Source organism: Girardinichthys multiradiatus, chromosome 23 (assembly GCF_021462225.1).
Source record: "Girardinichthys multiradiatus isolate DD_20200921_A chromosome 23, DD_fGirMul_XY1, whole genome shotgun sequence".
In the NCBI taxonomy this organism is placed as follows: domain Eukaryota; kingdom Metazoa; phylum Chordata; class Actinopteri; order Cyprinodontiformes; family Goodeidae; genus Girardinichthys; species Girardinichthys multiradiatus.
In genome coordinates, this window is record NC_061815.1 from 1,521,575 (window position 1) to 1,593,663 (window position 72,089).

Sequence of the window (72,089 nt, forward strand, 5' to 3'; positions counted from 1 at the left end):
TTATTATTATTATTGTGTGGATACTGAAGAGTGAATAATTTTAAATGGCAATTTCATAGACTTTTGAATATAGGCTGTAGTAAAGATTAGCAATTTAGCACATTTTAGCTTATACATTGCTTTTTGCATAGTAGATGGGGTAAATTAATATTTGCCTTCATGCTAGTGATAGCCAATATGCTAATGTTAGCATTTTAGCTTCTCTTTCTCCTCTATTCTCACTTAGCTGAAGAACACATTTTCCTTTTTTAGGCGGCTACTTGTTTGTTTATGTGTTTCTTCAGCGTATTTGTTGTTAGTTCATTCTTTTTCTAAATTTTCTGCCATTTTTTATATATTTTACCACTGACTTCAACTTAGGCTATATTTTTGCTTCAGTCTATTCTTTTTCAGCTCATCTATGGGCAGCTCTTTCCTGCTTTTTTAATGTTTTTGTCAGTTTTTGCTTTTCAACGACTACTTCAACAAGTAGTTTTGAGGTAACGTCACCTTGTTACGCTGTTTGATAGCTAAAAGTCTTCCTGCTTAAACAGATCAGATAACAGTTTTTCTTTGCTGTTTCAGCCATTTCTACTCATTTATCAGATTTAAGCTGATATTCTGCTGTCAACCTTAGCCACTTTCTGCCAGCTTTCAACAGTTTAGCATTTCAGTTTTCTTCTAATTTATTAAATTTGTGCTGACTATCTGTAATTAATTTCAGCTTGTTTCTACCAGCTTTCAGCTACAAAATTCAGCTTACAGCATTCACACTGCATTTTTGCAGGAAATACAAATTTTTCTAGTTAGTGGGAATGCCTACAGCATTCACACTAATTGTGTTTGTTCCTCTTTATTGGGGCCTGCCATAGCAATGCATAGCAAGGCACTGAATGCACTGCGAAGCCAGACAACAGTGATTAATCCTAAAGGGCAATTTCTTTCATCAACCTTCCATGGTTACTAATGATAATAGCACAGAAAATGATTTTAAAATAACAAGCAGGTTCTGTATAACTAATGGAACTAACCCAGACCTGAAAGGACAACCATGCTGGACTTTCAAAAGAAGACAAAACTTGCTCTACATATAAAAGCATTTACATTTTAAACTATAGATCATTGCAGGACTGGTCTTCAAACTATTGTTGGAGCCCATTAAGTGTTGGAAAAGGGACTATGTTGGCCCTTTTAAATTAAGGCTTACTGAAATTTTCAAAATAAAAGCATCAGCATTCCAGATTTACTAGTAATTATTTAAGCTGATAATAGCATACATAATGAATTTAGAATTGCATCCAGGTTCTATATAACTAGTGGAACTACGCCAGACCTGAAAGGACAACTAGACTGGACTTTAAAAATAACGCCTACACATACCCTACAAAATAAACATCTTCATATTTCACACAGAGATAATTGTAGCATTGGTCTCAACACTACTGCTGGGACTCAGTGATGGAAATTGGTCTTCTTTAACCTTTCAAAATAAAGTGTACTGATCTTTACAAAATAAAAGTCTCAACATTCCTTAGTTGGGGCTTGCGCCTCCATATTAAAAGCCCAGGCCAGGGGGAGACGATAGTGAGGTGCTGCATTAGAAATGCTGCAGGTGTCAAGTTACACTGACACTCTTTGCTGATTGGCTGATTCACTCCTCACTGTTCTATTTATAGCTCTGTGTATCTTGCACTGTATATGTCTGTATGTGATTCTGTCTTTGTTTCTGCATCTATTCTCTCTGTGTCTCACACTCGGACACACACAAGAGCCCTGACACACACACACACACACATCCCTGTTTTACTGTCTTTGTGAGGACTTTGCATTGACTTCCATTCATTTTCATTCATTTCTATGGCCTAAACCTGACCCGACCCCTAACCCTTTGACCATCTTCATAGGAAGCAACTACATGGCGGCCATTTTGTGTCGAGTACTTAAAAAGCATGTATTGCTGTTCTAACAGCTAGACAACAGTGATTAAATTTAAAAGGCAATTTCTTAGAGTTTTGCATATAGGCTGTTAGCACATCAGAACCTGGAACAAGTCTCTATCAGAAACATACACAAACTCCATCAGAACCAAGATGGATATCTCCATCAGAAACGCTCACACATTCATACACCGATACGCAGATCGGTGGGCAACTTGAGGTTAAGTGCCTTGCCCAGGGGCACATCGACATACAGCAGGAGGAAGCTGGAATCGAACCCACAACTTTCCAATTGCAAGACAACTACTCTTCCTACTGAGCCACAGTCACCTCAGAACCTGGAACAAATCTCCACCAGAACTGGACCCAAACTCCATCAGAACCAGTTAGGGACCCTCCACCAGAACCAGGTCCAAATCACCTTCAGAACCAGGAGGAACATTCTATCAGAACCAGGTCCAAACTCCTTCAGAACCTGGCAAAAAGCTCCATCAGTACCAGGAAAAAACCTCCATCAGAACCAGGTACAAACTCTATCAGAGCCAAGGAGAAACATCCGTCAGAACCAGATACAGACTTCCACCAAAACCAGATACATATTTCCATCAGAACCAGATCCAAACTCCATCAGAACCAGAAAGAAACCTCTTTAAGAACCAGGTTCAAACTCCATCAGAACCTTGCAAAAAGCTCCATCAGAACCACAAAAAAAATCTGTTTAAGAACCTTCTAAATATTTTCATCAGAATCAGGTATAAACCTCTATCAGATCTAGGTCCAAACTCTATCAAAACCAGGAAGAAACTTTAATCAAAACCAGGTACCAACTCCACTAGAACCCTGGCAAAAATCTCCATAAGAACCTTGAACAAATCTAAACCAGAACCATGTACTAGCATCCATTAGAAACAGATCATAACTCTATCAGAACCAGGTACAAATCTTCATCAGATCTAGGAAGAACCCTCTATCATAATCAGGAACAAAACCCCAATCAGAAACTCTGTGAGAACCAGAATGAAACCACTACTCTGTGACTTATGATGATAAGACCATCTTCATAGGTCCCAGCGGAGCATAAAAACTGTGATCATTTGATGTCAGCAACTTAAACAGCTTCTACTGCTGTTCCAACACCTGAACAAGAGTGAATAATTTTAAAGGGCAATTTCATAGACTTTTGAATATAGGCTGTAGTAAGCATTAGCATTTTAGCACATTTTAGCTTATACATTGCTTTTTGCATAGTAGATGGGGTAAATTAATATCAGCCTTCATGCTAGTGATAGCCTATTTGCTAATGTTAGCATTTTAGCTTCTCTTTATCCTCTCTTCTCTCTTAGCTGATAAACACATTGCCTTTTTTAGGACATTACCTGTTTGTTTTTGTGTTTCTTCAGGTATTTGTTGTTAGTTCAGTCTTTTGAGAATTTTCTGCCACTTTTTTATATATTTTAACACTGAATTCAACTTCTTAGTCTATATTTTTGCTTCAGTCTATGCCTTTTCAGCTCATCTATAGGCAGCTCTTTCCTGCTTTATTAAAGTTTTTGTCAGTTTTTGCAGTTTTTGCATTTCAACAACTATTTCAACAAGTAGTTTTGAGGTAACATCACCTTGTTACGCTGTTTTTCAGGTAATAGTCTTCCTGCTTAAACAGATCAGATGACAGTTTTTCCTAACTGTTTCTTTGCTTTGAAGGTTTTTCAGCTGATATTCTGCTGTCAACCTTAGCCACTTTCTGCCAGCTTTCAACAAGAGTTTAGCATTTCTGTTTTCTTCTAATTCATAAAATTTCAGCAGATAATCTTTAGTCAATTTCAGTTTGTTTCTGCCAGCTTTCAGCTAAAAAATTCCGCTTTCAGCATTCACACTGCATTTTCGTAGGAAATGCAAATTTTTCTAGTTATTATTAGTGTGAATGCAGTAGGCATCACACCACAGTTGCCATGAAGGAGGACCTTTCAGTTCCCGACAATCCTATGGGGTCATATGCTGACATCATCAAAGCCACGCCCCCTCAAAACAGGAAGTCACTTTTTTTACTTGGAAAGGTGCCTCTCTGACCCTCTTGACCCAATGAACTTGAAAGTGTGTCAGAAGACAGATAACTAGTGGGTCTAACTTCGTTTGAAGCACACTGACTTTTCATAAAATGGCGTGGCCGTGGCGGCGCGGCGAAGTCAGACGTCACGCCATGGCCATACGTTTGGCTCTAAATTCCACAGACATCATCTGACCTGCACCAAATTCAATGTCATTCAACCTACTCCAGTCCCCAACAGAAATCTGATGACATATTCGGTGGGCGTGGCCTATTTTGTCCACAGCGCCCCCTAGAACATTTTAAAAAATCAGCCCCAAGCCATGCTTTGACCGAGGAATCTGAAATTCAGTACACATATGTCTCTTCTCAGGACCTACAAGTAAGTCTCTTGGAGCATTGGTCCTAACCCCACAGGAAGTCGGCCATTTTGGATTTAAGTTGCCATTTTAACCCTGTTTTCGCCATTTCTAGCCCGCATATCTGAGCAAACTCCTCCTACAGCTTTTGACTTAGAGACTGCAAAATCACTCAGTATACTCTTAAGGCATTGGGGATTAAAAATTATCAAAAGCCTTTTGATACATGAAAGCGTGTGGGCGTGGCCACGCCTCAAAATATGACTTCTCGCCATAAAAGACTAAATTGACATAGCTCCTACAAGGAAAGTCACAGACACATGAAACCTTCTGGGATTGATCTGCTTCTAGGCCTGAACAATATTCACTTGTGAGATGCTGACATCATCGAAGCCTCACCCCCTGAGAACAGAAGGTGTCCGGTTTTAGAGAACCAGTGTTTGATGTTCTTCACCTAATCAATGTGAAACTGTCCCAAGTAACAGATAACATGATGGTCTTAGACAGTCGCCAGTACTGACTGCTTTAGCTGGAGAGTGTGGCCATGAGGGAGTGGCAAATTCTGATGTCATGCCATACCTTTGGCTCTAAATTACACATGAATGATCTGATTCACTCCAAAATAAATATGCTTGATCTTTCTCAGTCCCCAAAGACCTCTATTGGATTACATTGGAATTTGGATCAACAGCGCCCCGTAGGACACTTCAAGGGCTATATCTCCCTCATACATCATCGGATCCACTTGAAATGTAGTATACATGATCAAGAGTTAATGATGGACATGTTGACACAGTCAACTAATGGCATCATTATAGCTCCACCCACAAACAAAAAAGTGAGTGCAGCTTCCATTTGGAAGGTCTGATTTACTCCAAATTTTAAATGCTTTTTGCCAGATGACAACTCTGCATGTCCGAAGATAATATGACATGTCGCTCACAGTCCCTCCTACTGGCGATGTGTGGAACTGAATGGCAGCCTCCTTGCTCATGCATAGGCAGCGATGCCAGGCTCCTGCGGTCGCTTCACAGGCCGAGTTGCGCTGAGGTGCGAGGGCCTTCAAGGCTGCTTGCAGCTTTAATTATTATTATTATTGTGTGAATGCTGAAGATTGAATAATTTTAAACAGCAATTTCATAGACTTTTGAATATACGCTGTAGTAAGCAATAGCATTTTAGCTAATTTTAGCTCATACATTGCTTTTTGCATGGTAGTTGGGTTAAATTAATATCAGCCTTCATGCTAGTGATAGCCAATATGCTAATGTTAGCATTTTAGCTTCTCTTTCTCCTCTATTCTCTCTTAGCTGAAGAACACTTGTTTGTTTTTTTGTTTCTTCAGGGTATTTGTTGTTAGTTCATTTTTTCTGACATTTCTGCTATTTTTTATATATTTTAGCACTGACTCCAAATTCTTAGGCTATATTTTTGCTTCAGTCTATGCTTTTTCAGCTCATCTATGGGCAGCCTTTTCCTGCTTTTTTAAAGTTTTTGTCAGTTCTTGCATATCAACAACTCTTTCAACAAGTAGTTTTGAGGTAACTTTACATTGTTAAGCTGTTTTATAGCTAATAGTCTTCCTGCTCAAACAGATCAGAAGACAGTTTTTCTTTGCTGTTTCTGCTATTTCTAATTTATCAGATTTCAGGAGATTTCCTGCAGTCAATTTCAGCTTGTTTCTGCCAGCTTTCAGCTAAAAAAATTCAGCTTACAGCATTCACACTGCATTTTCGCAGGAAATGCAAATTTTTCTTGTTATTATTATTATTCTTCTAGTTGCTCTCTGCTTTTTTGATAGCTAACTCCTCCTCCATTTTTTGTTTTATTTTTACCAATCAAGTTTTAAAATATCACATGCGTATGGCTAAGCAAACCAAACCTCTCACCAGGCCAAAAGTCAGCAGAAAAAAATACTATGACCAAAAGGCAAAGAGTCAGGTTTTCAACCCAGGGGACAGAGTCTTGGTCAAAGTCTGTCATGTGGAGGGACGGCAAAAACTAGGCGACAAGTGGGAGCCTCAGCCTTACATTGTGGTGAAAAAGCAATCAAACATACCTGTGTATGTGGTGTGGCCAGAAAACAGTGGTACTGAGAGGGTGGTCCACCAGAACCTTCTGACCCAATGTATGTTTCTCCCAGTAGCGCAGGCAGAGGAGGCGATAGCAGGGGAGATCGAAGCCGACACAGCAGAAGAGGAGATCAAGGAGGACACAGAGGATATGACGAGACAAGCCTGTGGGGTGACCATGCAGGGAATGGAGGACTTGGAACCCGATGAGTTGGAGGAAAATGTGGAGGAAATTGCAGGTGAGACAACAAATGAGCAGGTTGAATGGCCTGGAATGGAGGGAGTGCATATGCCACACAGAAAATCTGAAGGAAGGACGGAACATGTAACGGATGGGGGTATCACTTCGGCCCCTGGACCCAGTGCTCTGAGAAGGAACTTGCCAAGGAATTGGCATCCCCCAAGGAGATTTTCCTGTGAATCACAAATAGTGGAAACTGAGGACATTCGACAAAAGATCAAAAGAGCATGGAAGCTGTGGGAGAAAGCGAAAGCCAGAAGAGCACTAAAACATAGCATGTCACAATTAGAGAACTCACCTTAACGGAGCACATGCTAGCCATTACACACACCCCATAGTAGTTTGTTCTTTTGTTTCTATGTTTATTGTTGCAATGTATTTAGTCTGATGACTGGGGCACCATTAGTTAAACAAGGGGTGAATGTAGGGCAGTGGCTTAAATATGTCATCAGAGGTCGCCATGTCGTTATATTGTTCTTTGGGTTCTGGCAGTTGGTGTAGTTTGTCCTTTAATGGATGCCGCACTTTGGCTTCTGCTAAGGTGAGCTGGCTAGATTTCGATCAGTGTTTGTTTATGCCTCGGACGGTAAGCTTCGCTGATTGCTTGCTCCTCACTATAGCCACATGTTTTCTTTTTTGTAAAACCCTGTCAGTATAACATTTATTTTATTATTATTTATGCAGTTAGTGAGATGTTTGTGAATGCCTGACAGTTTTGGGTGTTTAAGACTGTTTTATACAAGCTGTAAGCTTGCTAGTCATTCGTTCCATTGAATGCACTTACCAAGTTATGCGCGTGACTTAATTACCTCGGTAATCTCTTTTTAGGTTTAATTACTATTTGATCCTGTATAGTTAAAAAAAATATATATATATATATATATACTGTATTTGGGAAACTGCTTTAATGTGAGTTATGTTAACATGGAGTGTTTGTTTATGCTTCGGAAGGTTTGGAAGTGTGCCGAATAAACTTAACGGTCTCAACCACGAATTTGACCACCAGTGCCTGATTCTCACCTCCACCCACACTCCGACAGCAACCCTTAGAACACAACGTAGAGTCTTCGGAAGTATCGAGGTGCCATCTAACACGGACAGGGTTACATACACTTAAGATGCATATTTAACACAAATAAGCCGAGGGTAAATTCAGTCCTCCTCTGACCTTTAATAGTCTCAATTTCATTCATTGTTAAAGGTGATTTAAATGCCATAATGTCAGGATCTACCAGTTTTGGCTTTTTTTTGGTTTTTGTTGTGAAGTATTTTTTCCTTATGTTGTGATTCTTAGTTTGGTTATAGTTTCTGTCATTTATTCTTTCTGCCTTCTTATTCTTATTCTTTAGGTCCACCCACTCACTGTTTCTTGATGTCCTTTTGTTATCCGTGTTCTAACTTTCCTTCACTCGTGGCCCTTAGTAGTTCCTCCCCTTGTCCTTAGATCCCCTTCAGTTATTATTTACTCTGAGGTTTGTTTCCCTTTAAATTAGTTTTTCTCCCCAGCGTTGCTTGTAGTAGAGTTCCCTCCCTTGTTAGTTCTTTATATTTATTTTGTCGTCCTTGGTTTATTTATTCTAGTATAGTTCTCTTGTGTTAGTCCCTTATGTTTCAGTTCCTTTCTGACAGTTAGTTGTATTTGATCATTTGTTCTGGCTAGGTTTAGTTTCCACTTATTGTTTTTTGTTTAGGTTATCTATTATCTTAGGTCTTCGTATTCTATGCTCCCCCCTGCTAGTTCTTATTTATTGTCTCTTTTTACCCAGTCTCCCACTTCCTGGTTTCTAGTTTCTTTATATTTTCAATCTAGTTTAGTTCCTCGTGTCCCTGCATTCCCTCTGCTCTGTTGTCATAGTAACCACTCATTCCCTCAGTCTCTACAGCCGGTTCTCGCACCATTTTCCATTATTCCTCTGATCACCTTAGCCATCCTTTCATTGGTCCATACTCCTCCTCTCTCTGCTTATATACCTGGTTGTGCTCATTGTGTAATGTCCTGTCTCTCCTCGAGCTCCTCGTGTTTTCCTGCAGTTGTGCTAATGGAGTATTTCTCCACAACGAACCTGTAAGTGCTGACTACAAGCCTTATTAAAGCTTATCTACTTTGCAACATGCCAAGCCCTAGTCCCTGTTTGCATTTTTGTCCAAAACCACTTCAGACCGTGACAGAAGGAACTGGCCAAACTCAGGACCAAGCAGACAGGGCGGCCAACCTACTTGGGTGGATCTAGCAGCAGAAGGAGGATGTCAGAGCTCTATATGGGGAGGACATAGAGACAATGCCTTCTCCCCTACTGTTGGAGGAAATGGAGGAGGTTTTTGGAGGATCCCGGCTGGTGCGGGCGCCACCAGGCTACAAACCGGGCCGGAACTGCTCCACTCACCCTATGTAGTCTCCAGTTGGTTCCTTCTTGCACCGTAGGCACCGTAGTCACCTGCCATTCACGTCTGCAGCAGCGCCCGCTGCTCAGCTCTCTTCATCCACAGCGTTCACTGCTCAGGTCTCTTCGTCCGCAGCGTTCGCTGCTCAGCTCTCTATGTCGGCAGTGTCCTCAGCCGAGCCATCCACGTCGGCAGCGTCCTCACCCGAGCCATCCACGTCGGCAGCGTCCTCAGCCGAGCCATCCACGTCGGCAGCGTCCTCAGCCGAGCCATCCACGTCGGCAGAGGCCTCAGCCACCGCCGCGTATCCTGGTGGCTTTTCTTCACGGCCAGGACGCCGTTGTGTAGGAGCTCCACCGCTCTTCGGGACCCGACCTTGCCTTCCAGTGACTCCAGGCGAAAGAGGGTGGCGTGGTGCAGGCCTCCAAAGCAGCCAGAGGCCAATGCACCTGCTATCCATACTCCAGGCAAGCCCTCTACTCCTGCAAGGGTGCTGTCTGGGCTGGCTGCAGCACAAGCTGCCTTCTTTAACTCCTGCTGCCGGGATGCAGCCTTACATCTGGCCAAAAACCCCCAGGACAGTGCGTCTGTGCTTCAGGCGCTCCAAGAAGAGTTTCCTGGTGTGGGTATTTTGACGCCCCAGCTTCTGTCTCCGCTGGGGTTCAGCTAGACGCTCCAGCATTAGTCTCCGCTGGAGGTCAGCCGGAAGCCCCAGCACCTGTCTCCACTGGAGGTCAACCAGACACCTCAGTGCCCGCTTCAGTGCCAGCTCTGTCCCCATCTTCACCTCCTACTTCAGCCGTCTCCGAGGGTTCTGCAGACACTCCAGCGTCAGTCTCTGTTGGAGGTCCACCAAACCCATCTTAGCATGCTCCAGTGGAAATTCAAGGCTCCACGGCAGATCTTCATGGTAACCCCAGGGATCTACAGGGCTCTGCTGCAGCTTCTCGGGGCGTCCCGGCAGCTCATTAGGATTTACAAGCTGCATCTCAGGTCTCTCCTGCAGCATCTCCAGAGCCATCCAACGCTTCCCAGGACTCTAGCGGTTTCCGCACTGGTTCCCAGGACTCCAGTGGTTTCTGCACCACTTCCCAGGACTCCAGCGGTTCCCGCACCACTTCCCAGGACTTCATTGGTTCCCGCACCGCTCCCCTGAGTGTCAGCGGTTCCCGCACCGCTTCCCTGAGTGTCAGCGCGTCCCGCACCGCTTCCCTGAGTGTCAGCGGTTCCCGCACTGCTTCCCTGAGGTTCCCGCAACGCTTCCCTGAGTGTCAGCGGTTCCCGCACCGCTTCCCTGAGGTTCCCGCAACGCTTTGCTGAGTGTCAACGGTCCTGCACCGCTTCCCGGCATGCTGCCAAGCCTCAAGAGTCTCAGCCTGACTCTGAGACTTTTGAATTTGACCCAGACAATGACCCAGATGTTGAACCTGACTCCAAGGCATCAGACTCTCTGTCTGACTTCAAGCCATCAGACTCCAAGTTTCGCTAGATGACGACTGACTTACTGACTGACTCCAAGTCTCCAGACTCTCAGCCTCCAGACTCTTAGCCCAACTTCAAGTCTCCAGACTTTCAGCCCGACTTCAAGTCTCCAGACTCTCAGCCTCCAGACTCTTAGCCCAACTTCAAGTCTCCAGACTCTCAGCCCGACTTCAAGTCTCCAGACTCTCAGCCTGACTCAGAGACTTTGACCCAGACATTGACCCAAACTCCAAGCCAGACTCCAAGCCAGCTCCCAGGCCTCCTGAGTTCCTGCTTGGTCTCAAGGTTATTAGACCGCCCCGAGGGTTCCCTACTCGGCTCGGCCAATCTCCCAGAAGCCGGCCTCCCGATAAGCATCTTCGTGGGTCCTCCTGGTCTAGGCGCCGGCCTCCCAGACTTCTGCTTCAAGGATCCTCCACTCTGCTCGGCCGACCTCCCAGACGCCGGCCTCCCATAAAGTTAGTTGTTCGAGACATAGATCTCTACTAAAGACGTGCTTTAATTCAGTCGTAAAACTGTTGTACTTCTACATCAGGTTCACTAGAGGGAGCTGGTGCATCCTCACTGCATGTTATTTGGACAAATCAGTGAAGCAAAGTAGGGGGATGAACCTCTGTGGAGAGGGTAGCAATGCATCATGTAGTTCTGTATTTGTTCACTAGGAGGATCTCTTCAGCTGTTCTGCAGGAGATCAGCTCCCTAACACAGGCCTAGGGCAGAGGCCAAGTTAAGGGCTAGAGAGGAACATACAGTAAATATAAAATTGATCAAATATGAGTGATAACCTGTTTTGCAAAAAGCTGCAACATCATATATGGCTTTCTCCTCCAGCCTTCAAGAAAAAAATCAACCAACAGTTAAATAGAATACCAAATCATTCAAAACTAACTCGATAAAGATCAAATGATAAAAACATTCAAGAACAGGATAAGGAAAATATAAAGGATTTATATTAGTACTGAAATCAAGCCAGATGTAATCACAATTCTGAAATAAGGAAATGTAATCAATAAAAATATGTCACCAGGTCTGCAGTTACACAATACCTGCAGAGTTCAATGAGCAGCTACAGCTGGCTGACTTATGGTGCGTTCACACCAAACGCGATTTCTGCGAAAGGAGCAGCCAATTTACATGTTATCCCTATGTAGAGGCGCGTTCAGGAGCGGAACGGCGCGGCGCTGTGCGAAGGACGCGGCGCGGAAGGCGCGGCAAGCGAAGCGGGAGCGGAGCGGCGCGATGGACGAGTTGAAAAATCTAAACTTTTTCCTAAATTCGCGTTGCGTCAACCAATCAGGGACTGGATGTGGCTGACGTAGGGTGAAAGACCGCAGCAGAGAAGAAGCGGTTGTCCGTGAAAGATGGAGGACAAAATTATAGTGGCCGTGTGCGGCAAGCCTGAGTTGTATGACTCAACTAATTACTACTACAGAGACAAGTACAGGAGAACAGTCAGTGAGGAGACTGGAGTAGCAGGTAAAACTTTAAAATAGCGCCATTGTACTACTGTCTTTTGGCTAATTTATATCGGCATGTCACTTGCTAACATGAAGCTGTACCCTGTCTGTAGCTGGGCTAATTTTTAAAAGGGGGAAATATTCTCTCTAACTTTTAAAAGTAAAACTCATAAAAGCATAAGATTTGTTTGGATGTATTCTTAAGACAATATCACGATTCATCCGTGAAATGGCAACCGCAGACAGGCTACAACTGCACTTCACCCTCCCCAAAAAATAGAGGGAAAACCTGCTTCTCGCCGATTGCGTCTTTCTGGAATACACAAATATTCATGTGACTTCATCTCACAAAAAATCCCTATATTTTCAGAGGACGTGTGCCGAAAAAAGTGGAAGGGTTTGCAGGACACGTACCTGAAGAAGAGAAGGAAGGAGCTGGAGAACAGGAGGAGTGGAGCAGCAGCAGGTGCGGGAAAAAAGTGGAGGTTCTCTGCCGTCCTCTCATTCCTCGACCCCTTTGTGGCTCCACGGCCCACCACCAGCAACATGGGCCAGGTCGAAGTGATGGCAGAGGACCAACCTGCTCCACCCCCAGAAGAGGAGACGTCGGAGAAAGAAGGTACGTTGCCAAAAAACTTTTAATAATGAGAAGGAAAACATTAACTTTGACTAATGTTAATATTGCACTATCTTGCCATGTCTTTTTTGACAGACACAAATGGTGATGACACAGAGGAGAGGTCCACTCCATCCGAAGCACCTACTCCCTCATCTGTCTCCGACTCTGCTCCTTCATCCTCTGCTGGTGCCCAACCTCCCGTAGGTGTGTACATGTCAAAGTATACAGGAGTAGACCTGCACATCAACACAATAGCTCAGTGTGGTATCTAATTTAAGAACTGTGTAATCTTGCAGGAAGGAGGAGGAGGAGGACAGTGCGACCCCGGGAGGAGCCATCTGAGGTGGAACGGGAGCTTCTGGAAGCTCTCCGGAACCGGCCACCACCTCCACCCCTGCGGGTCTACTCCTCCATGGAACACTTCCTCCTGGGTTTAGCTCCATCCCTGGAAAGACTGCCACTAGATAAACAGGAATTAATAAAGCTGAAATTAATGCAAATGATTTTTGAACATAGTACAGTTGTGCTAAATTTGGACCATGTGGACCCTGAATAATGTGTCATTTTTATGCATGTGGCAGTTTCTCCAGGGATGAACCAAAACTTCCTCTCGTTCCTTCTCTCCATGGCACTCCATCCCTCTTCTCAGTACAAGGTCCTTCTGTACTTGTCTCCCTCAGTGTTGAGTCATACAACTCAGGCACTTATGTAAATAGTTTTTTTTAATTGCAATAAATTTGTTTTCTTGCAAATATTGTAGCTCCTGTTGTGGAATTTTCTTATCAAAGTGGGTAGAAGTTGACTCATAACAAGAGAAATCCGGACTTTGTCTTTATAAGTTTTATTCAAAGGCATTCAGCATTTGAAGACCCTGACACTGAGGTTAGTCAGTGAAACAGAGCCCCGATCAACATTTACACACAGTATTTATACCAGAACATGACAGTGTTATCTCAACTTCAAAGAGTCTGTGTTTTACGACAAAGTTATCTGGGAACCCATCTGTCCTTCCCAACACATCATCCTAACTGTGGGTTTTAACCATTAAACTTCTGATAATGGCTTTTACAGCTTACTCCCTAACACAGATGTTCACATAAGTGAGGTAACCCAAAGGTCACACACTTTGGAACACTTAATAAAATAATTTCCATTACACTCTGTTGTAAATATGAATCTGAGAATATTATTTTATATTTAATATTAATATTTTTATATTTTGTCAAATAATATTCCGGTCTGTTAAGGATTGTCCTGTGAATACCAGCCCCATTAAGGCGATGGTATTAGGACAGAATAGAAAAGTGTGAGACGAGCTCTGGCATTATTGAACAGCATAAACTCTGCACACATATGGAGTTAATTCACACAATTTCTTAAAATACAAGAATTTTTTAACAAACATAAGTCAACTCAAAGTCAAACATATTTCAATCAACAAACTCTTTACTATGCTAAAACAATCCAACTAAACTACCAAGCAGAATTAAAGAATAATGAAGACTAATGGACTATGTACAATATAAACAAGTTGATTAAAGATGATTAGAAAACATGACCAAAAAGAGTGATGCAACATTACCATGCAATGTTTATGTTTGAGAACCAAGGATTATCTTGAAGAATCTGGAAGTGAAGTTAAGTTAGTTTTGGAACTAATTTAGAAAATAATCAGCAACATTTAGACAACCATTCATAATGCAAGATCAGATTAAATATTATTTTAATCAAATAATGTTTTAAATAATGATCTGCTGAATAAAACCAACCTCCTGGATGACTAATTCTCAACGGTGTCTAATTATCTGCCTTTATTTATTAAAATAATATTTGGAGAAATATTATTGGGTATTTTGGAAAAGAGCCAAATCTTTCTGGAGAAATGGAGCTTAATGGTGTTTACTTAGTTATCAACTCTAGCAAATGATGTTCAGGGACTATTATTCACTAGCTTGAAAACTAACAACCTTTCTGTTGACTAGCCTTAATGCTAGCACACGTGTTCTTACCGGCTGGCCGTTGGGCTGACAAAGAAGCTAGCTAAAGTGCTAAGCTAGAGATAGCTTAGCGCCAGAATCAACACATACCTTTAAAATACCAGGGTTAAAATGCATAAACGCTGACGGCGCGTTATGAGCAATGTTCTGGTTAAAACCACCCTTTAAATAAAGTTTATCTTAGCTTCAAAACATACAAAGAACACGAACCGGCCTGTGTGCTACAGGTAGCATGCTAGCACCAAGATAGCCGAGTTCCACAAAACAAACTTCATAACATGAAAACGTTTAGATCATTTCATCCAATACCAATCTGTTAATCTGCCCAAAACCCAACCTCTGAACCTGTTGAGGGAATGTTGTCCAAGGGCGAAGTTTGAAGAAGATATCCATCGTGAACAAAGAGTTAGCTTCCCGCTAACTTCTTCAGTTTCTTCCGATCAGAAGGTGCGTTCGTTCTGTGAACAAAGGTTAGCTTCCCGCTAACTTCTTCAATTTCTCCCGATCAGAAGGTGACCAGCTGTTACCGTAACCGTAAACACGGTTGCGGCCGTAGTCTTTCTTCCAGACTCGGCTTATCGAAACAGCTTCTCCACCAGGATCTCTCCTCGATAGAGTTTTGCTTCTGTGGGGCCTCGAAGAGAAAATGTAAGCAACTCTTATATATGTATGTATGTATATATAATGTATATATATATATATATGTATATATATATATATATATACATTATATATATTATATATATATGTATATATATATATATATATATATATATATATATTATATATATATATATATATATATATATACATTATATATTATATATATATATATATATACACTGCTGAAAAACATAAAAGGGAACACTTAAACAACACAATATAAATCCAAGTAAATCAAACTTCAGGGGGAAATCTTTGGCGATTAGCAAGAAACACTCAATAAAGGAGTGGTTCTGCAGGTGGGGACCACAGACCACTTCTCAGTACCTATGCTTTCTGGCTGATGTTTTGGTCACTTTTGAATGTTGGTGGTACTTTCACACTCGTTGTAGCATGAGCCTGGAAGGGATACCAGGAGACAGGCCAGTACACCAGGTAAATGTTATGATAATTTATTATAAATGTTATAATAAACAGTAGCCAAAGGGAGACACAATAGAGGACCTTTAATTGTCAGGATGTGCATTGAGTTCCGGAGCATTCCCTGCAGAGAAAGAAGGAAAAAAAATCTGCAAACATCACATATACAGAAGCATTCATGTACACATAGGATGAAGGAAGGTTTGCTTAAGGTTTGTGGGTGGCTTTGAAAAAAGCCGTTTTAATTTAGTCCTGAAAAGGACTGTTCAATCATGCTGTGGGTTGCCATGGTACTGCTACCTCCACCATGAAGTATTCTTTGAGGGTATCCCTGACACGCCTTGCCTCTGTTGAGGAGTTGTTGGCAGCTACCCGACCCAAGTCATGCAGTGGCAGCTCTGCAGCTGCTGGACCCCTCACAGCAGGTGGTTCTTCACCCGCTGAAGCAAGCATGAAGTTGTGAAGCACACATGTTACTTGTTGCATGTTTAAGAAAAGTAAAAAGTTAATGGCAGAAGTAGTTCCTTCAGTTGTGTCATCTGGTTGAGAAACACAGCTAAGCAGATAAGCTCTAAGCCAATTTTGAAGTTTATAGGATGAAAGAGACCACATACAGTTAGTTGCAGCCAAAGCTCAGCCAATAGCTATATCTAGAAGAGAGACAGGGTTAAACAATGAAAAACAGGGTCAAGTGGATCATCTTGTAAAAGGACATGATGTTGTTGGCAGCAGCAACTCAGCAAACGCCCCCCTCCAGGATGGTGTCACAGTTAAACAAAACCAGAGGTAGCTTCTATGAAAAGAAAAAAAAACTGTGAGAGAACATAAAAGCCAGTTTGTTCATGTAAATGATAAATCATCTTTAAACTCCAGGGTTAATTGTGGAGTACCACAGGGTTCAGTACTTGGGCCAATTCTCTTTACTATATATATGCTTCCAATAGGTCAAATTATCAGGCAGCATGGGATACATTTTCACTGTTACGCTGATGATACTCAGCTTTACTTATCCATAAATCCTGATGAGCCCAACCAGTTAGATAGACTACAAGCATGTCTTGAAGATACAAAAACTTGGATGACGTTAAATTTTTTGCTTCTAAATTCAGACAAGACAGACGTTGTCGTCTTTGGACCGAAGTCTTTAAAAAAGAAACTGCTTAGTCAATCACTTAACCTGGATGGCATCAAATTGACCTCTGATAATAAAGTAAAAAAAAACCTTGGTGTTATTTTTGACCAGGACATGTCATTTAAATCCCATATTAAACAGGTTTCTAGGATTTCCTTCTTTCATCTCCGGAACATTGCCAAAATTAGAAATATTCTATCCAGGAGTGACGCTGAAAAACTAGTCCATGCATTTGTTACTTCAAGGCTGGACTATTGTAATCCGTTACTATCAGGATGTCCACAAAATGCAGTTAAAAGCCTTCAGCTGATTCAAAATGCTGCAGCAAGAGTTCTGATGACAATTAAAAAGAGAGATCATATTTCTCCTATTTTAGCTTCCCTTCATTGGCTCCCTGTTAAATCCAGAATAGAATTTAAAATTCTCCTCCTCACATATAAAGCCCTTAATGATCTAGCTCCATCATACATCAGAGATCTGATTGTTCCATATGTTCCTAACAGAGCACTTCGTTCTCAGACTGCAGGTTTACTGGTGGTTCCTAGAGTCTCTAGAAGTAGAATGGGAGGCAGATCCTTTAGTTATCAGGCTCCTCTCCTGTGGAACCAGCTCCCAGCTTTAGTCCGTGAGGCAGAAACCCTTTCTACTTTTAAGGCTAGGCTTAAAACTTTCCTTTTTGATAAAGCTTATAGTTAGAGTGGCTTAGGTTATCATGGTGGGAGCCTTCCTCCCTCCCTGTTGGTTGGAGTAAGGGGGAGTCAGGTTTAGCCTAAACCGGCTCAGTTATGGTTGAGGTGCAAACACACCCTCCATTTCTGCTACCTGTATGACCCCTTCTCTTTTCCAATGGTTATAATTAGTCTGACAGAGGGAAGTATCCCAATCCTTGTGGTTTTTAGTATAACAATGACCATCAGTGGGACCCTTTGTGGGATGCCTTGAGATGACATTGTTGTAAATAAGCGCAGTTTAACTAAATAATCTGAACTGAAACTATCTGTGTAGTTATGCTGCTATAGGCTTAGGCTGCTGGAGGACTTAACGACCACTTTCACCCTCTTCACTACATTCTCACACTACTCTCCAATTGTGCATTATTTGTTGTTATTTCAGCTTTTAACCTTGTTCTCTCTTTTCTCTTCCTAGAAGCTACACCTGGACTGGCTCTGTGTCTGCCTGTGACACCTTTCTGGAGAGGGGAATTTTCCGAGCTTCTTCTGGCAACAACTCAATGCTCACCCTCTACCGATGATCCACATAGCCCTGTCTTTTAGTGTTTAACCGTTTCTCTCTCCTAGACATGGAAATTGACTGAGCTTTTACTGTAACTAATTATATGTGCTCTCTTTCAGACTCTAACCTTGAAAACTGGCTCAGAGTTTATCTGTTCTTTCTTTCTAGGTGAAACGACTAAAGGAGCTACATCCATTAACATTTACTTTTCCTTCCCATAGAAAGTACTTCTGGATCAGTGCTTCTGTGTTATTTTTGTGTCTCTGCTCTGTTCTCTCAAACCCCCAGTCCGTTGTGTCAGATGGCCGCTCATACTGAGCCTGGTTCTGCTGGAGGTTTCTTCCGGTTAAAAGGGAGTTTTTCCTCTCCGCTGTCGCTACATGCATGCTCAGTATGAGGGATTGCTGCAAAGTCAACGCCAGTGACTGTCCACTGTCTCTACATGCTCATCTGGGAGGAGTGAATGCTGCAAGTCACTGACTGGATGCAATCTGCTGGGTTTCCTTAGATAGAAAAACCTTTTATCCAATTTGAATAAAAAGCTAACTCCAACTGCACTGTTCAATTGTTAGGATTAATAGGAATGTACCTGACTGTTGTGAAGTGCCTTGAGACAACATGTGTTGTGAATTGGCGCTATATAAATAAAACTGAATTTAATTTAATTTAATTTACAGCAGGAGAATGAAGGAGAGTAGGGAAAAGTCATGATTATGTCTTTCAGCCTAAGCCTATAGCAGCATAATTACAAAGATAGCTCAGGATAACTCAAGTCCCCCTTAAAAGGGTATAAAAAATGTATGTATACATGGATGGATTGTATGTGGTCATCAATATCTACAGTAAACTTTGAGGTGGATATTTCCACAGTCTTTAATAAACACCAGAGATGACGGTTCGTGTTTGAGACTCCGATTTGAAAGTTGCCAAAGTAAAAGACTTCAGACTCGAGTTTGTCTTGCCTTTGACTCCTGGTCTGAGACTAAAGTCTTAGTAAATGTTTTAATCTCATGTAATGAAAAGTGAAAGGACGCTGGTATGTGAGCTACAGACTGCAGCTGCTGCGCATATTTTACTGTGAAAGGATGAGCTGGTTTATTAGTAACGTTGGTGGATTATGGAATGTTAATGGCTGATAACGTGTTCATGTTAGCTGTAGCTTCATAATAATTGCTGAATGTCTTTCCAGCTGAACACTAAATTAAATGACTTTGGATCATTTCAGAACAAAATAAAAGTAACTTACCAACACATTCCCTCACTGTGAAGCTAGCTACAACATTACAGGGACACTTCCAACAAAAAATATCAAAATAAAATCACTTCCTGTTCCATTCATTCAGAAGTTTAACACTCTTTGTTTACTTCCTACACTGTCTCGTTCGTTATGCTGTAATTTAAACCTCAAATTTGATCAAGTTTTTCGTTTTAAGATCGAGACCAAATGTTTTAAATGTGGATTTAAAAAATGGTTTCCCAATATTATTAAACATTCCCCAGCTCAGAGTGAGGAGAAGAAAAGCCTCCAAATCATATTTAATACAATAAATAATGAATGAGTGGACAATGTGAAGATAGGGACAAACAGGTGTTAACTTAGGCATTACAAAGACAAACAAACAATTTGATTTATTCAGAAATTCAACAATAACAGGTTTTAATCTCATTCTAATATTTTTCTGAAAGCAGAAATGCATATTTACATCACCAATAGGGTAAATATTACATTTCATAATTTTCCAAAATAATATAAGTCAGCCTTTAGCAGATTTTTGGATGGTAAATAAATGTAAAAGAATTCAAAGAGACCGCTAAATAAATACCAAAGTCTGAAAGATAATTATCAAACGTTCATGTAATAATTTGTAGAAGTTATCATGTATCATGCCTAAGGACAAACAGTACATGTTTGGTGTCCTAACCTACAGCATTGCAGAATAGAGGTGACCTAAATGTGAAGGATTTGATGAGAAAATGTTTTTCAGTCCTTGCTTGAGACTTGTCTCTGATTTAGGGTGAAAAAAGTTCACTTTATAAAAAACGACTTGTGAACATCTCTGGTAAACACATTCAGTGACAAGAAGAGCAAACCGTTTGTATATCGCATATTAATTGTTGCATTTCACTGGATATTTTCACTACTTAAAATCTTTTAGGAACTGACTTAATCTGCATGTTTTTTATTGATTTAATTCCACCATGAATTTTTCTTCAGATTGAGAGCCAGACAGTTTACTGAAAGATGACAGTGCTGTTGCTTTTTTTTATTTCACTCTAAAATACCCCCCACCCCCCAAAAGCCCACCCACAATTGTTTTCATCGCGTATTGATTTGTTTTTTACCTTCTTTTTCAGGGTGGTAGATCAGTTAGTAATTCCATAGATTTCTGTTCTCTGAAACTCTATAATTGGCACTCTCACATTCTTCAGTCTCCATTCATTAGTGCACACATAAAACATCAAGACATGTGTGAAAATAACCACAAATAAACAAAATTTGGCTGGCAACTTTTCAATATAAATCACTGCCTGGTTAAGACATCCGCCGCTAGGGGTCGGATGTGGTCCGTGGATTAGTCTCTGCCTGTATCACTGCGATGCTCCTGTGTGGCTGGCTGAGAAATAATAACGTTAAGACTGCTGGGTGTAATTATGGAGCACAGCCTTGAGAGCGAATGATTCACTGCATGCATATCACAAAATTTGCATGCATTAACCCGCGTCGCCTTTGTGATTCTTGGGCTCACAAAGGCCCTGTCGCCGTGTAAACAAGTACTGCCCTCACTCTGATCACTCACTGACCCATTAGTCATTATAGGAGGAGGTCCACAATTTGTCAGCTGATCACCTAATTATTGTACATGTTAACTTAAGCTTCTCTCTCTACTTTTGATGCGTCTGAAGGGAAGCATTCCGAGCTGATAAAGAGGTAGAGAGAGACAGAAAAGCAGTAAGTGACAGGCAAGCCCAGAAACCAATCAGGAGAGAGCTCTTAGTGTAAATTCTAGCCGCGGGGAGGCGGGGGGAGGCGCGATGCGGAGGAAAAAGCAAATAGTTGAGTGAACACCATCAGTACAGAGTAACGAAGACTGCAGAGAGGCAGCAAGGCTTTAGCAACATAGACTGAGAAAATGTAGCGGGACTATTTTTTCTGACTGGACTATTGATGGAAAAAGAGCGCACTCCGTGGATTACAGGCTGAGGATCCACTCCGCTTCACTAGAGCGTCAGGACGTATATGACAAGCAGACAATGGAGCTCCGAAATAACTGAGCTTTTAACTAACCTCAAAACGTCTGCAAAAGCCAAAATGTCTATTTTTTAAAAGGGACTGGATTATTCGGACGCCTTCCATATTTTTGGACTTTTACGCACTGAGGGTTTCACCACCCTGCTGAAATGGCCGGAGAATGTTGAGATTGTATCAATCATTAGAGGACAGTGAGATTAATGCTTTTTACACATGTATTTATTTCTTTTTTACCCAAGTGCACTTGTTTTCCCCGCCATGATTGTGCTTTTGGTCGCTTTGTGTTTTACGGATGGAGCGCTCTCTCAGATCCGCTATTCTGTCCCGGAGGAGGCAGAGCATGGCACGCTGGTGGGGAACATCGCCGAAGACCTGGGGCTGGACCTTACCAAATTGGCCTCCCGGCGCTTCCAGCTAGTGCCTAGCTCGCGAACGCCATACCTGGAAGTGAACCTTGAAAACGGCGTCCTGTTCGTTAACGAGAAAATCGATCGGGAGCAAATCTGCAAACAGAGTGCCAGCTGCCAGCTCAACATGGAGGTGTTCTTGGAGAACCCACTGGAGCTGTTCAGGGTCGAGATCGAAGTGGTGGACATTAACGACAATCCACCAAGCTTCCCGGAGACAGATCTTACGGTGGAGATCTCAGAGAGCGCAACTCCAGGCACCCGATTTCCTTTGGAGAGTGCATTCGACCCGGACGTGGGCTCTAACGCGTTGCGCACATATGATATCACAACCAACAACTACTTTTACCTGGATGTGCAGACTCAAACGGATGGAAATAAGTTTGCAGAACTTGTTCTGGAGAAGCCACTGGACAGGGAGCAGCAGGCAGAGCACAGGTACGTTCTCACTGCGGTAGACGGCGGCCAGCCTCCTCGGACTGGCACCGCGCTGCTGGTGGTCAAAGTGTTGGACTCTAACGATAACGTGCCCGTGTTCGAGCAGCCCGTCTACACGGTTAGTCTCTCAGAGAACGCACCGGTGGGTACTCTGATCATCCAGCTGAACGCCACCGACCTAGATGAGGGACTGAACGGGGAAATAGTTTACTCCTTCAGCAACCACATTTCCAGCCATGTAAAGGAGCTGTTCAGCATAGATCCACGCACCGGGCGCATCGAAGTCCGCGGGGAGGTGGATTTCGAGGAGAGCAGTCTCTATCAGATCTTTATCCAAGCCAAGGATCTGGGGCCAAACGCCGTGCCTGCGCACTGCAAAGTGCTGGTCAAAGTGGCCGACATGAACGACAACGCACCGGAAATTACCTTCAGCACCGTCACGGAGTCGGTGAGCGAAAAAGCCACTCCCGGTACAGTCATAGCCTTGTTAAGTTTGACGGACCGGGACGCAGAGGAGAACGGACAGATCCATGTGGAAATCCTCGGTGATGTGCCGTTTAAATTAAAGTCCTCTTTCAGGAATTACTTCACCATAGTGACCGACGGGTTCCTAAACCGGGAGCTGGCGGACTCCTACTCCGTGACTGTGGTGGCGAGGGATAAGGGAACCCCTTCTCTCGCCTCCAGTAAGTCCATCCGCGTCCAGGTATCAGATGAGAACGACAATGTGCCCACTTTCACGCAATCCGTTTATGATGTATATGTGACAGAAAATAATGTGCCAGGATCGTACATCCACGCTGTGATGGCCCTGGACCCTGACATAGGGCAGAACGCTCTAATCAGTTACTCCATATTAGAGTGTGACATTCAGGACATGTCAGTTAAAACCTATGTGTCTATCAACGAGGAGACAGGATATCTTTATGCACTCAGGTCTTTTGATTATGAGCAGCTGAAAGATTTCACCTTTCTGGTCAGGGCCAAGGACTCAGGTGCCCCTGAGCTTTCCTCTAATGCAACTGTTAAAGTCATTATTGTTGATCAGAACGACAATGCACCCTTAGTGCTGGCTCCTCTTGGAAAAAATGGATCTGCCAGGGAGCCCCTTCCCCGCTCGGCTGAGCCAGGCTATCTGGTGACCCGTGTTGTAGCCATGGATGCGGATGATGGTGAGAATGCCCGCTTGTCGTACAGCATTCAAAGAGGAAACGAAAACGGGATGTTTAGACTGGACTGGAGGACTGGTGAGCTCAGGACAGCAAGGCGGATGTCAGCTAAGCGAGACCCCCACCAGCAGTATGACCTGGTGATTGAGGTGAGAGACCATGGCCAGCCTCCATTGTCCTCCAGTGCCAGCGTACTGGTGATGGTGGTAGACAGCATGGCTGAAGGGCGGGGTGTGGGAGACAAAGTGGGTACCAGCAAGACCAAAGATGGTGCCTTGGACCTCACCCTCATCCTCATCATTGCTCTTGGTTCTGTCTCCTTCATCTTCCTCCTTGTCATGATTGTGCTGGCTGTGCGCTGCCAGAAGGACAAAAAGCTCAACATTTATACCTGCCTAACTAGTGACTGCTGTCTGGGATGCAGCTCCTGCTGCTCACGGCAGGGCCGATCTCGCAAGAAAAAGCTCAGCAAGGCGGATATTATGCTAGTGCAAAGCAATATTAATGTCAGCGGGTCCGGAACGGCTCAAGTCCCTGTGGAGGAGTCTGGGAGCTTCGGCTCTCACCACCAAAACCAGAACTATTGCTACCAGGTATGTCTGACTCCAGAGTCTGCCAAAACTGACCTCATGTTCCTAAAGCCGTGTAGTCCATCTAGGAGCACAGACACCGATCACAACCCGTGTGGTGCCATAGTGTCAGGGTACACAGACCAGCAGCCTGACATCATATCAAATGGCAGCATTTTATCAAATGAGGTAAGAGTCCCTCTCATACCTATAGATGAATATCCCCTTCCATTAAGAGAGCATCAGCATGAAAACCTGTTTCAGAAACAGGAAATTTTCTGATGTGATCCTTTATGCTAAATATAAATCATTTCTTATACTGAAACCATTTCCATAAATTCAGCGGCTCACTAGATTTACAGATTGTTAATAATGAGCTGTATACATTCTAGGATTTTGACAGATTTCAGAAAGTTATTAGGGCAAGAAAAAAAAAGACTGTTTGGTGACATGTTGTCTGTTGCAGGAAAGGTCTGCCCTGAACAAGCAATGAATGCATGTCTGTGTTTTACTCCACATCTTTAAAACGATGGTGTCAGTGCATGAGGGCATAATACATAAATACAGCTCTGCAAAAAAACTAAGAGACCCCTGTAAACTGCCCCTGTAATCAGCATCTCTGCATGTCTGAACCCAATAACGTGAAAGACTGGTGGAGAGCTTTAAAGCTGTGCCTGAAAATCAGGCTTTTTCCACCAAACAGTGTTATATGACCCCTTCCCAAGTTAAAACATCAGTGTTGAATGACATAAAAAGGAATTTAAATGTGTTTTATTTGTCTTATTTGAGGTCTAAAAATGTTATTATAACTTTATCCTTTGTGCAAAAAATGCTTTAAATGTTTATTTGTAGTCTGGGAGAAATGTTTTAAGTGGTTTACAGAATAAACAATGTGAACACTGACCTATACAAAATAAAATCAGGACAACTAAATAATTTTGCTCCGAGGTATATTGGCTCAGAGGCTGCTGGTAAGTGTGGGACAGCAGTGCTAGTGTGTGTGTGTGTGTGTGTGACCTCCTCCTGATGCAGTGTAGCATTTGCATTATGCTTATAGGTCAGAATGTTGTTGAGTGGCAGCAGAGGCCGTGGGAGACAAAAGTCTGAAGTCCACACTGGACGCACACGCCACATCACATGTGACTGAGATTTGTAAGAAAGAATTGCTAGTTTTACTGCCCTTATCAACGTAACACAGTGTGTGTTGTATTGTTTCTGACCCTATGATGGCTGCAATTTTCTTTAACCACATGTAATGTGGAGCTACATGTAATGTTGGAGCAACAGACTGAATGCCCCACCTCCTTCTTGTTTCAGACCAAACACCAGCGAACTGAACTCAGCTACCTGGTGGAGAGGCCGAGGCGTGTCAACAGGTAAATACAGAAGGGCTTCATGCTGCAGCCTGGTGCTGCTCAGGCGTTTTTCCACATACATTTCATCCACTAAATACCTTATTATTGTTTATATAAGACCTTACCAAAAAGGTCAGTTTGTGGGCTTTGATTTGATGTCCTCTGTTTTAGTTCAGCCTTCCAGGAAGCAGATCTAGTCAGCTCTAAAGACAGTGGCCACGGAGACAGTGAGCAGGGAGACAGTGACCATGATGCCACAAATCGAGGCCATTCCTCTGGTAAGTTTGGTGTGTCTTACTTCTTTTTCCTCAGTGAGGTTATTTAAATGTTTTTGTACTGGAAGTAAAAGAGCAAATGAGTAGCTCTCAGGTTTGAGTAAGATTGGAATAAGGTTTGCTGATTTGCATGTGGTTGTTGTGCAGTGTGGCTCCAGAAGCAGATTGCTGCCTGCCCCTCCAGTCCTGATACAAGGTGGAGTGAGGCTGGTCAAATTAAAGATTTATTCTATTTACAGCTGCACTTATGTAAGAGTAAATAGCATCTGATGTGTTTCACTGTATCTGCCAGTCAATGTTTAGGAATCTAGTTAGGCCCATTTTTTCCTTAAGTCTTTTAAAAAGGTTACCGAGAAGAGATTGTCTTTGTAAATAATACATGGTTTTTGTCACATAAGGATTTAATGTGAGTGGGCACAAGGCAGCCTGATGCTGCTGTTTGTAAATATATGGTAGTGTTAATGAGGATCTTACTCCCAGTAAGCGCGCTGAGTTAGTCTTGCGACCACTTGACAAGATGTGAAGGGCTTTTTAATGAGGCTGCACTTAACACCAAAGAACTGGGAAGCGCACCAAGTAGGTTGTGCTTGTGGTGAACAAAACAGGCAATTCAGTTGTTCATTAGATGAATCGATGAATTCCTTCTTGCTGTTACTGTCCGTCAATACTCCTTTGCTACACTCTTCCTTGACTGTCCATGCCTGTCTGTTTGGTTTTTTAAAATCTTCTTTTCTAAAGGAACCTATCAGAGCTCATATATTAAGGGCCCACTGAGTTACATTTGTCAGTGTTAAGTGTTCATTGAGGTTGGAGCCTCTGTGGCAGGAATGCCAGCATTAGGCCTCAGCAAATAGAGGTATACCGAGCTGGGCTATTTCCTCAAATAAGATCTGACTTCATTTGGGTGTGGTCAACAAAGAAACATAGGGAACACGCAGGAAGTCAGCAGAAAGGAAAGAATTAGTACAGTCAGACAGAAAATTAGCTAATTGGTTTAATGTTAGGCCATTTTTAGGCACTTGTTGCTTTTCACTGTCACCTCAAGAAAAAATATTTCTGCAAAATAAATTATTGAATGCAATCTGTTGGGCTCCCTTTGATAGTTTTTTAGCGATGGTCATAATAAAGTGAATTTGACTGCATTGTATTGTAACTAGAATTAAATTGGAATATATACACAACTGAAAAAAACATGTAATTATAAGATTGGATTAATTAAATACTTCTGGATTTGAATGGATGCGTTTGTCTTGTAAACTGATTTGAAAGTCACAGTATTTGCAAATTGATTCTATAAAATTAAACTGAACTGAATAAAATGGGTTTTTGTGTAAGTGTTAAACATATCCTTGTTGTCCATCATATGGTATGTTAACCTTCTTATTAATCACTTTATGATATCAGGTGTATGGATTCATTTAGTTTTTTACTGACTAAATAATAAATGGAATCATTCTTGAGTAATGAAATCCAACCATTAGCAAAACTCTTGTTTGATTTGTCTGAAGAGAGCATTGGGCTGTTTACCTTTATGAACATTTCATTTCTTCTGCAGTCTAGGTCACACCGTGTTTTTCTTTTGTTGATGCTGGTGCATTTTGTCCTCTGCCTGCGCATTTCATGCTGTTAATAAATTTCACTGGAAGACTTTGTTTTAAAGATTAAAATCATCGTATCAATGAGCCAATATTGTACAGCTTGTGCTAGTTTTGACTGTAAAGACTGGATATAGTTACAAGTTGGCCAACTGATATTAAATCATATGAACGATAAAAATCCTAAAGAAATCACAATAATCTTCTTTTGACCATATAGGTTTTTTTTTTTCTGTTCTAGACATCCCACATAAATTAACCGTGCTTCGATGAACTCCCATGTGGAGATGCATTTATCAGGCTTTTCTGGAATAAATAGACCAACTTCCTGTTTTTTTGGCATCTGACCAAGTGATGCCTATTCTGATTTATTTTATTCTTTATTTTAATGACTTTAGCACATAAAAGAAAAAAAACCAACAACATGCTACTTGTTAGATGTGGTAGTTTTAAATCCAAACACCTATTCCAATTTTCTCATCAAAGCAGATGTCCTTTATCTGATTTTTACTCAGCACCAAAAAACATGATGTTACTTAATGTTTATTAGATGGAAAATGGTAGGAGTTTAATGCATTTAATGATTAGGAAGAAAACAACAGGTCTTAGTTTTTGATCGGCTGATCATCACCTGAGCTGATGAAGGGGGATCAGAAGTCAATAATTAGCGCAGCTATACTTTAATGTGCATTTTCAGAGATATTAGTTTAATCAAAAAATATGGCAGTAACATTAAAATGTTTAAATAAACATACATTTAATTCTACCCAAACAATTTCTATTTCACTTTTAACTAAATGAAGGCTCAGAGTTTCCTAAATCACTAAATTAGATATGTGATCTGCTGTCGTAGTTTGGGGTTGTATTGGACCAAAACGCAGACAAACACTGGGCAGCAGCATGATGAGACAAAGGTTCTTCTTTTAATGAAAAACAGTTCCAAAAACCTACACAAGTTGTCAACAAGGAAATGCAGAGAATCAGCAGAGAAAACAGCAAGGTAGTTCACGGGAGAAACCACCAAATAACAATGAGAATCAGTGAGCTTTTAAAAGGGAAGTGCAATGTGGAACCAATGAGAAAGAGAGGCAAGTAATCAGATGAATGCTGAACAGGTGTAAGGACAAGCTGCAGGGAACTGAGGGGAAATGAATCTGAGAAGACTAATTAACAGGGAAACCAAATCTAGATAACAAAACTCAGGAAACAGATCTGAGGAAACTATAACAAGATAAGATATAGGAATCTGGAAAGTAAGAACTAACAAAGGTAACCTGAGGACATGAAGGAAACCCTAACTGAAAAGGTAAAACAAACACCAACACTAAGTGAGAGACTGCAACTAATAACCAGACAGAAAGGAAATCAACATGAGAGACTGAACAAAAGAAAACTATACTAACAAAACTAAGAAGCACAGACCGGCTGGGAATATATAAACTGACCTATGAACACAAGAATCTATGAAGAATTAGCTAAGAAAAGTAAAATAACAAAAAACTCAAAATTGTAGATCATGACATCTGCAAGGTCTGCTGCAGCATCTATTAAATAATGCTTATAAAAATGTGAAATCATTTACATACATCTGCAGCAAGAATAAAAGCTAGTGAAATTCTAAATAAAAATACAAAATATTAATTAAATTAACTGCTTATGGCCTGAATTTAGTTATATTAACTGAACACATTATTTGAGTCTTTGTTATCAAACAAATTCCAAATTAACCAGAGATTGTTTATTTGAATATAGCACATACAATACATTTACATTCTGGTATTTTTTCAATTCAGTTCAATTAAATTTATTCATATAGTGCTGATTACCAACATGTTGTCTCAAGGCACTTTACAAAGTTAACTCAGTCAAATCAGACAGATTTCAAGGCAAGTATATTCATTCCAATTGATCCTAGTTATGAAACAAGGCAGTCAAATTCAGTTTATTATGCAAATGAGCTAAATTAGAAATAACCTGTTATAATTCAGACCACTGAATTGTGTTAAAGTACTTTCATTCCTCGGTGTGTGTAGAATATTTATCACCAGGCATTAGTGGTATACAGACACCACCTTGGTCTTTTTGTGGCTTGAGTTGAATTCATGATTGTTTTCTAAAAGGAATTAATGCATTTAATTACAAGTCATTTAGTCGCTTTTCTTCAGAGTTTTTAATGATTAAAGTCAGACTAATTTCAGCTCCTTTCTATATAAATGCATTTTAATTACAGAATTCATCTACTATTGGTCCACCTGTATTTTTGACAATTTGCTGTTTTTTAAGCTTGAGGTCAGAGTTGAGTCCATTCATCATTTTCAGCACAAAGAGAATTTCTGGGTGAATTTAAATTCCAGTATCTAAAAATGGCAGCTCATTTGATGCTTTTGCCACCACAAAATTTCCCCCAGGAACCTTTTTCCCACCCTGTTGCATGTTTTAAAGAACATTTTATTAATACAGCCAGTGTCACATATATGGAGTAGATTGGGTTGAGGTGCTTATTCACTTTTCAATTCCTCCTCTATCCCCACTCTGCCTCTTTCTCTCCTTGCTGCCATGATGAATTTCTCCTTAGACCTGTGCTTCACATTATCACTGTGGTAACAGCTCACTGATCAGTAATTTATTTTACAGGCCTCTGCATACCAATTACCAAATGAAGGTTATTATCAGAACTTTGTGTTTGCCCTGTGCAAGTGCTGTGCAGAATGCCAAGTTGACTGGTGTCAGAGTTTTTCCCCTCACTCTTTCTCTCTCTCCCCTCATCGGAGCTGGCATTTGTGCAAACCAATCTTTATGTAACATTTTTCTTTGCTCTTTTGTTTGTTTTGTTTTGATTTTTTCTTTTACTCAACCCTTGTCCTGGTTGCCCTCCCCAAACTAAAACAACATATTATCTGCCATGGATGAGGCTGTGTTAAAAGGTGATGTGGTGGTGTATTTATGGAATGTTGGTTAATATTTAATAGGAAACCCTCTCGTTAGGAGACAGGGAACTCTTCCAAGCCGTTAGTGACAGCAAGCCTACTTAATCCACTTTGGAACAAAGCAAATTCCCCCTTTGCTGACTCCTACACACACACACACACACACACACACACACACACACACACACACACACACACATTGTTTACTAAGATGATAGCAGTCTTACAGTCTTAGACTAATCACAGTCTGCATTCAGAGGGATTAGCAGCAGATAGCCCTAGCTGGACAGTTCAGATTTTAGCCCTTAGACACACATACACAACAAGAGGCTTTAGGTTTAAAAAAAAACATACATTGGCTGAATCATATCCCTGCAGCCCCCAAAAAACCGTATGGGGCAAAGAAAACATAATTGAGTTTGAATCTTACATTTGGCCTAAATAGCTGCACTGTACTGTAATGTTTCTGCCAACTGTGTTCTTCTTTGCTTCCTGACAAAAGATAATTTTTCATAAAGAATTCAGCAACTAAAAAGCATCACATATAATTTCTTCACATGAAAAAGTAATATCAAACAGGTTCCCAGTTCTACCTATAGCCAGCTTTTCACACAGCACAAAAGGCTTGGTGAATGGGTGAGAATGAAGGCCCAATGCCCCGACAGCCTGGTAATCCAACACGGCTTGGTTTGTGGTTGAATTTAAAGGCCTGGTTGAGGAGAGGGAGGTTTTTCTCCAATAAAGCCTGCAGCTCACACACTAACATCAGCTGACCCGAGGATAAAATGTGTGAGGAAATAGTCGAGTTCTGCTGGGTATAAACGTATCTCACCAGCAAAACCCAGATAATACCAGAAGTAATGGTGTTGTAACTTGTGACCTGCAGTGATGTCCATGTTCATATCTGCCTGACTATGTTTCTTAACAGTCCAGTCTTGATCAGGATTACATTTTAGGTTTTTTGGAGCTACTTCAAACGAGCTGGAATCATATTTTATTATTATTATTATTTTTTTATTGTATTTCTTTTATTTTTACTGTGTCTTGTCCGGCAGAGTAGCACTCAGAATTATTGTCTAAGTGCCAAGAAAAAGCCCAACAGATTTACTTTCACAAGTGGAGCATTACAGCTAACGCTTTAAAGCTCTGCTTAATATTCATAAAAAGAAACTTTATTAGAAACTGCTTTGGGATTACTTCAATTGTTACGGACACGGAGACAGAAATGAAAATGAAAAAAAAAGCACGAAAGGAGAATAGAATGGAGGAAAGAAAGAAGGATGAAGAGAATACAAGATAACACCCTGCTTGCTTCTACACCTCCAGAAATGTACATATTTACCAGCTTTTTTACCAAAAAGTGCACGGTACTTATGAATGCAAGATGTATTTAGTGGTAAACGTGGCTCAATATAGAACATTTGTGTATCTGTTAACAGCTGTGGGTGTGAGTGTGAATACACTTGTGTATACAAGGTTTCTCCATAAAAATATGCAATAGTGAGTGTGAGGATCCACAGACCCGCACCCCTGGACCCAGGACAGACATCTAAAGGCCCCCCAGAGCACAGGAACCCCAGGAGAGCCACCGCTGGGACTACCGTAATCCCCCCCCCCCCCAGAGAGGAGCAGGGGAGAATCCCAGGGGAACCACCCAGCAGCTACAGTGCAGAATCCCTAGGGAGCTGCAGCGATGAGCCCACAGGCCCCGCCAGCAGCCTTCTACGTCTGAGCAGATCCAGCCATGGACCCAGAGACCCAAGACCCCAGGACATATCACTCCCCAAGCAGATGCCTGACCGAGCCCAGGGGTCCAGGCCCTGGCAAGCAGCCACCGGGAGTGAGCCAGCACACACCACAGGTCCCAGCCCCGGATAACAAGAACCACAAGTACACTGGCGGGTAGAGACAGCAACCACTGGCAGGTATTGTGGCGGGGAGGGAATAGTCCCCACATTTGATGGGGGGCCTAAACTGATCCAGGAGAGGGAGCAGCCATAGACCCAACCTGACACAAAAAACAGGCACACACAATCACAATCACACATTCCCACCATAATGCGTACACATAAAAACACTCACCCAACGTAGAGACAAACAACAATGGACGCTGTACACTCACTTACACTCCCCATACATACTCTATACTCCCAGATGCCGATACCCCATAGGGACAACCAGCCCCCGGACCCAGGAGGTGGTCCCCTTCCCTCTGGGGGTGGAGACAGGCAGACGGCCCCAGCACCTGAACCTGAGCAACCCTGACCTGGACCCCTGCCCTGACCCCAGTCCCCAACCACCCCCGTCTTCATCCGGGGAGGGGGCCAAAAGAGGGGTCTGCACGGTCCAAACAAGCCAGCTAACCAGAGCTGCCACAGAATAAAATAGTCCCAACCCCCAATGAATTCTGATCCCAACCCCATGAGACTCCACCCCCAATGAACCCTGACATGAATCTCCCCACTGGGCCACTCCCAACTAGGACACATATATTGAACACATGCCCCCCCCCCGACCCTACACCAAGGCAGGACAAACTCACCCAGCAAGACAGCGGCAAGCACTCAGGCCTGGCGTCCCCCACCACCAACCACACAGACACACCACATGACTGCCACTGCGACGACATCCCAGGTAGAAACATTATCCAGCTCACCACTACAATCGCCGCTTAGCCGATCCAGATGCCAGTGACCCTACATCCAAGAAGAGGACACAACCCCCTCACCCACACGCTGTAGTCCACCCTCTAGCCCGCCACCCTGATCACCCCCCCAGATACAACAGCCAGCAGAGCAGTACACCGCCAAGTCCGGCCAACCATTCGGCCACCGTTAGCAGCCCCAGCCCATCAGTCCATGAGAGAGAAACATGCACCAGCCGGGTAACCGCGCCAGGCAGGCCAACCGCTCCAGGCAAAGCACATCCCACCAGCTGCAGCAGAGCCAACAGAGCACCCAGTCCCCAATGCCTGGCACCAGACCGCAGCCACAACCAGGCAAGCGGAGCAACAAAACATGTCCCAAACCAACACCGACCCAAAATGGCAGGCCAACCCAAATGCATGCTCCAAAGACAAACGTACCGAGACCGACTGGACCAGCCAGGCAGTCAAGCAGACCCCGCAATGCACCACCCCACCCAAGGGAAAGACAGCAGCCTAACAAGCTGAAGGGCGGGAAAGAAAGGCCACAGCATGCACAGCAGAGAGGCCGCACTCTCTGCTGCCCACAGAACCAAAACCAAAACCAATCAAGAAGCCAAGACCAGTCCACCCGAGATCAACCCTGGCCAGCCCGCCGGCCCAAATCATGCAGACCCCTACGACCCCCCTCCCCCAGACAGAATCAGGAACTGGAATCTAGACAAGGAACCAGAGTCCGAATCGGAACCACCCAGGTCCAAACGATGCCCATCCCCACCCTAGGCCAACCACCCACCTCCATCCCGGTAGAAAACCTACACCCACCCCAACATTTGAACAACTCCTAGAACACATAAGACATTAGACACCCAGGTTGACTCCGCCCCACCCCCTCCCACAGATCCTCTGCCCCGCCAGCAGTGCACTCCTTGAAGGAGAGAGCACCTGCAATGAGATGGTACCTACCCGCCAGTTTAGGAGGCCCTTACGCCCACCGATGCACCGAAGGCCCCCGGGCCGGTGCCAGGTGCCAGAGCATGGGCCGGCCCAAAACCCCGGTGACATGCCCGCCTGGACCCAAGCCCCCCGGCCCCGCCAGGACCCCAGCCCAAGGGCAACACGCCCCAGAGCCCCCAAGCCCATCCCAGATCTGCTGAGGAGCAGCCCGGCCACCAGGCCAGTAACCTATGTCCACCGGCACAGGCTCTCCAAAAGCATCGCATGCAGCCACCAGATGCCGCCTCCAAGAGCCACCAAAGCCCCAACCCAGTTGGCGCCACAGCCCCCGGCGCCAGAGACCCCAGCCCAGGGACACCCCAAATTCCCCAAACCCAGACCCCCCCCCCCCCCCCCCCCCCCCCCACAGGACAAAGCCAAAGGTGCCTCACCCCCACTAGGTGATGGAGCCGATTAAAGGAGCCCAGAGAGATTGATCTGATGTGGAGGCAGAGGCTGTCTCAAGACTTATATAATACAACAGAAGGTTTCTGTACTGGTTAATATTAAGACGGTTTTTATTTTTCCAATTCATGAGGATAGTTTCCTTAGCAATACATAAGGCAGTGAAAATCATGTGAGCTGCATTTGTCTCTATGGTGACATCATCTAAGTTGCCCAACAAGCAAACTGAGGGGGAAGATGAAATATTACATCTCACACACTCTGATAAGTCTTCACATATCAGGCGCCAGAACCTCTGAACAGGTGTACATAACCATAGTGGGTGGATGTAATTGTCAGGTACATTGCAAAACCCATCCTGAACATCCGTTGACCTGTATAGTATACTCTATGAAGGATTTAATATTGTATTAATTGTAAATTGGTGTTATTAGTCATTTTAAAAGTTCTGGAACATATCCGAGACCAAAATGTATGGTCAAAGTTAACTGATAAGTCCACCTCCCATTTGATAATAGGAAGGGAAATTGATTAATCTATTTTAGACAGTGTCCTGTGTATCTTAGACATTAATTTGGGGGAGGTTGAGTGCTAGGAACTCTAGTACACTTGATGGCATTTGTAACCCAACGTTTTTAAGCCTAAATTTATTTTTTATTATAGATTTAATTTGTTGATATTCTAAAAACGTATTCTTGTCCATCCCATATTGTATAATTAATCTTTTACAAGCACGACCTCCTCTAGGCAAATCAGATCACAATCTTGGTTTTCTCTGCTCGAAATATAAGCCCCTTGTTCAGAGACCTGTAATAAAGAGGACTGTGAGAAAATGGTCACAGGAAGCTGAAGAAGCTCTGCAAGGTTGCTTTGAGGCTACATTCTGGGACGCACGGTGCCAGCCACATGGAGAGGACATCAATGCCATGACTGAGTGTGTAACCGACTATATAAACTTCTGTGTGGATAACATCATCCCCACCAGAACCGTGAGATGCTTCCCCAATAACAAATCTTGGATCACCAGTGACCTGAAGGACCTGCTCAACAAGAAAAAAAGAGCCTTCAGAGAGGGAGACAGATAATTATTGAGGATTATACAGAAGCAACTTAAAGTCAAGATAAGAGACAGCAAGGAGGTGTACAAGAAGAAGCTGGAGAGCAAGCTCCAGCAAAACAATATCAGAGATGTGTGGACAGGGATGAAGAAGATCACAAGCTTCAAGCAGAAAGAAGATCAGACCGATGGAGGTCTGGACACAGTCAATGAACTGAACACATTCTTCAATAGGTTCAGTTCAGAAACCAGCTTCGCATCCTCCTCTCCTGCTCACAGCCAAACAGACATTCCATCTTCCTTTGACCCACAGGACCCACAGCTGTCCAGTAACACCTCACATTTTTTATCTTCCACCTCAGCCCTAGACCCTTCTGCTTCTACATATTTGCCTTCAACCATATCAGAAGATGCTGATGCTTCCTTTGCTTCCCCCTTCCACCTGTGTGTCTCAAGAAGTCAGGTGAAGAGACAACTGGAGAGACTGAATAGGAATAAGGCTGCAGGTCTAGATCATGTCAGCCCTAGAGTCCTGAAGGCCTGTGCAGAACAGCTCTGTGGGATTCTGCAGCACCTCTTCAACCTTAGCCTGGCCCAGAAGAAGGTTCCGGTGTTGTGGAAGACCTCCTGTCTTGTTCCGGTACCAAAGAAAACTCACCCATCAGTCCTCAATGACTATAGACCTGTTGCCCCAACATCTCACATCATGAAGGTCCTTGAGAGACTCCTGTTGGCCCACCTGAGTAAGCAAACAATAAACTATCAGGACCCCCTTCAGTTTGCTTATCGCTGTGGAGTTGGAGTTGAAGATGCCATCATACACCTGCTTCAACAAACCCACTGTCATCTGGACAAAGCCAGCAGCACTGTGAGGATCATGTTCTTTGATTTCTCCAGTGCATTTAATACAATCCAACCTGATTTGCTTTGACAGAAACTCCAGAAGACTCAGGTGGAGGCCTCAACAATCTCCTGGATCAAAGACTACCTGACAAACAGACCACAGTTTGTGAGACTGAAGGGTTGTGAGTCTAACCAGGTAGTCAGCAGCACAGGAGCACCACAGGGGACTGTACTCTCACCATTCCTTTTCACTCTGTACACCTCAGACTTCCAGTACAAGACAGACTCCTGTCATCTGCAGAAATACTCGGATGATTCTGCAGTCGTGGGGTGGATCAGAGATGGACAAGAAGATGAGTACAGGAAGGTGGTGGACCGCTTTGTGGCATGGTGTGGAAACAATCATCTCATTTTGAACGTAACTAAAACAAAGGAGATGATTGTAGATTTTAAGAGAAACAGGAATAAGTCAAAAACTATTTCTATCATGGGAGAAGAAGTGGAGGTGGTGGAGGAGTATAAATACCTCGGTGTTTACCTGGACAACAGACTAGAGTGGAGATGCAACTGTGAAGCCTTCTACAAGAAGGGACAGAGCAGACTGTACTTCTTGAGGAAGCTTAGGTCCTTTGGTGTGTGCAGCAAGATGCTGCATATCTTCTATAAGTCTGTTGTGGAAAGTGTGATCTCTTCTACCATCATCTGCTGGGGAAGCAGCATCAGAGCCAGGGACTTAAAAAAACTCAACAAGCTGATAAAAAAGGCTGGCTCTGTTCTGGGGACTCCTCTGGAACCTCTGGAGATCATTGTGGAAAGAAGGATTCTTCATAAAATGAAGAACATTATGGAGAACCCTGAGCATCCTCTTCATGAGACTGTCCTACAACAACAGAGTGTCTTCAGTCAGAGGCTTATTCAGATCTGCTGTAAGACGGAGCGCTACAGGAGATCCTTCCTGCCCACAGCCATCAGCATCTACAACGGCTCTTTGAGGAAACCTTCATAATATGAGCTACAACAACATTTAATTTCCCTTTGGGATTAATAAAGTATTTTTGAATTGAATTGAATTGATTTTAAATGGGATGAACTGAATTCCTTCAAATATATGTTCCAGGTATTCAATCCCTTTACTCCTCCAATCTGGAAAGTTTATCATATTATTTTTTTGGAGGATATCAGGGTTGTTCCAGATGGGTGTACGTCTGCATGGGATTAGTGAAGACCCTGTCATTTTTAGATATTCCCACCATGCTGTCAGAGAGGTGCTGATATTGAGGCTTTTAAAGCATACATGTCATTTACATTTGAGCAAACAAATGGTAGATCTGAAATCTTAATGGCTTTGTGCTTTGATTTAATATTTACAAAATTAAAATAGTTTTTAAAGGTAAATTATTTTTCTTTATTTCTGTTTATCTGCTGTGCTGGACTAAATAGATGCTCTTTATTTAGCTTTAACTTCTGTTAATTAAGCATCAAAACGCTGTGTTGGTTAGTCCAATAGAAATGTCTAAAAACACTAAAATAAATGAACACAAATAGCATTGAGACCGATATCATATGTGGGATATTTTAGCAAAATCAGTAGTTGCACTTCTGCACAGTACTTTATTGTGCATTTCTTTCTGTTTCTAAATATTAGCTGAGTTTTTTTTCTAATCATTGTATGGAAGATTGGATCTTAACATTGCTCAGATAGAATCCCCTGGCAGAAAGAATCAAGCACTGACACATTAAGTAAAATAAATTATCGGTGTGTTACACATAGTTCTGTATACCTGGGTTTTTCACCTCCTGATCACATCCCAGTCTCATATAACCATTTCGTTCTCTTTTTCTTCGCTCCGATCTGCAGGTGCTGATCTGTTTTCTAACTGCACAGAGGAGTGTAAGGCCCTGGGGCACTCTGATCGCTGCTGGATGCCCAGCTTTGTGCCCTCTGATGGGCGTCAGGGTCTAGACTACCGCAGCAACCTCCACGTGCCCGGCATGGACTCAGTCCCAGATACAGAGGTATTTGAAAGCCAGGAGCAAATTACTTACAGGTCATTCTCCACATTTGGTAAAGAGACTCCTGTCAGTCAGCAACATTTCTTCCATCCCATAAATCACTACCACCTTCTCCAAAACCATCACCTCAGCCCTCACCAAGGCTCACTAAAGTGGGAAGAGTTAAAAGCATTTCTGCCTAGCCCCAGAGCTCCTTATTACGCCGCTTATTTAAGTAAGTATTCTATCTGCTCTGGCCTAAAGAGCTCGGACTTTGATCTGGCAGTCAAAGAAACTGAGTTTTCAGCTGATGGCTTAAAATTCGTTTCAGATCTGACCCATGTTCTCTGAGCCCTCCTGTCAGAGTATTCAACTAGCTCTTTCTTATTTCTCAAGCATCTCCATTATGTCTGACTGTAATGATTTTATCTTCCCTCACTTGCTGTTTCAGTTCATTTCCACACCGCCAATCATTTTCAAAGGATATAAAAAGTCTACAGACTTGTATTAAAATTACCACTTTTTGTGATCGAAAAACAGATCATGATAAATCACTTCCAAACATTTCGGATATCCCTTACAGTTCATCTTAAAAACAAACTAAACTGTCCGAAGGGAAAATTAAAATAAAAATCTGCAACGATCTGGATAAATAAGTGAAGATTTCCTTAAACAAACTGCGTTGAAACACCATTTGATACAGTTTTAGTCTTGGATTTACACCAGCCATCAATTATAAATAATCTTGTACAGGATCAATCATGTTCAGCTGTTGTGGTAGGACTTTCCTTACGTTTGATTATTTCCATCTTTTAGCTGAAGACTTAGTTTGCTGGGAAGTTAAGCATCGCAATCTTATTGTACAAAGGTGTCCCTAGAATTGCTTACAGTTAAGCCCATAAATATTCATACCCCTGGCAGATGTAGAGTCTCAAGTCTTTTTCATTCAACCAAAAAGTTTATTTCTGGTAGGAAATGAGGTAAGCATATCCCAAAATTAGAAACAAGAAAATTAATGAACGATATCATTTTTGAAAATAACAATTTATGTTTTTCATTCACATTTTAAAAAATGGCATGTCAAAAATTATTTATACTCTTCTTAATAATTTGTGGAAAAATCTTGAAAAACTGGTATAAAAGCTATCAAATCCTGCTTCTAATTTCTGAGCAGCTTGTTTCTACTTGTTTCCGACATGTTTCCACTGGTATTTTGCTTCCCTTGTTCTGGTCTGATAAATCCAAACTTGAACCTCTTCAAAAGGTAAATCTGGCACAAAAACCACACAGTGTTCTCAAATGTTATGTTCTCAAAACCCAAAATCTTTATGTGAAGATGAATATTGGTTTTATTTTTCAGCATCTCAATGAGCTGACGCAAACATTTGAATACACAGAAGAATAAATCCTTGAGAGACAAATAAAATACTAAATCAGATTATGTTCCGAACTAAATTTGACAGACAAAATGTGGAATCACTTAAAGTGGGCTATAGAGATGTCCTCACAACTTACATGTTTTACAAGGCAGTGTTGTCACTTGTTGCAAAGACAAGTTGAAGGATACTGAGAAACTCCTACTTAAGAAGACTAAATGCTGAAATTAAATCAAAATGTGTTCTAACAAAGCAGTTTAAGGGTGTGCATACTTATGCATCTGGGTTGTTTATTTTGTCTTTATTTTTTTATGTGTCCCTTTCACAGATATGTTTACTTTTCAGTGGGATTTTAAAGATGAATATGTTAAAGGTGAAAATGATATATCAAAATGTATGTCCAGAAAGCTTGGGATTCTGGAAGGGTTTCCAGACATTTTAAATCCACAGCATGTAGTCTCAGTGCTGCTGCCTGTAGGCCTCTTCATAATGTATACAACATAAGCATGCTTGATACTGGTGAGGATATCAGCAATTAAGAAGCTATGTATGATTGTGAAAAATTGCTTCTGTAATTTAAAAGACATATAATTTCAAGAAAATATCAGTTTTTAATCAGGGAAGAAAAAGCAGCAGGGAGTGAGCTTAACATTTTATTCAGTGGATGTAATTCCATTGGAGCTGAAAAAACAATTTTAGATAATTGAGGACAAAATAAAGCAAGGGAGAGAGAGGCTAGAAAATTAGCTTGTCTAAACTCAATTCAAAGGCCACAAAGAGATACATCCTCAATCACTGCAATTTGGCGATAATGCTTAATTATAATTTTGTCAAGCAGCGTCTGAAGAGGGCTTCTTCTCTCATCATCCAAACAACTTGATGGAATTATCAGCCAGTCAGAACCCTGCTGCTTCCTGAGCACCATCATCTAAAAGCAAAGCATGCTGCTGGAAACAGCAGGCAAACGTTTCTCTTGCTTTATTTTACTCTTCCATTCTCCCTTTCTGCTGGTTTAAAAACATTGTTAATTAAAAACACTTCTCTTTTTCATGTTTAAGTTTTTATTAAAGCTAAAGGGCTGAACATTTCTTCTGGCTTTTATAACATATTGATTATGAAGCTTATTTAAATCTTTTTTGTGATGTAATTAACAAGCAAGATCAAAATAAAACAACTTTCAACCATTTCTACAGTCTTTGTGGGGTTGATGACTGACATCTTGAGCTTTTTATACAATCTTTATTAAGACAGGAGGAAAACAGTGTTCCTGGTTGTATTGTAACAGCACTAGCCTCACAAATTTTACAGTCATGGTAAAAGAAACTACACCCCATGATTCAGTAGCAGCTAGTATGTTCTTTATGACTTCATCAGTCGTTATATTGCTGGGTGGACTTTTGGTCCACTTTTCTTTTTACAAGTCTATTACAAGTTGAATGACCCAAAATTGGCTAAGCTTTAGCTGCCATACTCCACATATACCTCGGTATTTGGAGAAATTTATCCACCACTGTGATTGGTGAATGGCATGTGGTGTTTGTGCTGCACTTAGTGTTTGCTAACTTTACAAACCTAAGCCATGCTGTCACCTGTCTTTGTAGAAAGAATATACTTTATCCTGACATCCCTCCTAAAAAAATGCCTTTTTGCTTGTCTTGTCATAATCTTAAACACTGAACCTGCTGAGGACTGTATTGGCTGAGGTAGAGCTCCTGGGTGTGTTGCAGTTTCGCTAAGTGTTGCATGCTGTGATTTTGGGGAGAAACCGGGCTTTGTTAACAAGGCTGGTGGCAGATGGGAAAAAACTGTTCTTGTGGCGTGAGTTTTGGTCCGGATGGCCCGCAGCCTCCTGCCAGAGGGGAGAGTTTCAAAGAGTCTGTGACCGGGGTGGGAGGTATCAGCCAGAATCTTCCCTGCCTGCTTCAGGGTCCTGGAGGTGTACAGTTCCTGGAGCGACAGTAGACTGCAGCCAATCACCTTCTCAGCAGACCGAATGACACGCTGCAGCCTGCCCTTATCCTTGGCTGTAGCAACGGCGTACCAGATGGTGATGGAGGAGGTGAGGATGGACTCAATGATGGCTGTGTAGAAGTGCACCATCATAGTCTTTGGCAGGTTGAATTTCTTCAGCTGCCAAAGGAAGAACATCCTCTGCTGGGCTTTCTTGATGAGGGAGCTGATGTTTGGCTCCCACTTGAGATCCTGGGAGATGATGGTTCCCAGGAAACGGAAAGATTCCACAGTGTCAATTGTGGAGTCACAGAGGGTGATGGGGGCAGGTGGGGCTGGGTTCTGCCTGAAGTCCACAACCATCTCCACTGTCTTTAGAGCGTTGAGCTCAAGGTTGTTCTGGCTGCACCAGTCCAACAGATGGTCCACCTCCCATCTGTACGCGGACCCGTCACCATCAGAGATGAGTCCGATCAGAGTGGTGTTGTCCGCAAACTTCAGAAGCTTGACAGACTGGTGACTGGAGGTGCAGCTGTTAGTGTACATGGAGAAGAGGAGAGGAGAGAGAACACAGCCTTGGGGGGAACCGGTGCTGATGGTCAGGGAGTCAGAGACGTGCTTCCCCAGCCTCATGCACTGCTTCCTGTCAGACAGGAAGTCAATGATCCACCTGCAGGTGGAGTCGGACACACCCAGCTGGGAGAGCTTCTCCTGGAGCAGAGCTGGGGTGATGGTGTTGAAGGCGTAGGTTCCTGTGGAGTCCAGTTGCCGGAGGAGGAAGTGAAGGGCTAGGTTGACTGCATCATCTACAGACCTGTTGGCTCTGTAGGCAAACTGCAGGGGGTCCAGGAGGGGGTCAGTGATGTCTTTTAGCACTAGGCGCTCAAAGGACTTCATCACCACAGAGGTCAGGTCGACGGGTCTGAAGTCATTAAGCCCTGTGGTCCTTGGCTTCTTGGGAACAGGGACGATGATGGAGGACTTGAAGCAGGCTGGCACATGACATGTCTCCAGTGAGGTGTTAAAAATGTCTGTGAAGACTGGAGACAGCTGATCAGCGCAGTGCTTCAGGCTGGCTGGTGAGACAGAATCCGGTCCAGCAGCTTTCTGGGGGTTCTGTCTCCTGAAGAGTTTGTTGACGTCCCTCTCCTGGATGGAAAGAGCCGTCCCCGGCGTGGGTAGGGGGCTGGTGGGGGGGAACTTCAGGGTGGGGGTTGGAGGTGCCAAGGCCCATCTTAAGGTTGGGGAGGTGGGGGTGGTGGATTGTGGCTGCAGCTGTTGGGGGGGTGTTGTGGGGGATGGTTGCAGGACTGTCCCTTTGTCTTTCAAAGCGGCAGGTCGTTGGCGAGGCGTCTGTCGTTGATGGAGTGGGGGGCTTTTGGCTTGTCGTTGGTGATCTGTCTGAGCCCTTTCCAGACAGACGCAGAGTCATTGGCTGAAAACTGGTTTTGGAGCTTCTCAGAGTACAGTCGTTCGGCCTCTTTCACTGCCTTGCCAAACTTGTACTTCGTCTCTCTGTATATGTCTTTGTCCCCACTCCTGAAGGCCTCTTCCTTATCCAGTCTTAACCTTCTGAGTTTGGCTGTGAACCAGGGTTTGTCGTTGTTGTAACTCACCCTGGTGCATGATGGTACACAGCTGTCCTCACAGAAGCTGATGTAGGAAGTCACAGCCTCTGTGTACTCGTCCAGATTGTTGGTAGTAGTCCTGAACACATCCCAGTCTGTACAGCCTAAACACGCCTGGAGATTCTCCACAGCCTCACTGCTCCACTTCCTTGTCGTCCTCACAACAGGTTTGCAGAGCTTTAGTTTCTGCCTGTATGCAGGAATCAGGTGGACCATGATGTGGTCGGATTGGCCCAGTGCAGCACGTGGGACGGCATGATAAGCGTCTCTGATGGTGGTGTAACAGTGATCCAGAATGTTGTCCTCTCTGGTCGGACATTTTATAAACTGTCTATTTTTGGGGAGTTCGTGTGTGAGATTACCTTTGTTAAAGTCGCCAACGACGATAACTAAGGAGTCCGGGTTGGTCCGCTCCACACTCAGTATCTGGTCGCCGAGCATGCGCTGTGCGACCTGCACATTAGCTTGCGGCGGGATGTAAACACCGACCAGGATGAACGAAGCGAACTCACGGGGGGAATAGAAAGGCTTACAGCTTATGATGAAGAATTCCAGGTCTGGAGAACTGTGCTGCTGAATCACTGTCACGTCGTTGCACCAACCACTGTTGAGTTAGAAACAGATTCCTCCACCTTTCGCTTTGCCGGAGAGTTCTGTGTCTCTGTCCGCTCTGTAGAGCTGGAATCCTGCCAGCTGCAGCGCAGAGTCTAGTATTAATCCACACAGCCACGTCTCCGTGAAGCACAAAACTGCAGATGAATAAAAGTCCCTGTTTTTCCCCAACAGCAGTTGTTCCTCAATTTTGTTGGGAAGTGAGCGCACGTTAGAGATAAATATTCCAGGTAACGGTGTTCGTAGTCCACGCTGGCGAAGACGTACCAGCTTCCCAGCCCATTTCCTTCTCTTCCGGCCTTTCACCGCGTGAGCAAAGGTGAGCGCACCTTTGACCAGAATGTCCAAAAATTCCAGAGCAGTAGGCAGAAAAGTGGAAAATAACTCCTCTGGTGTAGTAGCCCTGATGTTCATGAGTTCTTCTCTGGTGAGAGAGCTCCGGGTACCATCACAGAAGACCGTTTTAAAGCAAAAAACAAAACATTGTGCACCAACACGCCGACCATCATGTCCACACATGGGAAAATAGTCAGCTTTCTTCAGTGTTTTCCACTTCTGAATAATATTTCTCTCTGACCTACAGACGGCAGATTGAAAATGGCCAAATGACCCTTCACAGATTGATTGGCAGCAACGGTTGTTTTTCTAAGTTGATGTCTTTTCATCCTGACATTAGCACATACCTGTATGCTCCAGAACAGCAAATTGCTAACATTCCTGCTGTTACACAGGTGTCGACACTGATAATGATCAATTGATGTGGTACATTTGAGTAACACTGCCTGGCTGATACTTTCCCTCTTAAGTCCTTTAGAAGCTAGAAGGGTGTACTTAGTTTTTCTATTACATTTCCCTTCTGGCTGTGTTTTAGTTTAAAAATAATGGAAGTGTGGAATCTGTCACTTGTTTTTGAAAGAAGGTGTACTTACTTTTTAACACGACTTTAGATAATAAATGGATTATAGATGCAACACTATTGTTTTGCTAAAGCCTATCCCTGGACACACCTAGGCCCTGTCCCGATACTCGCACTTCCACCAATGTGTCCCTGAATTGCGTGTTCCCTTTGATGGGTACGAGTGCGTAGTGTGTCCCAATTCTCCAGAGTCGTCCTTAGCCCCGCCCCCCTTTGGACCCCACATCTGCCCTTCGGCGAAGCCCACATCTAAGCGGACTTTGCTGAAGTATATTACCCACAATTTACTGCTGCAGATGACGTTTGGAGCACAAACCAATCACAACCGTCAACGTAACCAGCCATCAAATCAGAATAATAACAACTGCGTAAACTTTAGACAGCAAGCTGACAAATATATTTTTTTTACTGGTTTTCCAGGCTCAACATTGTAAGATACCACTGGGTTCACAGTGAGTCTGGACAGTCAGTAGGTAATAACACTGAAGTTACCTTTCAAACAAACACTGGCACAGCGAGAGTCTGGTGTATAAGCATCCTTCGCTTCCTGCACTTTCTTCTCCTCAAAACAATTGCTTGTTGAAGTTTTAAATTGTTTTTTTAGCAGCAAGACTGTGAAAACAGCGCTGGTTCCCGCCCTTTTTGATGTTGCAGTTGCGGTGCAGAGGTGCAAGTCAATGACGTAACGCATACTGTCCCAATTCTCCAATTTTGCACGCTTGTAACCTGCGCACTTCAGCCCCTACATGCACTTGTACAAAGTAAACACTTCATAGAGGGGCATAGGGTGTAGTGGGAATTGGGACAGGGCCCTGGACTGGCAGACAATCCGCCATGCAAGATAAACACTCCAACCCCTCTATGCTACTTCGTGCTAGAGCCTGTGCCTCCATTTTCTCGCATCTGTTAACAAGCTTTATGTTATTGTCATTTCCTTCCACCTCCCTGATGGTAGTCTGCTTTTTTATGATCCCCTTCTGCACTTGTTGCCTGTCGCTGTGGCTAAAATAGTTACCATAGATCTGCTTATTATGTAATTGTAATGTAACTCTCTAAGTAAAAAGGGTCTAGCATCAGTGCCGTTCTCATGGGCACCACCGCTCACTCCTCACTCAAACAGAATCAGCATTGCTCACAGGGTATTGGGTGTAGGGAAGGTTGTGCAGAGTGGGGGCTGGCGGCAGGCAAGAAAGGAACAGTCAGGGAGATAAAAGATTTGGAAGGGGTGGGGTGGGGATGGTGGGCTTATCTAGTGTAGAGGAGGGGATAAAGTGAAGCTATCAAGAGACTGAAACCGTAATTTGTCTGTTTAGGCCTGAGTTTGGAATAAAGTTGGGGTGGGGTGAAGAGAGAAAAATTGGATGGGGTGATGGATCACAGGCAGACGTCAGAGAAGCGACAGCAATAAGTGCTTAGATTCTTCTTTGTTTGGGCTTAGCCTCCTACAACTATTGTTGTCATCCTAAATAAAGCACAATTTTTCAACAGTTCACCCTTCCAATGCTACTATTGTCTACTGCTGCTCTCCCTTATTATCTGTGTTGTTCCACAGCAGTAATGTCAAGGGTGAGACCCTTCCCACTCCTGTTTTGTGTCCGCTAATCCTCTAATTCTGTGAGAATGAGGCAATTTAAATGTTTTTTTCTTTCACCAACACTGTCCCATCATCTCACCACCCTTTACCTACCCCCCCTCAAACACACAGACAAACACACACACACACACACACACACACATACACACTTGAATATTCTTGTCTCACCAGACCTTTTGTTTTTCTGCCTATACAGCGAGGAAGAGGGTTTGCTAGCTCCTTCCGTGTGGACATACCAGAGACTGCGTGACTTTGCACAATCGCTCCATGACTGGGAGATGGCTACAAAAAAAGACTGAACGTATTTTGTCCTCCCTGTACTTATCCTTTGTCATCCAGTGAAAAGGAAGCCTACATTTGCCCACAGCTGCACACAGGATGAGGAACAAGCCTCTAAAGGAATTTAATATTTGTTCTCTTCTGGAGCTACATTTCCCAGGCTTTGGAAGCTTCCAGAATCTTGGTATTTAGTGCCAGTCGGACATAGAGGAGGAGGTGAAATGTGTGCAGGAAAACTAATAAATGTATAGCCTTACTGGGAGAACTTATTTTCTCAGCCGGACTGAGAACCCCCTTCCCAAAAAAAATAAAAATAAAAAACAAAGAAAACATAAAATCAGAGAAGGTGGAGGAGAGGAAAACTGGACTCTGCCATGTCATTCTTCACGCTGTGTGTGCCTGTTTACAGCACTGATATATACATCGATGTGGAACTCCAAACCTGATAAGAACTTTATATAAACAATGTGACAGTTGATGAGAGAAACAGCCCTTTAGGCGTGCTCACACAGTGAAGCACTATGTTGTACAGGAGAATCATTGTGCATTTCAAAATGCAATAACACTGTCAAATTTTTTTATTCTGTTGTGTGGTTAGGTGTCTCTGGTACAATCTACTTTTAACTTGGTAAGAAAAGATGTATGCAAGATATTTAATTCTCTGTCTTATTTTTATTTGACTTCTTTTAGTTTTATTTGATATTTTTGATTTTGATTTTCCTTTGGCTTACACATTTCTGATTCTGAGCCATCATGTACTTTCTATCATGAAGTGTTTATTGTACTCTTTGAAAAACTTTGAAACTTAATATAAAACTCTATATAAATTGATCTATATCTACTTGTTCAGAAGGCGTGTTTATTGTTGCTGGGTTTTCCTTTCCAGATGTCTGTCTCTAGTTTAAGTGTCCATGAAGAAAGCTAGGTTTTTTTCCACTGGACAAATAACACAAACATTTCAGCCTTAGCAGATGGAAAACATTTGTTCTTATTTTATATTTTTTCCACATTTGAATGTTGATAAATATAATTTCTATGAATAAAAGATGTAATAATTTAGACTGAAATTTGTGGTAAATTTGTGTCACAGTAACCAACCCATTGAGGATGAGTTCCTAAACAAATAAAATTATCAGATGCAGAGTGTTGTACACAACAGCGTTGGAATTTAGCACACATATTTGTTTCTCACACCTTACAAACACCAGTAAGCCAATAATAAATGGAAAATAATGAAAAGCTATGTCTGGTCTCTTTTTATAACAGAGGTTTAGTAAATATGTTTTCAGCAGGTCTGCTTCCCTTGCAGGGAATAAAAGAATGTTACTCCTGTTCACAGCAAAGCACTGCTTTGCTACGTAACAACTTCTTTTTTGTTTCTAGTGAATGTGTGTATGAATGGGTGGATAACTGATTGTAGTGTAAAACACTTTGAGGTCTCTGGGGACTTGATAAAGTGCAATGCAAGTGCTAGCCATTTGCCATTAATTTAGGTAAATGCACCAAAATAAGCAATAATATAGCTTCTCCCATTGTGAGACAAAACTTGTTAAATATCTGGATGCAAAATAATGAAAAGTGAAGCAGTTTTAACTGATTTAACTTCCACAGAATGAGTTGTCGGTCTCAGTATGAGGGATTGCAGCAACATGCTTATCCAGGAGGAGTGAATGCTGCAAGTCACTGACTCAAAGCAATCTGCTGGGTTTCCTTAGATAGAAAACTTTTTAACCAATTTGTATAATAAACTGAATCTGATAGCATTTATTTTTCACACTGGAAAGATGATTTCTGATAGTCGGGACAGGGTTAACTGGTATCGTCATCAGAACCTTTAATGAGGCTGGTTGTCATTGTGGCATATGGTCATTAAGCATTTAAGTGAAAAATATTTTTTATTTAAATTTAATACTGAAACACTTGTTTTCCACACATAGTCCACATTTTACAAGCTCCATGTAACTCAGATGTGAGGATACATTTATGACTTAATATTTATATCAGAGCAGCCATAAGTACAGACTGACAGATAAAAGGCAGATTTTCTGAATGACAACTGCAGCAGCGGCTGTTCATCAGATCTATGATGCAGGAGCAGACTTCTAATTTAGTTATTTGAGAGAGGCTGTGAATGTCATTAACCTTATAAACCTGAGCGATCTGATCATGAAATGAACATTACTTTATTACTTCTCCAAACACCTGATAATAGAGCACCACAATATCATTATTTTGAGTGAGTTAAATTAACCAGTCAAGAAAGAAGGTGTTTATCATCCTCCTGTGTGTCCCCTGCCATGGTGACTTGACACACATTCCATAATCTACTTCTTACTCTTTATGTCGATTAGATTTTTTTTATCTGTCTGGAGTAGATGTTCCAGCTATAATCCCAGATGGATTATAGTCTTTACAAATAGTTTTACCAATACTGAGACAGAATTCACACACACACACACACACACACACACATCCATGTTTTACTATCTTTATGAGGACTTTTCAGTTACTTCCATTGACTTCCATTCATTTTCCTTGATTTTTAGTGCCTAACCCTGACCCTCACACTAACCCTAACCAGTTAATACCTAACCCTAACCCTAACAATAACTCAATTCATACCCTAGTCCTAAACCTAACCCCTGTCAAAAGAACGGAATTTGAAAAAGTGAGGACCAGGAAAATGTCCTCACTTTGTCAAAATGTCCTCACTTTGCGATAAAAATACGAAAAATGGTTCTCACTCAGCAACAAGTACAAGAACACACACACACACACACACATCTGCGTTTTACTACATGTATTAGGACTGTACAGTTACTTCCATTGACTTCCATTTATTTTCCTTGATTTCTAGGGCCTAATCCTGACACTAAACTCACCCTAACCAGTTAATACCTAACCGTGACCCTAGCCATTCCTCAATTCATACCCTTGTCCTAAACCTAACCCGTGTCCCAAGAACAGAATTTGGAAAAGTGAGGACCAGGAAAATGTCCTCACTTTGTTAAATGTCCTCACTTTGCAATTAAAATACGAAAAATGGTTCTCACTCAGCAGCAAGTACAAGAACACACACAGACAAACACACACACACACAGCCTAATCTCTCTGAACATGCTGAAAAAACTTTAATTTTTTTCAACAATTTTAGATTAAAACCTTAATTCAGTGCTAGTGTAAACTTTAAATACATCATGAAGACAGGCAGGACTGATAAATACCAACAAGGACATTTGCCTTTATAGGTTTTTGTAATGTGGATTCAGAATGAACACTCGGAATTTAAATATAGGCTTACAAATAATGTGAGCTGGTGGTGCAAAGAGGGTCGCTGGTTCTTTTGTTGCTGTGTAATGAGAGCAGAGCTATCAAAGCTTCACCATTTAGATTGAGGACAAATGTTACACCACGAGCAAGTGCAGTTTAAACATATCTGTTTTCTTGTTAAATTGAAGTTATTGTGTTTGACCTCCACTCAACACTAATCTCTCACAAACCAAAAACTTTCATTTCCATGTGCATTTATGCACACAAGCTCATAATGAGAAAAACCATTAGAGTATAATAAAAGATAAATTAAGAAGGAAAAAAGACACTCGTAATTCCTTCAGTGAGAACATTGGGAGAGAGGCAGACACTGAAATAAAGAATGTCTTTGCTCTATTTTCAGTGAGTTGCAGACTGAGGGATGAGGAGGTAGTTGTTATGGGAACTTTCAAAGTCATTCACTTTCCAAAGGCAGTGGGAATTATAAGAGGAGGCTGAACTTTTTTATGTTGAAGCGCTCTTCTGTTACAGACGACTTTGGATGTATAGAAAAAGTGTCAGTGAGGTGGTGAGTAAATGATGCCCTTTGCTGTAATGGAAGTTAAAGATGTTCTGCGTGAGGGTGAAACATGGTCTTTTCATATGAGGTGAAAAATGGGTAGAATTTCACACATTCCCGAGAAAACAGAAATTAACAGGGTTGATCTGGGTATAAGCCAAGACCCCTTCTGCTTTAAAAAAAATTGTTTCATAACCAGTGTTGATTTCATTAATGATGACAATGACGAAATTATTTCAATGGCACCCTTTTTTCATGAAGATAACAAGACAATAAGATAAAAATGGCTCTTTGATGACTAAAACATGAGTAGTGTGTGAATTTTCATTGAAGAGATGAGACTAGATGAAAATGTTAGTGGGTGGTCTGTCAGACATTCAAATGCATGACATTTCTGCCTATTGTGAATGTAATCTGTTCGTCCAAAAGCTAAAAAGTATTAGCAATGCTGCTCCATCCTATCCTTGTTTGGTCTCGCCCACCATGAGTTTATTAATTCATAACATTTGCAGCACGTTCTACAAAGGAAACCATGAAAGGATATGTGGACTTGCATGCCCGCAAACTAGGTGAGAAAATATCACAAATCTTGAAAGGCACCTGAAGACTTACCACGGTGATATTATTTCCTAGGTAAGTTACATTAGCTACATTTACATGGACATAAGTAATCGGACTAAACGGACGATTGGACTAAAAATGTGTCATGTAAACATATCAGTCGAAATATTCTGATCGGATTCGGTAGGACCAGAATGAAATTGTAATCTGATTGAGAGAGGTGGTTTATGCCAATTGGCAGTCCGATCGACATGCATGTAAACGCTTGACAGGATCAAGTTATTCTGAATGAGGCAAACTGACTGGAGTGCGCATGTGCGCCCCATGTTAAGGTGATGTATTTCCGCTTTGAGTGGTTAGACAAGTAGCTACATGCTTGTTATGTCGGGGAAGAAAAACTGGTCCGTGTGCGACACAAATTGTCTATTGGAAACTTTGAAAGAGCTCAAAATAATTGAACGCCTTCATGGTCGAAAGTCTAGGAAAACAGAATTATTTAGACAAGTTTGTGAAAAGCTGGAGGAGGTCGGAATTCATCGGACAATCGGCCAAATAAAAAATCGCTGGAAACGCTTAAAAGGAAGCTACTACAAAGCTAAAAACAAAAACAGAAAAAGTGGTTCTGACCCTACCAGTTTTCCATTTTATGCTTTCATGGATGAACTAAAGGGAGATCGGCCATTGTCCAACCCCTCTGGCAACAGGGTGGACATTGGTTTGGAGGAGGAAAGGACCAACGGATCTGACGACCACAACTCCAAAGCTAATGAGGAAGATAGCAGCCTGACAGGTAATATAGACAATTCCTGGCATATTAACCCATGTTACTATTTTCTGTAGCTGTGTTTACATGTTCTATTACTTTGAATATTTAGCATCCAGCAAATGTGTTCAACTTTTGTTAATTAGAATTAAAATAGCTTGGGCTAGCACAATGTATGCATCAACATAACAAGGATTGTGTATATTGTGGAGTCTGATACTACACAAAGTAACCAGATAATTAATATCACTATAGCTGTGGTATAGGTTAGCCATTGAAGGCAATTAAATCGATCAAGCCACGAGAAACACACCAGGGGTCCATTTATAATTCATTTTAAGTGAATGTTTTTCAGATGATGAATCCACCTTTAATGAAGAAGCTGGAAGCAGCACTCAATAGATCCCCAATGTCACAGAAGACAGTTGTCCACGTACCTTTGAAGAAACATGGACATCCAAGAAGAGTAACTTGTGTGTTACAGGTGACAATACAGCTATGAATTTTATAAGGTGTTAGTATTATTACTGTATGAAAAGTAATAGTTGTTTACAACATTTTAGGACCATGAACAAACTCTGCTTATGCAAAGGCCACACACACTTAGGCCTGTGACCAACAAGTCTTCTATCAGAAGATGCAAGAGTTCCAGAACAAATGGATTAAAGGGCAACAAGAGTGACGTCTGCAATGAGAAGAAAGGGTCCACTCATGGTTCCTAGAGGAAAGGACACCCTCTACTGAGCGCATGGAAAGGACACCCTCTACTGAGCGCATAGTCAGCCAAATCTTTGATTGATTGAAGTCCATCATCAGTCATAGAGACTAAATGTACATCCTTCAATCAAACGAGGTGGCTGGGACATCCTAGGGCGGGACTTCCGGTGGCTGGGCCTTTCTGTGACGTAACCGGATATCATCATTAATCGGATGTTGTCATTAACCGGATGTTGTCATTAATCGGATGTTGTCATTAGCTGGATGTTGTCATTAATCGGATGTTGTCATTAACCGGATATTGTCATTAGCCGGATGTTATTACAAGGAAGCGAATCTTTCTAATTGTATGTTTTTAGATGTTTTTTACATCTAAAAACAAGACATGTAGTTTATCCACTTTAAAAGGTCACTCAGGTTGATGCAGGCACATCACACAAAATTCTGATAAAAAGAGAGAACCTGACAGAATTGTAAATTCATTTTGTTTTAACACAGGGGTTATTTACATCTAAAAAACAAGGAGACAAAAGGTAGATACAGAACCTTTCTTCCTCTGCTCAAATGTTTGAGTAATCTAATCTGCACCAGTAACTTGTAGAGATGATCTAAAAAACAGATAAATAAATGAACTGAAAAAATTAAAAATAAAGGTTATAAAATCCTCAGTCACTGTTTATTGAATAAAGGCATTGCAGTTGTTTCTTGCGCATTGTCTCAGTCAATACACATCCATTGTTTAATGAATAGGTGACCAGACCTCAGACATCCGCAGCTGTTTCTTGCGCATTGTCTCAGACAGTCTTCACACCAACTGTAGTCAAAAAGTAATTAAGAGGAAAGTGCTATTTTCCTGGCTATAAGTCTGGAGCATTGTCTGACAATTCCCATTCCCTGTTTATTGAATTAACACGTCTGTGGTGTTGCTGAGGTGTCTCGGGGGTGTGTGGCCAAGGGGCGTAACTATGCGCGCTGAAGGTAGCGTAGTCAGTCATCTTGGTTCTATCGAGAGATAGAGCGCAATCTTTACTGGGAGATCGGCTTCAAATCTGGTAGCTAAAATTTTATTTTTAACCAATTACACTGAAATATTTTTAGAACACTTGTAAGGAGAAGCAGAAAAAAAAATGTCGGAAAATATTTCAGGAAACGAAAAAGGTGGTGAACATTCTGCTTCTATCGAAAGATACAACGCAATCTTCAGTAGTAAGTATTCATCTTTAAGAATTCTTTAAGTGCTTGTGAGTGCTCGTTGGATAATAATAATGTTTAACTTATATTCTTTAGAACCCACGAGTGACGAGCTGGATGGTATCGTTTTTACACAGTCTGACTATGGTAATTATTAACTGCAACAACATCTGGTTTAGTCAACTGGTGAATGCTATTTTGTGATTTAAAAAATAAATGAAATAAATTCTACTTACAGATTTAACAAGAGACGTATTCCTGAATGTTGGAGAGGTCAGCGTTTGTAACCGTCTGCCTCCGAAAAAATCTAAGTTGAGACGGAAACTTGTCTTTAAAAAAGACAATCCGATCCCAGCTAAAGATGAAATAGAGGGCGAAGCCATTCATGCACCACAGTCCCCTGACCGTGCGCCGGAAAAATTAACAGCTCCGGAAGAGGAGAGTAAGTAAAAAAACAAATATATATATATATATTTCTAAGCATATGTTTTCACAGGTCTATGCGATATTGCAGACTTGTTTTAACCCCTGATAAAATATTTTACAGATATATCGAATGATTTAAACCAGAATCCAAGCCTTCATAACATTAAGCAGAACTGTACCAGTTCAGTGCAGGAAGAGTTGGAACCACCCGGAACCGTTCAAATACCCCGTGTACGGAGTAAATTATAATTATATTCAAATTCTGTTCTATCCAAATCTTCACAGAACCAAGATTTTTTTTTTTTTGAACCTCCATCCAGCCTTCAGCAAAATGAATCAGCTGGGTATTCTTCTTCTTCTGATACTCATGTTAATATGGAAAGCCAGATCACACATGCGCTGAATGAGATAAGGAATGTTGTTGCACATCTTAATGAAATTCCTGTTAATGCTGATGTAGCAGATAACATTGGGTTAAATGCATCTCCTGCTAACAGTGGAAATGTAATAAATCAAAATCTGTACGGTGACTTTTTTAGCTCATTAGAACAGGCTGTTGAAGACTTAAATAGAACACCATCTCCATCCAGACTTCAGCAAAATTAATCAGCTGACTTACAAATTCCTTCAACGTCACACGCCGCTGATCATACTGGGCAGCATGGCGGCAACTTCAATCCAGAGGTTGCAGTCAACCCTGATCAGATTGAGGGAGATCCTCCTGTGACTGTTGAAGATTTAAATAGAACACCATCTCCATCCAGCCTTCAGCAAAATGAATCAGCTGACTTACAAATTCCTTCAACGTCACACGCCGCTGATCATACTGGGCAGCATGGTGGCAATTTCAATCCAGAGGTTGCAGTCAACCCTGATCAGATTGAGGGAGATCCTCCTGCGACTGTTGAACGTGAACGTTTTAATAACATTGAAATAAGGAGACCTTTTACCATCCCGCCTACCTGCCCTGGGAATGTCCCTGATCTCGCTGCAATCTATATAAACATCATGCATATTCTCACTGAATTAGCCGATACTGCAAGATCTTTAGCCAGACGTAATGATGTTGTGCAGCTGGAATTAGTTGGGGAAAATCTGAACCGTAACGTCACGTTTACCATTAATGATGATGGGAATATGATTCTGCCTGCTTTTGAGGATTTTCTGGATGAGTTAGTACAGTCCAACGCTGAAATGCCTGCAGATAATAACCTGGAATCTGTTCTACAGGTAGTTAATGACCCTGCAGGAGGGTCAAAACGTAAGGTTAAAGGAACGTTAGACTGTGAACTGATTAATAAGAAAAAGCGTATATTGTAGATAATACCGGTAATCAGTTATGCTTTGCCATAAGTCTTGCACACATCTCTGACTCTAACCTTACTGATAATCGGGCTTTAGAGCTGGGGAAGGAGTGGCAACACAGGGCTGGTTTAGATGATCAGACACCAGTAACTTTCAGCGACATTGGTAAATTTGAAAACATTCTAAAGAGAAAACTTGTAGTGTTTCACAGAACCGTTACAGGCTCTGCAGCTCTGTGTAAATTTGAGACCAGTTTCCCTGATCGATAAAACCCTCTCTTTCTGCTGTTATTTCAAGGTCACTACTATGGGATAAAAAATCTGAAGGGTTTTATAGGATCGAGATACATCTGTGCATATTGTTACGGGAGCTATGAAAAGCCAGACACACACCATTGTGAAGGCTATTGTCCGGTGTGTCACTCATACCAGTGTATGCGTGAAATTAATGAACCTGTCGCCTGTGCAGGTTGTCACAGAATCTGTCGTAACTCTTCTTGTTTCAGTAGACACAGGGAACCCCGCAAAAGACCTAGTGCTGACAGGCCCATGAGTGACTGTGAGTTGGTAAAACTGCAAGGTGTGCAAAAGGATATACGTTACTCCAATCAGCAAGCAGGATAAACCACACGTGTGTAATGTAAAATGCCGTATTTGCGGTGAGAATATACCTCCTGATTTAAATGTGACGTGCGATGGTCATCTGTGTTAAATTCAAACCGCCCAAGCCTGTAATCAGTTAGATGATAAACTGTTTCTTTATGATTTTGAATGCTTCATTGACGAGAACGGTGTGCACATCCCCTATCTGGTCTGTGTTAAAACGCTGAAAGGTGAGGAATGGCATGCTTATGGATTGAACTGCACCCAAAAATTACTTCTCCATTTCAGGAGACCATGTACAGAGACTTTACCTTAATAGCTCATAACGCGCGTGGATATGACAGCTACCTGATTCTCACAGCTATGCTGCAGTTAGGCATTAAACCTCATCTCATCATGCAGGGAAGTAAAGTTCTCTGTTTAACCGACCCTGATTACAGGTTAAAATACATTGATAGCCTGTCCTTCATGTGTATGAAGCTTAGTGCGATGCCGAAAGCATTAGGTTTTAGTGATAAGACCAAAGACCAACATCTCCAGTATGTGGGGTCTTTTCCTCCTCCATCCTCCTACGCTGTAGAACGCATGAGCTTTCAAGAACAACAGGCATTTAACAGCTGGTACAGAGAAGCGAGCAAAGGGGACTTTGACTTTGAGAAGGAAGCTCTTCGTTATTGTAAAAATGATGTGGACATTCTATTTCAAGATTGTGTTAAATTCAGGGATGAGTTCTTTAAGGAGACAAGTGTGGATCCGCTTAAATGCGTCACGATAGCCTCAGCCTGCATGAAGGTTTTTGTAACCAATTTCCTTCCTCCTAAAACCCTGGCCATCCCCTCACCTCTGGACTACAGGCATAGTAGTAAGACGTTTTCTAGCACGTCCATTCAATGGCTTGGCTGGATTTCAGACTGCAGAAAAATTGACATCGAACATGCATTAAACATGGGGGAAAATAAAATTGCTCCATATTCTGTGGATGGGTATGCAGAGATTAACGGTGTCAAAGTTGCGTTTGAATTTTACGGCTGTTTTTTCTACGGCTGTAAAAAGTGTTACATGCCTCATGACAAGTGTCCTTTGAGAGGGGTCGCATTTGAACAGTTTTATGCAGCCATTGTTGAGAGAAGCAAGGTACTCCAAACTGTGTATGGCCTTCGTCTCGAGGTCATCTGGGAGCATGAGTGGACTGAAATGAAAAAATCAGACCCAGGGGTGATCAGCTTTCTTGAGAAAGTTAATGCACCCGAACCGCTATCACCCCGAGATGCTCTGTATGGTGGACGCACTTGCCCTATGAGGTTGAGGTACACAGCGGGGCCAGGTGAAACTGTACACTATGTGGATTACACATCTCTGTACCCCTATGTAACTGCTAGCTGCGTCTTTCCCCTCGGGCACCCCACCATCATTTACAAAAATTTTGATGACCCCAGCAGCTACTTTGGCCTCGTCAGAGCTGTGGTCTACCCCCCACGAGCTCTCTTTTCCCCTGTTTTGCCTTACAGAACATCCCAAGGTAAACTGGTGTTTACTCTCTGCCGCACATGTGCTGAAATAAATAACCAGTCAGGTCCCTGCAGGCATAATGATGAGGACAGAGCTCTGACAGGTGTGTGGGTGAGTGTTGAGTTTTGTAAAGCGTTGCAGTGTGGTTACCGCCTTGCTAAAATCACTGAAGTTTGGCATTTTGAGATGACCAGTGACACAATCTTTAAAGGTTACATTCACTGCTTTTTAAAGGGTAAGCAGGAGGCCTCAGGCTACCCTTCTGAAGCAGTGGATGAGGAGAGCAGGTCAAAGTATGTCGCAGACTACAAACTCCACCAGGGTATCCAATTAGACGCAGGCAAAATCGAGGTGAACCCTGCCAAGAGACAGGTAGTAAAACTGTGTTTAAACAGCTTTTGGGGAAAGTTTGCGCAGCGAAATGATCTGTCTCAGACCACAGTCATCACTAACCCTGATGAGTTTTTCAGCTTCATGTTCTCGAGTAAATACAGGGTTAACTACTTCCATTTCTTCAACCCTGAAATGTGTTTAGTGCAGTGGAACTACAGCAAATATGTCATCTCTCCCCCAAGCAAGGTAAACAATGTGTTTATTGCAGCATTCACCACCGCTTATGCGCGTTTAAAACTTCTCAGCAGCATGGAGCAATTGCAGGACAGATTGATTTATATTGACACGGACAGTTTGATTTATGTGACAAAAAGTGGTGAAACTCCTCTGGAGTTGGGGAATTATCTGGGTGATCTTACTGACGAGCTCGCGGGAGACAGCATTTCGGAGTTTGCATCAACAGGACCCAAGAGTTATGCATATCAAACCAAAAACCAGAAAAAGCTAGTGATACGTGCTAAAGGTATCACTCAGACACATGAATGCAGCAAGACGGTCAATTTGGACAGCATCAAAGGGCTGGTCGAGGGCTACTTACAGGGGTCAACTGAGGGTGTCATTGAAATCCCTCAGCACACGATCAGGAGGGATAAAAAGAGATTCCTCTTAAGAAATGCTGCATTTGTTAAAAGGTTTCGGTTGGTGTATGACAAGAGATGCCTTTTTTCTGACGGGACAACTCTGCCTTTTGGTTATTAGAGCATAAGAAGAAGAAGAAAGATAAAATAAAAAAATAAAAATGTTGCATTCTGCCACTTTACAGGAGGTTGATTTTAATCCTAGATTTAGAGCGCCTTTCTCATGTATGATAATAGGACCCAGTGGTTGTGGAAAAATCTTTTTTGTAAAAAGTGTTTTGCAGAACTGTAACCATGTCATGTATGTTGTTCCAGAAAATATTGTGTGGATTTACACATCTTTTCAGCCGATGTATGCTGAATTGCAGAAGATGAATAAAAATATTAAATTTGTGGAAGGATTGCCTCATTCTTTTGAAGAAAACCTGTTTCCTCCTGATCAGAATCATCTGATCATTCTAGACGATGTTATCACTCAAGCCTCAGATGATAAAAACGTGATGAAGGTCTTTTCCCAGTTTCGTCACCATCGTAATATGAGCATCATGATGCTGACTCAGAATGTTTTTCATCAGGGAAAGTTCAGTCGCACTATTAGTTTGAACTGTAATTAAATGGTGTTGTTTAAAAACCCGAGAGATAAACTCCAGCTGAATATACTGGCCCATTAAATGTTTCCATCTCAAAAGGGTCTCTTCTTGGAGAGTTTTGAAGATGCGACGAGAGAAGCTCATAAATATTTAATCATCGATTTTACGCCTACCTGCCCAGAACATTTCAGACTGAGAACGGGCATACTTCCTCACCAGTGGCCTGCTATGTATGTGCCCAGAACAAAGTAAGTCATCATGTCTGCACGTATAAAAAGGAATGTCCCATTATTCAGAGCATTGTACCAGGCTACTCCGCAGAAGCGCAAAGATATTCTCGCACACTGCTCTCCCGACTTTCTTCAGGCTCTGCGCGAGATTGCTTTGAATATTTTAAAAGGTAACATTAAACTATCACCCTCTCAACACCGGAAATTGAAGAAGCAAAGAAAAATCATCAGATTCTTGGGTGATAAAAAAACCGGAATAAAAACTAAACAGCTGGCTCTCAAAAGGCAACGAGGTGGTTTTATACTCCCCATCTTAACGGCTCTTGCTCCCTTGATCGGTGATCTAGTGGGTGGTATAATCAGGAGATAATGTCTCTCAGAACATCGCAGAAGATGCTTCTCATTTCCCCTCATCAATTCAAGCGTCTGACCCAGTCAGACACGTCCATCAGACAGACAGCGGAGGAGAATTTGGATGCTGAAATGAGAGCGATAATAAACGAGCCCGGTTTGACTTATGAAAAAATCAAGAAATACGATGCGCTTTTGCAGAGGTATCTGACTCTACTCAAGCAAGGTGTGAAAGAACAACAGCAGGTGAGTTTGACGCTGCAGCGTGACACAGAGGTTGCTGAGCATGAGCAGTCCCAAGAAAAACAAGGCCCGGGGCAGTACGAGGCCCCTAAGGATCAGGTTGTTACGGATGTACTGAAAAGCCTACCAAAGCATAACCGTAAAAATGCTGAGTACATTTTGATGAAATTATCCGAAAGAAGTGAGAGTTGGACTTCGCGAGGTGAATTTGTATAAAGGGAATGTTGTAAAGGGGTCCCACATGATTGACTTGTTGAAAAATCTCATCCTTCTGTTTAAAAAATCTGGAGCATGGCTACCCCAAGGGTGGTCAGACTTTCTACATAGCTTGTCAGAGGTAAACATCCCCATATCTTCAGTTATTAACCCTTATGCTCGTGATGAATATAGACGGTTCAAAACAGGGGGTACATCTATTGAAAATGGGGGTACACCACCCAGCGTTAAGCAGAGAAGAACAAGAAGAAGAAGGCAGATAACTCATTCTCCCCATTGGTCGAGATCCGAGCTGGAAGATCCAAAAAATGCTGATGGGAAGTCAAAAATGTCTCTTCGTAAGACGACATTACCACCCCGATGGATTACATTTTCACCATAAACCGTTATAAGAAAATGAAACATGTAGCCTATTTCTTTTATTCAATAAAATATTTATTGATTATATTTTCAAGTCTAGCTTCGTTCTCTACTTCACACACATATGATGTCATTACACAAATATTAAATCAGTCAGTCAGTCATTTTCTACCGCTTATTCCATAGTGGGTCACGGGGTAGCTGGTGCCCATCTCCAGCAGTCCATGGGCGAGAGGCGGGGTACAACCTGGACAGGTCGCTGGTCCATCACAGGGCAACACACAAACAACCATGCACACACTCATACACCTAAGGACAATTCAGAGTGACCAATTAACCTAACAGGCATGTCTTTGGACTGTGGGAGGAAGCCGGAGTACCCGGTGAGAACCCACGCATGCACGGGGAGAACATGCAAACTCCATGCAGAAAGACCCCCGGTTGGGAATCGAACCCAGGACCTTCTTGCTGCAAGGCAACAGTGCTACCAACTGCGCCACCGTGCAGCCCTCAAATATTAAATCATAAGAAAAAACAAACAATGGAAAAAAACAAAAAAGACAATTTAAATTCCATAACATTCCAGACATATCTCCAAAGAGCATGTTCCGTGAGTATAAAATGTACAACTGTGATTAATGACACATTTCTGATATTTTTTCACAAAGTTAGATACCATTAAATCATTCTTAATCACATCTCCGGTGTATTTTGACAACACTTGCTGCAGTGATAATCCGCACGCTCTATGACATAGATAAAAAATGCAATGGTGACCGCACACAGTGGACAGAGTGTTTTGAAGCTGATTATTATGATACAATATTTTTGAGGATCTGTTTTCTAAAAATGTTACAATGCTTGACGGGTAGAACTCGAAATCCGGAGAGAATCCATAAGAGTCAAAAAAGCTGGATTGACCATTCTCATCCAAAGTCAGAGCTAACCAGTGTTCTCCAGGCATGTGTGAAGGATGTGTGTTCACAATAAAGTAGGCCGGCCCTGGGAATTGTCAGCTAGCAGCGGCAGCTGGTTGCACAGCCACACACTGCAAAACAAATCTCCCAGTAGATGATGCAGCAGGTTCTCAATTTCATGATTATTCATGTCTGATTAGATTAATAATAATCCACCAGCACACGCCTCTTTGAATCAATCTCTAAAATAGAGTCATAACAAGCGTAGATGATCAGCGTGGTGGTATGAGGCAACGGGTTTCTGAAACGCATTTCCAGTCTTAAATTCCCACTGGAAACTGGAGATAGAGCATCTGTGTCCTCACACGGGTTAAGATTAAATGCGAATAAAGAGTATCCTTGATTAAATTCCTGACGTGTTATACTCAGCGGAAGACCTTTTAGATGTCGTCCTGTAGCCGTAAACAAGTTGTAATACTCTCTCACTGAACTACCGTGATTAAAATTGGGCTGGAAGGCCTTAGCTGGAATTTGTCTACCATCCTTACACAAAGCTAAATATTCCATATCAAAATGATTAAAGTCAAACGGATTGAGATCGCGTGTTCCTGTAAAAGCGTCATGATCCAGTAATGCAATCACCACATACTTGGGAAAGATACCTAAGAAAAGATTCTCTTGGTTGCATACCCTTGAATTTTCAGGAATATGTTTTTACATTCACACGTGAAAGTGGATAGAGAGCATTTGCTTTCATTAAAGCTGTAGTGTGACCCAGTCGTACAGCTGGAGAGACGGTAACTTTTTTGATCAAAAGAGAGGCTCCTAATATCCTAAGTTTAAAAGTGGAGTCTCTTGCTGCCATGAGACAAAAGGCATCATTGGCTCTTGTAAGTTTAATTTTGAGGTCAACAGAGTTTAAAAGAAGTCTCTCGCAGAAAAATATGTCTGCATGCAGGGGGCCTAGGAGATGTACCTCCCTGGAATTTTCCGTAAAGCCTGCTCCACTGTTAAGACCTTGGTTAGGGCCGTTAGTTGTAACAATAGAGTTCAGAGGCCCTGCAGTGTCTGGATTGTGAAATCAATCGATCTCCAAGAGTGACGTCACACTGACTGAAGATGGTGTTTAACGGGTAGTTGATGAGCCCTACAGGTGCATCATTCGGCAGGTTTGTTCCATCCTCGTTAGTAATTTTCACTCTGAGATGCAACAGTGTATCGTTGAGATCTAGATACTTTTCTCCATCTCCCGGAATAAAAAACTCGATCGGGCCTCCATCGGTGATTGCTGATAAAGGCTGGATCTCGATGTAAATTTTATTGTCAATCGATAGCTGCGTCATTGGGGCAGAAAATAAGTCCAACTCTGCCAGCGTGCACTCTGATGATTTGTTATGTAAAATAGCCATTATTTACAGGTCCTTCTCAAAATATTAGCATATTGTGATAAAGTTCATTATTTTCCATATTGTAATGATGAAAATTTAACATTAATATATTTTAGATTCATTGCACACTAACTGAAATATTTCAGGTCTTTTATTGTCTTAATACGGATGATTGTGGCATACAGCTCATGAAAACCCAAAATTCCTATTTCACAAAATTAGCATATTTTATCCGACCAATAAAAGAAAAGTGTTTTTAATACAAAAAAACGTCAACCTTCAAATAATCATGTACAGTTATGCACTCAATACTTGGTCGGGAATCCTTTGGCAGAAATGACTGCTTCAATGAGGCGTGGCATGGAGGCAGCCTGTGGCACTGATGAGGTCTTATGGAGTAAACCATTTACCAGTGGTTTTGGCACTGTGAGCAGGTGCCAGGTCGTGCTGAAAAATGAAATCTTCATCTCCATAAAGCTTTTCAGCAGATGGAAGCATGAAGTGCTCCAAAATCTCCTGATAGCTAGCTGCATTGACCCTGCCCTTGATAAAACACAGTGGACCAACACCAGCAGCTGACACGGCACCCCAGACCATCACTGACTGTGGGTACTTGACACTGGACTTCTGGCATTTTGGCATTTCCTTCTCCCCAGTCTTCCTTCAGACTCTGGCACCTTGATTTCTGAATGACATGCAGAATTTGCTTTCATCCGAAAAAAGTACTTTGGACCACTGAGCAACAGTCCAGTGCTGCTTCTCTGTAGCCCAGGTCAGGTGCTTCTGCCGCTGTTTCTGGTTCAAAAGTGGTTTGACCTGGGGAATGCATTTCCTGCACACGCCTGTGCACGGTGGCTCTGGATGTTTCTACTCCAGACTCAGTCCACTGCTTCCGCAGGTCCCCCAAGGTCTGGAATCGGCCCTTCTCCACAATCTTCCTCAGGGTCCGGTCACCTCTTCTCGTTGTGCAGCGTTTTCTGCCACACCTTTTCCTTCCCACAGACTTCCCACTGAGGTGCCTTGATACAGCACTCTGGGAACAGCCTATTCGTTCAGAAATTTCTTTCTGTGTCTTACCCTCTTGCTTGAGGGTGTCAATAGTGGCCTTCTGGACAGCAGTCAGGTCGGCAGTCTTACCCATGATTGGGGTTTTGAGTGATGAACCAGGCTGGGAGTTTTAAAGGCCTCAGGAATCTTTTGCAGGTGTTTAGAGTTAACTCGTTGATTCAGATGATTAGGTTCATAGCTCGTTTAGAGACCCTTTTAATGATATGCTAATTTTGTGAGATAGGAATTTTGGGTTTTCATGAGCTGTATGCCAAAATCATCCGTATTAAGACAATAAAAGACCTGAAATATTTCAGTTAGTGTGCAATGAATCTAAAATATATGAATGTTAAATTTTCATCATAACATTATGGAAAATAATGAACTTTATCACAATATGCCAATATTTTGAGAAGGACCTGTAATACTGCCCTGCTCTGACATCACATCGTCATGTGACAGTGGAAGGCCAATGAATAGGCTATATAGACTGGAAGTAGTGACTGCCAGGAGATGCTAGGGAGTTGCTGGGAAAAGTTTGCTGGAGGTATGTTTTAGTTGATTATTCGCTTATTTTGCAAAATCTAGTGTCTAGTGTCTAGTGATGTCAAAATGAGGCTTTTTGAAGCATAGAATCATTTTGAACCATTGTGTCATAAAGTGGTTGACTACCCGAAGGTTCATTCAATGCCCTTGGGTGACATCTCCTGGCAGTAGTGATTGTTGCACCAAATGAAGCCCTGGGAATATGATGCACCTCTTGTGTAAATAATAGCACTTATGTATTTATATGTGTGTTGTACATATGTGTTTTTAGTAACTCATTAAAGATTCTGAGTAATTAACTCATGAAAAAATAATAATTTAAAAACAATATGAACTGTAGGGGATTACAGATGAAAAATAGCCATTAGGCTAATTCTGGCTTCTTTAACTTGAATTGTCATTTGTTTTATGAAATTCCACTGTCCCATTTTAAATAAATAACCACAAAAAAAAAAAATAAATGAAGTGAAAAGTTTTGATTTGTCATTCATATTTTCTTTTGGAGTGTGCTTGGTGTACTGAGTGTTTTTGGACATTGTGCTTGGTGTACTAAAGAGGGTGCTTGTGTTACTTCAGGTGTTTTTATTCAAGAAAAGTAATTTCTGCACAGTAGAAGGGCTCAAACCGTTTCTTTTTTTTGAGACAATTTCTCCAGCTTTGGAAAATACTCTTTCACAGGGAACAGAGGAGGCTGGTGTGACCAGGAACGGTTTGGCTGGGTGGTATAGGTTTGGATACAGAAAGTACGTATTATTAAGTGACATATTATTATTATACGTCAGCAGCTGCGGGCAAAGCAAACACTGCACCTGTAAAACCAAGATAACAACCCGTTACTGCACCTCTTCCATGATACCATAACTATAACACTACTGCATAGTATAGGCTATAGGATTTCTAATAAACACTTTGAAAGTACATTACTTTTATTATTACGTGGCACCAAATCAAAATATTCCCACACTTGGGATCGCTTCCTAGATGGTTGCTCCATGATAGAATAATCCACCAAAACTCCGAATATCCAAAAACGAGAGCTGTTTGTAACGTATAATACGTGTAGAACGGGGATGTGAACCGGGGCTTGAGCCATCTTAAATACACTGAATTGTGCCAGATGTTTGAAACTCCGCCAGTCAACTCAAAGCAGTCAGCTGACTTGGTCTGAAAGAAGCAGTGAATGGTTCACACGTCATCGGGGACGTCACATGAAGCAAGCTCCCGCCCACTGCTTCACCATTTCTACCTTGTCGACTTTGAAGCGCGCTTTGAAGCCTCGGTGTTAGAGGTAACATCACTAGTTCTGTCTTAAATACGTGTTATCGGGTTATAGGAGCCATCTACCGGGACCAGGTTGTGCAAAAAGTAGCCGGGTTGTTGGTAAGTGTGCTAACAATAGCCTAGTAGCTCATTCATTTCTATGGAGTAGCTTAGCCTAACCAATTCCATCTATATTGTATGAAGCGTTTAGCCTTGGATATTAAAGCCAGTTTCTCCAAATATTTTTAATGTAAAGTCTATATTACTGCCCAATGTTTATAACATTGATACACATTTTGAGGTATTTAAAAACTTAGTTTTAAATGCTATTTGCCTATTTTGGATTTATGTATCAATGCTATGCACCCAAAATGTATTTGTGTGAATAGTATGCATAACTCTTTATTGGAAATTAATTTTTGATACTATTGATTAATAATGAATGTGAACCGGATATTATTTATAAGGAAGGTTATTTTTTGAACTAGTATGTTGTACAATATTTGATTATTTTTGATGCATTCATTGTAATACAATTTTGTATTTATTTATTTGTGATGGTTATGATGGATTATGCGCACATGGAATTCTGGTCAACACTCAGATGTTGAATGATCATCAAAGAGCTCCTCAGATTCACAATGGCTGATGAGGAAATGAGGCAAAGGTTTGCCAAAAGCCAAGAGCAAGCCCTTCCAAGTGGATCAGCAGCTCAGGAGGAGAAACAACACAGCTAAACTCCAGAATCATGATCCACTGCTAATGTGCTTTCTTCAGAGCTAATGTGCTTCCTTCAGAGTCCTCCTTTTCCCAATCGATGCCATGTTAAAACAAGTCTTCCTTCCAGATAATCTATAATCATACGATTCTGCCCCTACAACAGACAGGAAGCTCTGATTGGTGTGCTCTGTTGTTTTGGTTCATGTTGCGCTAAGCAGTGACGCAACCACACTGAAGGTTGGTAGACTGTTAGGCCGGCATGGTGTTTGACCTGTATTTTTAAAGCCACTGTGAGGAGTCCACTGCCCTCAGAAAGGCAGTAGATCTGTTTAAAAAGACCTAAAGTGACAATACTGGAACCCCAGCACCATGTCTGGTCCAGGGGTAATGGTAAAAGCTCATTTAGCTTGCTCAGTTCCACTGAAACTCCAGCTTACAGTTTCTGCCTCTCTGCGCTCACTCACTCTGTTTTCATCCCTATCACAGCCCTCCCTCCATCATCTACCCCTATGCCCTAAAGCTAATTGAGGCAGGTGGCTCATTTTATTCTCCCTCTCCAAAGCTCTCAGCTCTGTAGTGGCCAAGCATTATACTTTGTGTGTGTGAGTATTTGCGGGTATGCATGTGCTTTAACTGTGATTTTCCTCTTGTACTGAATCTGAATTGGCTGCTGTGGAAGGAGCCTTGGTACGCGTTGAGTACTGTGAGAGTGTGTACGTTAGTGAGTCAATGAATGTGAGAGTGAATTTCTAATGGCTCTCTTTTCATCCAGTAGTGGCCTCTCCAAATTCCACTTTGTGGGTTTGAACACACAATTAATCTATTCAGCTTGATAAGAGGATCTAGTTAAAGTTTCACAAATACTCGCATACACATACACACACAGACACACAGATATACTGCTCTCGTACATTGTTGAGAACATTGTAAGCTGAAGTGGTGGAGGGCACAGAGTGTTTCAAATAAAGACATAAACAAAGAGAGACAGAGATGTAACCACAATGGATTCTGTCAATTATGGAGGACTGATTGCTGGGCTGACAAAGTTAACAGTTTAATGAATGTCTTCAGTCTAGTGTTGCAGCACTCACAACAAGTCAGCATGAAGAAAAGCTAACCTACTGCTTTTGGCATAGCTTCATTTATTTTCCTTTCTCCACATTAGAAAGATGACTTTGTTTAGATTCAAACAATACTGGTATCAGTACTATTCCAAAAAAGTTTTCTGATTCCTTTTTTGTGTGTAATTTCACCTTTAATATTTAACATAAATGTCAGTGTAAACACTGTCCATAAGTAGGTTTATATCCAACAAAGTGCTGAGATAATAAAATTTCTGACAAAGTGTATTTTGGGATAGGATGACCACCACAGGCAGACAATCAGCTCCAAAAGCACGAACAAACATCACATTAAGGAAAAGCTCTCCAATGACTAATATCTTCCTGACAGAGCTGTATTTGTTATTAACACGTTTACAAGCTAGGAGTTCATTAAACATTTCTGCCTTAGGAAATTCCAGCTTCAGAATCCCATAAACAGCTGTTTCCTTATTTTGAATCAAGTATTGACTAAGGATACTTAAAACAAGAAGATTGTATTTCTTGTTTTATAATGGAAGACGTTCAGGTAATAAATGTGCTGCTTCAGGGCAGTCACATCATGAGGTGAAACTCGGTACTGCTGTGGTTAATATGTTATTAGGGTGTGTTTCTTTACATAATTTGAAAAGGTTAATTCAGAATAAAGATCTAAAAATACTATTTTCGTGTACTTGTGGCACTTTGTCCAAATACTATTATGTTATTAAGTCATTTGTCAAAGATGAGAACTTGGATGAATGTTTATGTGTTGTATGTCAGTTTTTGGATTACTGCAATATGATCCAAGAACAAGTACACACTGCTCAAAAAAATAAAGGGAACACTTAAACAACACAATATAACTCAAATAAATCAAACCTCTGTGAAATCAAACTGTCCACTTAGGAAGCAACACTGATTGACAATCAATTTCACCTGCTGCTGTGCAAATGGACTAAACAACAGGTGGAAATCATCAGTCTGGAGACACCGTGGAGAGCGATCTGTTGCCTGCAACATCCTTCAGCATGACCGGTTTGGCAGTGGGTCAGTAATGGTGTGGGGTGGCATTTCTTTGGAGGGCCGCACAGCCCTCCATGTGCTTGCCAGAGGTAGCCTGATTGCCGGTACCGAGATGAGATCCTCAGACCCCTTGTGAAACCATATGCTGGTGCGGTTGGCCCTGGGTTCCTCCTAATGCCGGACAATGTGGCTGGAGTGTGTCAGCAGTTCCTGCAAGATGAAGACATCGAAGCTATGGACTGGCCTGCCCGTTCCCCAGACCTGAATCCGATTGAGCACATCTGGGACATCATGTCTCGCTCCATCCACCAACGTCACGTTGCACCACAGACTGTCCAGGAGTTGGCGGATGCTTTAGTCCAGGTCTGGGAGGAGATCCCTCAGGAGACCATCCGCCGTCTCATCAGGAGCATGCCCAGGTGTTGTAGGGAGGTCATACAGGTACGTGGAGGCCACACACAATCCTGAGCCTCATTTTGATTTGTTTTAAGGACATTACATCAAAGTTGGATCAGCCTGTAGTGTGTTTTTACACTTTAATTTTGTGTGTGACTCCAAATCCAGGCCTCCATTGGTTAATAAATTTGATTTCCATTGATGATTTTTGTGTGATTTTGGTATCAGCACTTTCAAGTTTGTACAGAACAAAGTATTCAATGAGAATATTTCATTCATTCAGATCTAGGATGTGTTATTTGACTGTACCCTTTATTTTTTTGAGCAGTGTATAATATTTTATTCAGAGAAGAGAAGCAAGGAATCGCCCCACACTCGATGGACCAGTAACTCATTATTCTTGTTCAGTGAGGTGGAGAAATACCACTTGCTTGGGAATTCCCCATACCATGCACACTAACATAGAGGATATATACACACAGATCATGGTGTGTTCCTCTGAGAAATTTGGAGATGATTGTTGTGAGAGAGGTAGTTTTAAGCAGAAATACAGCAGCTACAGCCATAATGAAATATGTCCTCCAGGGAAAAGGCAGCCAGACAAATTGATGTTCCATTACTGACTGAAATCTAACTGAGGTCCCTGCTAACTTTTTCTAGAAGAAACAAGCGGTTTACTGAAAATGTGGTTCATGTTTCTTCTGTATGTAGCAGGATGATTTAATTTGTAATCATGCCCGTTTTTGATGTGCTGACCAAGCACCAGCAGGGGCGCTGTATAAAAAGAGGCTCTGATACTTGTCTGTTTAAGCTCTCTGACATAGTCGTTCATCCCAGCATCTTTTGTTGTTGATACCCGATTAGCTGTGTGTAAAGGTTGTCTGATAGGATATGTCCATTCTGTCTGTTAGATTAAGCAAACAGACATCTAAAACTTCTAACTTGTTTGTGCATGTAGAAGCATCTTGGTTGTAGCGTCTCCTGTTTGTACTGGGGTCAGATGTTCACCACTCATCTTCAGGTGACTATTAAAACTGACCAGAAACTTTGTCCAAGATGAAAAGCAGCTTATCCAAGCTGCTGGCACACACAGTCGCTAGCGAGTGCCATCCCTCTTGTTTCCCTGAAGTCAGAACAAACACAGAGGTATGCAGTGGTTCACCTTCACTCTAAATCGTAGATGGTAGAAACAGTGAGTGTCGTCCTTTCGCCGCTCCGTCACCGCAGCCACAGCTTCGGCAGCCTCTGACCCTTCTTTAGCCACCAGTGCCAATATACGTATATGCACTTTTGCATGCACACTGTACTGGTAGCCAACAAACCCCAGTCGGCCTCTTCAGCCAGCCTACAGTAATCTTTCGTCTTGATCAGAGGGGAGCTAGCCAGCGTGGTGCAGCGGGTTGTAGTGGAATTTTCTTATCAAAGTGTGAGAGAAGTTGACTCACAACAAGAGAAAATCCGGACTTTGTCTTTATAAGTTTTATTCAAAGGCATTCAGCGTTTGAAGACCCTGTCACTGAGGTTAGTCAGTGAAGCAGAGCCCCGATCAACATTTACACACAGTATTTAAAGAGCATGTGGTTGTTACCTCAACTTCAAAGAGTCTGTGTTTTATGGCCCTAGACCCTCCTCAGATCAGAGGTAACAAAGTTATCTGGAAAGACCATCTGCTCTTCCTGAGACATCACCTTAAAGGATGTGTTTGAACCATTAAATGTCTGATACTGGCTTTTACAGCTTCCTCCTCTAACATAGATGTTCTGAAGAAAGAGAGGTAACCTAAAGGTCATACACTTTGGAACACCTTAGAGCACTTAATACAAGAATTTCCATTACAGGGTGGAAGAAGCTGGCGCAGAAACAGATGTTTGAACAGGAAGGAAACATCACCTGAGCCAAGCAGCGCCAGCATGTTCTCCATCAGCTCAGAGGGATTGCGATCTCCCAAGCCATCCAGGGAGATCAGGCGATCAGCTCGCTCGGCGTCTGAAAGTTGATAAAGCCGCAGCAGATTCTCCTTCAGCAGATTCTCCTTCAGCTGAGCCGAAAAGCAAAGCTCTCAGTTTACCAGTCGGTCTACGTTCCAACCCTCACCTATGGCCATTAACTTTGGGTCATGACCGAAAGAACGAGTTCCCCGATAACAAACGGCTGAAATGAGCTTCCTCCGTAGAGTGGCCAGGCACTCCCTTAGAGATAGGGTGAGGAGCTCGGCCATCCGGGAGGGGCTCAGAGTAGAGCCGCTGCTCATCACATCGAGAGGAGCCAGTTGAGGTGGCTCAGGCATCTATACCGGATTCCTCCTGGACGCCTTCCTCGAGAGGTGTTCCAGGCACATCCAACCGGGAGGAGGCCCAGGGGACGACCCAGGACACGCTGCTGGAGGGACTATGTCTCTCGGCTGGCCTGGGAACGCCTTGGGCTCCACCCGGAGGAGCTGGAGGAGGTGTCTGGGGAGAGGGACGTCTGGGTGTCTCTACTGAGTCTGCTGCCCCTACAACCCGGTCCCCAATGAAGCGGCAGAAGATGACGAACAAACAAATTTTTATGCGCATTTGTCTGAGGTGGGGTTAACTATGTCATCATTAACTGATTAGGTCTTGTTTTTTGGGTATTTTTGAGTTTATTTAGGATTGGTTTTGTTAATGTTTTGTTACATTTTGTTTGTGTAACCTTTTTAAAGATTAAAGTTGTGTTGCTTTTCTTTTTTATTTGTGTGTAACCCTGATGGTCTTCCTTTGTGTCCAGGCTGAGAGCCGAAAGTGGTGGAGGGTCTGTCAGTTCCTATGTGCTGTGTGTGTGGTTGGTGCTGGGTTCCCTCCATTATTGAGTGCATGTTCACAAGTGCCAGGGGTGATCATTGATTTTCAGTTTTTATTTTTTGAATCTGTCTCGGGTGATTCGACCATTTTCCTGCTGCTCAGCCTCAACCCTAAACATCCCCTTTCTCTGTATGATTTAAGTTGTAAATTTAACATGCTTTTTAAAAGGAACTTTTTAAACATTTTTAAGTGAGATGAACCTATGAACCTTAATGGGGCTGTTATTTATTTTGTAGAATATAAAATATCTATGTGTGTAATATTAACTATCTCTGTGTGTAACTGACGTGTACATAGAGCAGAGGGGTTCAAGCTTAGGGAGTGAAGTAGAGAGTCCAAAGTCATAAATTAGTGAAGGACAAGGAATCACTGATGGGGGAGAAGAAGACAGGGGAGAACAGCGCACAGAGAGGGCAAGGTCATAAATTGGGGAAGGAGACAAGGCTAGAGACAAGGCAGGATAAGTTTGTTATAAGAGAAGAACCAGAAGTACCGTATTTTCCGCACCTAAGGCCATAAGGCGCACCGGATTATAAGGCGCACCTTCAATGAATGGCCTATTTTAGAACTTTTTTCATATATAGGGCGCACCGGATTATAAGGCGCATAGAATAGAAGCTACTGCAGTCAAACGTTTGACTGGGGTTGCGTTATGCATCCACTAGATGGAGCTGTGCTAAAGAGAATGTCAACAAAACAGTCAGTTAAACTTTATTAATACACTACAAAC

The 72,089-nt window shown here is 42.2% G+C and overlaps 1 protein-coding gene across 3 annotated transcripts; it reads left to right on the top strand.

Moving 5' to 3' along the window:
- Window positions 1-21,027: 21,027 nt before the first annotated feature.
- Window positions 21,028-47,533, top strand: pcdh10b (protocadherin 10b). 3 transcript variants are annotated; one of them, XM_047354349.1, is made up of 5 exons: window positions 21,028-24,039; window positions 25,168-25,226; window positions 25,377-25,483; window positions 37,806-37,963; window positions 38,036-41,145. In XM_047354349.1, the coding sequence occupies exons 1-5, from the start codon at window positions 21,481-21,483 to the stop codon at window positions 38,288-38,290; spliced, it is 3,138 nt and encodes a 1,045-aa protein (XP_047210305.1). In that variant the 5' UTR covers window positions 21,028-21,480; the 3' UTR covers window positions 38,291-41,145. The 3 variants fall into 3 exon arrangements, with proteins under 3 accessions (XP_047210305.1, XP_047210304.1, XP_047210302.1); XM_047354348.1 differs by lacking the exon at window positions 38,036-41,145 and adding an exon at window positions 46,212-47,533 and having other exon boundaries at window positions 21,038-23,874; XM_047354346.1 differs by lacking the exon at window positions 38,036-41,145 and adding an exon at window positions 46,212-47,533 and having other exon boundaries at window positions 21,043-24,039.
- Window positions 47,534-72,089: the final 24,556 nt, after the last annotated feature.

Coding starts and splice junctions, on each gene's coding strand:
- pcdh10b (XM_047354349.1), top strand. CDS start 21,481: ATGTATTTATTTCTTTTTTACCCAAGTGCACTTGTTTTCCCCGCCATG. Junction 24,040..25,167: donor GCAGCATTTTATCAAATGAG/GTAAGAGTCCCT, acceptor TTCTTGTTTCAG/ACCAAACACCAGCGAACTGA. Junction 37,964..38,035: donor ACTCAGTCCCAGATACAGAG/GTATTTGAAAGC, acceptor CCTGTCAGTCAG/CAACATTTCTTCCATCCCAT.